At 43.0% G+C, this 71,058-nt stretch overlaps 5 protein-coding genes across 17 annotated transcripts in view; 3 read left to right on the plus strand and 2 right to left on the minus strand.

Moving 5' to 3' along the window:
* Nucleotides 1–14,426: 14,426 nt before the first annotated feature.
* Nucleotides 14,427–54,452, plus strand: LOC309714737 (gamma-aminobutyric acid receptor subunit rho-3-like). The gene is made up of 10 exons (XM_082547402.1): nucleotides 14,427–15,053; nucleotides 26,554–26,666; nucleotides 46,311–46,378; nucleotides 47,763–47,986; nucleotides 49,587–49,669; nucleotides 49,828–49,965; nucleotides 50,357–50,509; nucleotides 51,488–51,549; nucleotides 52,200–52,331; nucleotides 53,473–54,452. The coding sequence occupies exons 1-10, from the start codon at nucleotides 14,917–14,919 to the stop codon at nucleotides 53,773–53,775; spliced, it is 1,413 nt and encodes a 470-aa protein (XP_082403528.1). The 5' UTR covers nucleotides 14,427–14,916; the 3' UTR covers nucleotides 53,776–54,452.
* On the minus strand, nucleotides 30,975–31,884 carry LOC309714554 (uncharacterized protein; the record flags this gene model as incomplete). Its single annotated transcript, XM_082547098.1, has 2 exons — nucleotides 31,143–31,884; nucleotides 30,975–31,052 (listed from the first exon to the last, which is right to left on the minus strand). Exons 1-2 carry the CDS (start codon nucleotides 31,701–31,703, stop codon nucleotides 30,975–30,977), a joined length of 639 nt encoding a protein of 212 aa, XP_082403224.1. The 5' UTR covers nucleotides 31,704–31,884.
* On the minus strand, nucleotides 34,656–35,565 carry LOC309714555 (uncharacterized protein; the record flags this gene model as incomplete). Its single annotated transcript, XM_082547099.1, has 2 exons — nucleotides 34,824–35,565; nucleotides 34,656–34,733 (listed from the first exon to the last, which is right to left on the minus strand). The coding sequence occupies exons 1-2, from the start codon at nucleotides 35,382–35,384 to the stop codon at nucleotides 34,656–34,658; spliced, it is 639 nt and encodes a 212-aa protein (XP_082403225.1). The 5' UTR covers nucleotides 35,385–35,565.
* Nucleotides 54,453–57,301: 2,849 nt separating the features above from the next.
* Nucleotides 57,302–68,713, plus strand: LOC309714735 (la-related protein 4B-like). Of its 9 annotated transcripts, none has more exons than XM_082547392.1 (16): nucleotides 57,303–58,076; nucleotides 58,934–59,023; nucleotides 61,602–61,739; nucleotides 61,840–61,962; nucleotides 62,987–63,035; nucleotides 63,298–63,434; nucleotides 63,722–63,825; nucleotides 63,998–64,108; nucleotides 64,322–64,591; nucleotides 64,795–64,874; nucleotides 64,951–65,151; nucleotides 66,098–66,167; nucleotides 66,239–66,334; nucleotides 66,830–66,903; nucleotides 67,114–67,183; nucleotides 67,789–68,713. In XM_082547392.1, the coding sequence occupies exons 3-16, from the start codon at nucleotides 61,643–61,645 to the stop codon at nucleotides 67,807–67,809; spliced, it is 1,503 nt and encodes a 500-aa protein (XP_082403518.1). In that variant the 5' UTR covers nucleotides 57,303–58,076; nucleotides 58,934–59,023; nucleotides 61,602–61,642; the 3' UTR covers nucleotides 67,810–68,713. The 9 variants fall into 9 exon arrangements, with proteins under 9 accessions (XP_082403526.1, XP_082403518.1, XP_082403522.1 ...); XM_082547396.1 differs by having other exon boundaries at nucleotides 58,934–59,016; XM_082547394.1 differs by lacking the exon at nucleotides 57,303–58,076 and adding an exon at nucleotides 58,086–58,350.
* A 1,260-nt stretch (nucleotides 68,714–69,973) lies between these two features.
* Nucleotides 69,974–71,058, plus strand: part of LOC309714052 (disco-interacting protein 2 homolog C-like) — a 79,139-nt gene continuing 78,054 nt past the window's right edge. For 2 of the 5 annotated variants that reach the window (XM_082546119.1, XM_082546122.1), the window contains exon 1: nucleotides 69,975–70,458. In XM_082546119.1, coding sequence (XP_082402245.1) covers nucleotides 70,380–70,458 — 79 coding nt within the window. In that variant the 5' untranslated portion in view covers nucleotides 69,975–70,379. Of the gene's footprint in view, nucleotides 70,459–71,058 lie in introns of all 5 variants that reach the window. The other 3 variants (XM_082546120.1, XM_082546121.1, XM_082546123.1) reach the window with 3 other exon arrangements.

A 71,058-nucleotide genomic window follows, 5' to 3' on the forward strand; every position in this document is an offset into this window, starting at 1 on the left:
AAAAACAAAGGTCGATCAAATGGACCAATACGGCAATGCCACGATGATCCATTTGGCAAAATGAATCCATTGGGTATCCTTGTTGGTCTTCAGACAACAATTCTGATGGCTAAAGAACCAAATGGGACAGGCAAAAAAAAAAAATAAGAACAATGTTAGTGCAGCCAGTGCTAGTAACTCGTCACAACTTAAATGTCTCGGGTTTGGTCATTCTTTATGACTGCTGAGCTGTGATTGGAAGAACAAACAGCTCAACTGGCACTGAGTGGATTCACAGGGTCATCAGTGAACTCCACAAAAAGCTCGAGAAAACGAGCTTGTTGTCTGTTCTCGTTTGGACTTCCTTTATTGGACACGTACAGTTGCAATACACTTAAGTTTTAAAAACCTGCTCAGTGATCTCCTAAAACAGACCAAAGGCTGCTGTTTTTAATTATATGTCCAGAAACTGGAGGATTTAGTGCATTTGTCCCAGACTGTTTTCTACAGCGGATTAATGCATTTGTATTTAATACTGCTCAAACATGCTGCGTTTATTCACAGAGAAACCACTGAGGATTTCATCACCATCAGAAGACTATTTGAAAAGAGCATAACTTTTAGTTACCACTGATGCAGTGATATTTATGAATCCTTTTTTTCCACAGAGTATTATCATGTAAACATTGTTATCAGCTAATATCTGCCATTTTATTTGTCATTAGCCTGCTGGGAAATAACAGTGGGCGGTGTTTATCTCAGATTCAGATAAACTTTATTAATGCCCAAATAAGGGCAATTTGTTTGCAGCTTACCCACATGACCTACTCTCACACAACCACCAATCACAAACACTGTTCCATGTCAAGACAAACAACTATAAGGTCAATAAATAAACCAATAAATAAATACATTAAAAGAAAGAGTAAACCATAAAATTAAACATCCACAGAAAGATTGATCTAAATGTATCCTGTCAGCGTTAAGTGAGCTAACAGCTGAGAGAATGGAGGATTTTAAGTATCTGTTTGTTCTGCACTGGAATGTAGAACAAACAAAGGTAACAGCAACCTGAGAGCAACTTCCTGAACTCAGATGACAAAACATGTTGCCTGACGATGTGATTTTGGAGGAGGTATTAATAATGCTGCAGAGGGGTTTCTGTCCTTAAAAAATAAAAACACTGAAACAGCAGATAAAAGAAAATTCTTACAGCCTTTTAATTAATGAACAATAGAAGTTACATAAAATGTTCTTATAACATTAACAGAGTCCAGCCTCCTTTACAAATATGTTCTCTGTTGACCCTGTTTCACGATGGACTTTGTGTTCACATCGAACTTTAGTTGATGGTCAAAGACTGAGCCTGAGATATTTATAAGACTGTGCTATCTGGGCGTCCATGTCATGAACTGCATCGGCGTTATACTCAATGTTACAGAGTCAGAAGTCAATAATCATTTCCTTCAGATTTAAGTTCACATAGCTGTCATTGCACCGCTTCACAAATTCAGGTAAAACAGGACCAGAACCTTGAAGCAAATGCGAGAGGACAGAAGGACAGCGTCATCAGGAAACTTTTCCCGTAAGACGTCAGCTGTTGGTGTGCATAATAAGTAGAAGGCGTGACAGAACATAGCTGTGAGGCAAACTGGAGCTTGATGCAATCCTACTGGACATTTGCTGGGACCTGTTGGGCTGTTGCAGTGAGAAAGTTTAAAATCAGCATCAGGTGCTGATCTGAAAGTTTAAAAGGGAATGCTCTCCATCAGATGATGAGGCTGAATCCTACTGAAAGCAGAAGAGAAATCAACAAACAGAAGTCCTGAGTCAGGACTGTGTTTTCTGAGCTGCTCATAGACTCTGTTTAATATAAAGAGGTTGTACTTGTACTTGGCTGATAAACAAATTGCAATGAACTGGTCTGGTCTGAGATCAGCCTTTATTTGAGTTGTTTTGTTTTCGGAGTAGGTATGTTAGTGGATGTCTTCCAGATTGTGGGGAATTGTCCACTATCAAGATACCACTGAAAAACTAAGATGATCAGCAGAGTTCAGAGTGTGCCCACAAATGGCATCAGGACCCGCAGCCTTTCTTAACCCTCAAAGACCCAAACTATTAAAAAATACCCAGAAAATTCTGATTTTTTTTGAACTGAGATGTTTATTAACCCTTATAACAAAATCCACCAAATATTTTGTTGCTATATCACGTTTTGTTTCTTATAGATTTATTATATATTTTTGTATCACATTTCTTACACTGGGCGTTTTTTGCAACTTTTTGATAACAACAATGTTAATTTTAGACAAAAAGAAAGTTTTGTCCATAACATTTTGAAATTATGGCAAACATGGATCGAGGTCTCAGAAACTCAGGTATCAAATATGACACTAAGGGCATTATAGGATTAACTTAACCCTCCTAAATAAGGCCGTGATTTTTTCCTGAGATACTGTATCACAGTCTCTGTAAGAAGATTAAGAGGTTGTCTGTGAAGGTTCTCAGTCATCCAGGTCATCGTAGTCAAAGGAGCTTGCAAAGAAACCAACACCAGCTGTCTGCCATCTATAATCCAGTTTTGAGTTCCCTCCCCAGACACCTTAACGCCCACTCACATCCTGGGCCATCTGACCTCAGGAAATCACATGATAAGAGGTGGGGCCAGGTTTTACAATGCGCTCACCCGAAACCCTGGCTGATTGGGACCCACACCCAGTTTCACACCTTGGCTCAGGTGATTAGAGGATCATCAGGGGGTCCTTTTGTCCCTCTGTGGGGGGTCACCCCCACTAGGTTTAAATCTGGGACTCTCCACCATTTGACCTTAGAACTGAAGAAGCTTCTCGGATGAGAGGTGAAACGTCTTCAAGTAACTTAAAGAAGTCCAGACGCTTTTCTTTGCAAGCTCCTTTGTTTAAGATTAAGAGGTTCTTTAAATACAATTGTATTTCCTTACACGTCAGACCTTTCAAGGGAGAAAAGAATGAGATAACATTTTATCTGTGTTTGAACTATGTTGTGGGCCTTATCTGACAATTACAATTTATAAAGATATCTTTGCTTTTATTACACAAAAAAGAAAAGCAAATGAGTGTATCCACAGATTCCCATCAACTCTCCCTTAAGTCTGCAGGAATGAGGACTTCTACAGTTGTATTACTGACATATGACAAATGCCAACTACTTGCGCCTATTGTACAAACATAACAACCTCTGAATTTATTTCCTCCTCTGGAAACACCAACTGTTTGTAAAGCTTTCATCAGAACTCCACCTTCCTAATTTCTGAGAAAAGCACCTCCAGTCTACTTTCATTTTTAGTACTCCATTGCTGTAAGGCAAGGCAAGGCAAGGCAAATTTATTTGTATAGCACAATTCAACAACAAGGTGATTCAAAGTGCTTTACAGAGACATTAGAAACAAAAACAAATAAAAAGCATGATTTAAAATTGATTAAAACAAGCAAACAAACTAACTAACTAAACACACACATTTCACACCTGTTCGCGCGATCTGAACCCTTATCGTAAGGGGAGCTACCAGTCCTTCTGTGGACGAGCTACTTTCTATTTTAAATTCCCTGAATTTAAAATACCCAAGAGTACCCAAGAGTATGCTCAAAGCATGATTGCTGCTTGTTTACTTGGGTGAGATATGACGATCATACCACTGCTCCACATCTGCATTCATGTCCAGATAGAGAAAACAAGGGTTTGAAAACTAGGTGTACCAAACAAGGAAGTACTGCGGCACGCCACAGGCAGAGAGATCAGATCCTAAACCTCTTAAAACCATATCTTTTAAAGAGACTGTGGTCATGCAAAGCCATTAAGGTGAATAATTCACAAAAATATCAATGTCCAAAAAACACACTAAAGGTCTTCCAAGAATGAGTATCTATAAACACAAGGAAACACAAATATAGAAAAGAAACACCTTACTATAAATGCTTGTTACATTTCGGTGTTGTCAGTGTTTTGTTTTTTGCGTGACTGTCATGTATTTCCTGTTTTACTTTGAAAGTCTGTGTTATCTTAGTGTGTTCAGTTTACTTTTCCTTTTCTCGTCAGGTCTAATTTGCCCCAGCTGTGTTTCCCTCCTGTGGTCCATTCCCTGATTGCTCCTTCTATGTATTTAAGCCTTGTGTTTCAGTATGTCATGGTCGCGATCCCACCCCCCCGTGTTGTAAATAAATAGTTTGTTGTAAATAGTTGTGAATGGGTTTGTCAATGCTTTCGTTATGGGATATTTTCGTTTTGGGATTTTGGTGGAGAGCCTTCGTGGTTTTATTTTCCTTATTTCTGTTTTTCTACGTTGCACCCCGGTGCCTAGGCCGGGGTGTAACATGCTAACAACTTGATCTTGCCAGTAAAAGTGTTTCAAATAGTTAGAGGAAAACTGAGGCTGTGTCCACATGTACATGTGCATTTCATTTTGACAGAAACTGTCCAGTATAAGCAATAGTCTCTGAATTCAAATTGGTATTTTAGTCAACTTTTTATTTATTTTGTTGTCTGGGGGATCAATGCTAACACAGCTCATTTGTATGAATTTTAATAAGACTTAAGGTAAGGGGTGTGGCCACTTTGACTGCCTGCTAGGCTTCGTTTCAACTTTCTGGAGTCAGTGAGCTGGACCTGTATAGTTAGCAGCTCGCTAAACAAGTTTGCTACCATTAGCCAACACCCTTTCACTCAGCTCTGTGGTCTAAATCTGCAGATTGCACTATTTCAAATGTGTAGACCACAAACCAATGGATGCCTCTGTCCATCTTTTATATGCAGTCTGTGGAGTGCAACTAAAAACTTCATTGGAAAACTTGTCTGGAAGAACTGCATCAGTAGGATTCAGTACACACTTTGTAAAAAAATCCCACTTGGATGACAGGATTAAAGTTGGGGAAGTTGAAAGAGGGTGGGTGCTCAAGCGTAGTACAGATTGCCTAATTATCCTGCTCAGAGATGGCTTTTACCCTCCAGGTTCAGTCAGGGCGACTGTTGGGACAGGTCTGAGCCAAACCTGGAATCAGATCACTGGACTGTGCCAGGAGATTGTTTGTTTATTTGGGGGATTTTTCTCAAATTCAAATCCGTGTGTTTGCAAAATTGTGCGACAGTTACTGCCACTGCAACATTCAAATAACTGGAGGGATTAATCGTTGCTTTATCACTTGAGTGTTTCTTTCATCACCCTCTCCACCTCGGGCAGTATTATGATGGAATCTGCTGGCTCATGCTGCCGCTCTTTTGGCTCCTTCTTCCTTTTCTTGTAAATTTCCACTTCGGGAGCAGCAGCAGCGTACTGATTCAGACTGCTGACTCGCACCTGTGCAATGTAGCAGGCAGCTGACCTGCATGAATGCTCAGTGATATCAAAGCCGGCTCCTGTCACACAGTGAAATGACATTTTGTGCCCTTGCTGAAATGTTTGCAGTGAAACAAATATGTTCTCTCTATGTTATCTTTAAAGGGTGAAAATGGACTTCATACATGCATTTACTGAATGAAATAAACACTCAGCCTAATATAATTACGCACGTTAACTGATAGGTGAGCAGATTAAAACATTAAATGGGATTACAAATATTAGCAGTACAGTTAGCCCGACTTCCCCTCCACCTTGAACTTGCTTCTAAAATCTGATGAGTCAAGCCTTAAAAGTCCATTTCACACTATTCATATTCTTAGTTTTTAGATAGAAGAGCTCATCTAATGTGTTGTCTGTATTTTTCTTTTAAATAACAAATCATCATATCTCAGTTAAGGCCAATAGCTTTTGGCTTCAGTTACATGTGGCTCTCTAAAGCCTCGCTGCCTGCTTACCCAGTCAGTGTGGCAGTTCAGCGAGGGAGGCAGGAAACTGCCTGTTCCACGTTTCCACGTGGATTTACACAATCCAGAACTGAAAACTAGAAACTAAAACTGTCAGATCAATGAAACGTATAAGTCAAGTAAACTACAAGTACAGACAAAGTTGTGACGTTTGGTGAGGGGTGTGCCACAGGTCCCAACCTCTCCCTCTGAAATGTTTGTGGTGATATTATTCTGCAGAAGTATTTTTTTTTCTTTTGGATGCTTAAAAAGATAAGGACTGCAAATATTACTTTAAGCACTTTTCAAAGCAGTTATTCAAATTTGTGAAGCCTTACATAGTGGAACCTTCCTCTTATGTCCCCTGTATGAAGTCACAGGAGGGCTGTCGACTCAATGTTTTCTCCATCAACTTTCTACAATTAATTTCTGATCAGATAGTCTGATTTTCAGCTGGGTGTAAAAACAGAATAGAAAAGCTCTATATGAGAACCAGTTTCATGGCCATCGCACTTTGAGCTCTGAGGCAATACACAATATTTTTAAATCACGGGAAAAGCATCCACATCCTCAGCACTTTGATATAGACAGCTCGGACGATGTTTACGAGGTCCTTCAGCTAGTAACAGCCAATCCCAGCAGACCACTGATACCAGCCAGCTAACAAACCAAATTTTGCTCACTGTCAGTTAGACTTCCTGCCTTCCTCCAAAGAGGAAGACAAATCAACTTGACCTTTTTGTAAAGTTCAGTTTGGGGAAGAGAAAATACTTCTCTTAGAAACGCAGCTGAGATTTTAACAGCTAGCTGCGTTTCTAAGAGAAGTATTTCTTTCCAAGTTAGTTTCTTCAGACCAGATTAAAACCTTGCAGATGTCAGCAGCGAAGTCACAGATCAAAAGTGATCTCAGAAGTTAGCAACGTTGCTGTGAGCTGTTCAAACTGTTTCCCCTGTAGGTTCAGCTGCTCTTTCACTTGCTGTGGCCGGATTTTTTCCGTTCTCTGATGTCACAATTTAACTGAGAGGAAAAAACTTGAATCTGCTGCCTGACTAATCCAAGAGTTTCCTTTTCCAAGAAGAAAAATTTTGCAACATGCAGTTTTAAGATGCATTCATTCATTCATTCATTCATTCATTCATTCATTCTGTTTCTTCTTAACAAACTGGATCTGTGTATCAGGTGCTGCAAAGAAACCCTTCAGTCCTTTAATCCGTGTGAGTGGATCAGATTAAATGAAACAGACAAAGAGGCGTTTGTGTCTTACCTGGGGTTTTGTCCTGTGTGGTGAAGCTGATCCAGAGGAGGAAACAAGCCCAGGTGTATATCGCTGACATGATTTCCTTTCAGCTATGCGCATTTAAAACGCAAGCAGACACACACACATACAGTGTGATGGCACAGAGAAAAGTATTCAGGCCTTCAGTCCAAAATCCTTCCACTGAGTGATTCCAGCCAAATTTTGCCACTCTTCTTTTTTTCCTTTCAGCAGTTTTTTCCTTGAATCTCTCTGGGTGGTTTGGTGTAACACAAATACTGGGGAAAAGCAGGAGAAAAGGCATAATTAGAGAAGCATTCATGATAACATGGAAACAAAAAGATACAGAGTGGAAAACGTGACAGAACATGTTTTTAGGGAAGAAATTCATCAGGTTTGATGTTTTCATAAGAAAAGATAAGGACAATTTATTTATTCACAAATTAATTCCACACAGTAGCTCATCTACAAGAAATGGGACATAAACAAGCAGTGAAATGTGCTGTTTCAAAAAAGTTCAGAGCTTTTTCCACATTAATAATCCCCCTTTAAACTAAACGGGCTGTGACTATACCTTAAGTTAAACTCAGCCTTGTGAAAGCTGGTTTAGACGAGTAAGATGGGCAAAGCAATAACCAGTTGTGTTTTGGTGGGGATCTAATGGGGCATTGGCAGGTTTGTACCAGTGCCAGTGTGGTTTCTATTACTCTTTGAACTCTAAATTTGTTTTGTTTGGGCATTCTCATATTACAAAAAAGAAGCCTACCAGACAAATAAAGAGAGGAGTCCATAACCTACCATAAAACCCACTACCCATTTACTTCACTGTGAACCAGATGAGGTGATTCATTGCATTTGTAGACACAGAGTCACTGCAGAAGCAGTGAAGTGGCTCAGTAATGAGAGAGTTAATTTCTAAACAGTTGGAGCTCATCAAAGAGTGCAGATTGCAACTCCCTCCAAAACGACGCCATGCACATTGTGAGCACATGTATCCAGCGAGGCATCTGGATCCAGGCTTGCTTCTTTAGATCAACAGGCCATCTCTCCCAGTTTTTCTTTTTGCAGTTTGATATGTATTTGATATTTATTTGACATAAGAAGCTAAGTTCAATTTTTCCTTATCTTTTAATGGTAAAGAAAACTGCAAATGGTTTCACAAGCTGAGCAGAGCTGAGACATTTGGTCGGCATTTGTGTGGAAATCTGGCCACAACTGTTTTTAGTAATCATACAAACAAACCGACGAACTAAATCAATCAAGACGTGAAGTACCATCTAAAATAAATGTTTTTAACCTTTTACCAATATAAACACAGAAAACATGGACATAGACAAAAGTGCATCATTTCAAATTAAGTGTGCACAGAAGAGACAAATACCAATTTAACAATAGTTCACCTGTCATCATTACCCAGCTACAAAGTGTCTCATATCTTATCTCACATCTAAGATGCTATGGTGTAAGTTTGCGCTGGCTGATTAGTTTTATGAATGAAGATAATGGACATATTATTATAGTCTTGTTTCAAAGCTGCTCTTAAATTACATAAATCGTATTTTTCCCCACACATTCACAGAAAGCTCCAGAGTTTAGCTTCTCTTAGGCTTCAGAGTTGTCACACAGTCCTTAATGTGTGAAAAAAACTTGGCAGATGTGGTTCTAGTGTCTATATATGTGCAATAAATTATAGAAAAATAAAGCAACAAGTACTTACAGGAATTTCAGTAAACAGTAAACCTTATTTTAGCATTTGTCCAAAAAGTCAACTTTGTAAAGAGGTGAAGCCTGTCAGAGAAGTGGTGATGAATCAGTGGGAAAGCAGGGAAACACCAACCCCGGTGACTTACAGTGACTCAGCTCCAGTTCAGATGAAATCCAGCAGAAAGAGGAAGAGATAGAGGGCAAAGCAAGAACCGAGCTGATCTGAGCCTCCAGAGACTGAGCGTTAGCTTGACTGGCTCAACAGGTTATCTAGAGAATAGGCTGTACACAGACACACTCACACACGGAGGCACACTTTTCACCCTTCACACAGCACCGTCAGACACACACCCTCTGAATGGGTGGAGTTTGGTTGTAATTTGGCAAACACACACAAACACACACATCACACATGCACACAGGCTTACACACACAGGCACACAAGACCCTCGCAGCAATTTCTCTGCTTCTGCTGGCACAAAATGTCAGAGGGGTTTGTTTTCAAAGTCCAGAGCTGTTTTAGTGGGTGTGCTGTACCATGTGCTATGTGATGTATGCCAAAACGTCCAACCGTTTGACACCTGCTGAGGCAAACACACACACAGAGAAGCTACAGTGCAGCCCCTGAATGTTTGCTTCTAATTCTGGGCTCCAGTCTCGAAACAGAGCATCGGGGCGAAAGAGTCATATAATGATCTCAGTGTATGAACAGGCGATCCCTGTGATCCAAAGTATGAGTGTTAGGGCTGCTGTAAATGCTCCATTTTCCTAATATGGCCACTTCAGGCAGGCACACACACACACACACACACACACACACACACACACACACACACACACACACACACACACACACACACACTTTCTGTTCTGTTTAGATGAGATGGAGAGAAGCAAGCTGTTTGTAAGCCACGGCCAATCAGAGGACGAGGATGGACTTAAAAAGACGTGAGGTAAGCAGCTTGTTTCTGACACAGGACAAACTGAGGGGCTTCACTCAGACCTGGATTTCAGACACTTCTTTTATACTCTTGACTCTTTATGATGTTGTATGACGTTCTGTTTGTGAGAGGCAGCCAATCAGAACAAGGCTGGCTTTAAGGGAGATGTGTCAAACTGACAGGGTTCAGCAAGGCCCAGTAGAAGATAAACAGAGATTATTTTGAAGCATAGTGCTAAAAAATGTAGGTGGAAAGAAATCCCTTTTAAATGTACTTTTAAGTCATATTGTTTGCAGATACACTTGTGCTCTTGTCTTTTTCCAGAAACACACTTACTCACAGTCACACCTGGAAACTGGACACCGGCACAGCGAGCTCCTCTGCAGTAGAGTAGGGCTCCTGTTTCATGGGATAAAGGCAGGTAAGTGGTAATAAGTGGTGATAAAGTTCTTTTCCTTTATCTCTTGTGCTATTTACGAATAGAAACCTTAATCTGCATTGTGGACAGTTACACAGACGAAATGTCTGAACAAGTGCAGTCAGGCAGCAATTACCCTATAGCATAATCCGGTTGATCTGATATCCTCGTGTTGGTGTTGTTCCCAGATCATCATACTAAATGTTGTTCCAGGATCAACATTGCAAGTGACCAATCAGAATGTTGTGACGTCATACTTTTGCAACTTCGGGAAAAACCGGCGTGAAAAAAAAAACTGTACTAAAGCTGCGAGAAACCGCCTCTGTCTGCCGATCAACGGACCCTGACCCTAACCGTAACCCTTTAATAAACAGTAAGCAGAATTGATATTGTCCTTGCAACATTGGAATTTCATAAATGCACGAATGGCTTGGCGCGCAAAAGAATAACGTCACAACAATGTGATTGGTCACTTGCAATGTTGATCCTGGAACAACATTTAGTATGATGATCTGGGAACAACACCAACACGAGGATATCAGATCATCCATGTCTGTATATGTATACATATGTATATTTAGTGTGTACATGTGTGTGTGTACATGTCTATAAATAGGAATAGTAGTGGTACAATAGCTATATCAAGCTATATAGTTTATGTCTTCCATATTTCCAACTATATCCATAATCACATACTGTGTATGCTACCATTGTATATAGTGTATTATCTTACTTTTTTTCATTGATTGTACTTATTTGTATTTTTGTATTTCCTTCTGATATCTGTACCTGAGCTGAGGTGACGCAAAAATTTCCCTGTTGTGGGATCAATAAAGTCTTATCTTATCTTATCTTATCTTATCTTATCTTATCTTATTGTGAGTATTGGATGTCATTAAAACATGCAGAGTGTGCATGGAAATGTTGATGAATGTGATTTAATGTGATGGATTAGATTAAAAAAGGATTCAGATCAGATTCTGCAAAAGAAGGCGGAGCTGTCCTTACACTCATGTTTGTTGTTAGTTAATGCAATTAAATGTGTCTGGAAATCCACAGAGAGTCTCAAAGTGGGCCCTTCTTCAAATTCAGCACCATCTTTATGTTTTATCGTATGCTGTTCATTCAGTGGTACGTTATTCCAATTAGCTTTCTGATATTGATGTTAGAAGCATAATTTTAAGACTAAAAATGTTGTAAACATTGAAATTGCTCATTATTCTATTAATAGTCACTTAAGAACAACCAGCTTTAAATGTTGGAGGGGGGGAATGATTAATAGACTCGTGTGGTTCTTGGAAGAGGACAGTACTACATGATCATGAGATAATGGTTATTGTATAAATAAAACAAGTAATGACTCCAAAGTCCTTTGCAGCACATCTCCCCACTCCAGGTAACGCCCCCATGCAGGTATTTACTCCATTACCATGCATCAGTGCAACAACACCGTTGGCTGGGTGTTTCCTGTTTTCACTGTCATAGCAGAGATAACTCAGGGTGGGAAAAGTGCCACATGAATGACATCCTTGACATTATGGAATTTTCTCATGCGCCTCTATCAGGAACTCATTAGCTATGGCTGACTGAATCTTTTCAGGCATTTGCGGCTCAGCTGGTAGATCAGAGTGTAATTACAGTGCCAGCGGTTTGTCCCTCAGCTCCTCCACCTGTCCACGAGTCCTTTATTAAGACAAGGAATCCAAAGCTGTTCCCAAGTCTCAGTTTCTTCCTGATTGTGTTTCCACTTTCAAGTTCTACTTTTGCCTTTTCAGGGAACCAATCATATATTAGATGGGCGACAAGAAAAAGACGAGGAAACAAAAAGGTGAACTTAAGGCAGCAGCTTTATTGCTGAGGAAATCTTCCATAAACCAAAACTCATAAAAAAACAAACTAAAACCCTGAGCATGACAACTAGAAACAAAACACTGGGAAACTAGAACTGTGGAAGGAAGTAATGAGGGAATGGGAAACAGGAGGAAAACACAGCTGGGACTAATTACACATAAAGAAACAAGGAGAAGCGAAACTAGATATGCTGACATATGACATGGGACCGTCAGAGGAAAACAGACCAGACACTGAGACATGGAGACACGACTGACTGGGGAGACATGGAGACAAAGGTGACTAGACAAGGAACACAGGGAAGGCAAAGTAACAGAAACCGAAATCCTGGAAACTAAAAATAAACAAAGCAGAAAACCATGAATGACAATAATCTAAGAATATAAATTAACCAATAAACACAAAACCCTGTTAGTTGATCTTCATTCTTACTCCTTGTCCTCCAGTCTTTCTTGAACATATTTAATAATATCTGTTATCCTTTATCACAAGCATTAATTATAGATCGTAGCTCCATGATGTAGTTTTAACACATTTTCCATGTGTGGAGACGTGGAGACACAACGTGGAGACACAAAACCCATCCTCAGGGGGTCACAAACTACCTCAAGACCCAAATGGGAGGATTGCAAAATCTGTATAAAAATGAAACATGTGGATCCATCTGCAGTGGTAATGCCTCGGAGAATGTGGGAGCGGCCGCATACATGCACAGTATGTAAAAACGAACACAGACACTCTGACATCACACACACTGGTTTTAGTATTTTGGGCACCACCACAATGGGTCGGGTTTTTTGGAACCAGAAATGATCAAATTTGGTCAAGATAGTGGTGCAAGCATGGTTAGCACCCATACACTGTACAGGTGCAACACACAGTAATAGATTGTTAACATACAACAATTTCATTCACCAAACACTGGAGCACAGATTTTTTGGAGGCACCATAAAGCACTAACAACACAAACACAGTTTAGGGACAAATGCTAGAATACAATTGCCGGCTAGAGCTGCCTGTGACATGATAATTGTCAAACAAGTGGCCACGCCCCTAACTTGAAGTCTATATAAAGTTTAAAATGGTGCAAATAAAAAGATTTAAAAAGAAAAAGAAAAACTATAAATAATGATAACAATAAATATGTAACTGTTAAATGAAACCATGTTGCAAATAAGACAAGAGATTGTGTAGATTTAGACACTCAAAGCTTTGAAACTTTAAATTGGATTGTAGCGGGGTGTGGCTTGTGGTGCCGTGCAGGGAAGGTGGATGCACCTGCACGGCATCCACAGTCATACTCGCCGACTTAAACATGGTACTGGGTCCTGCAGTAGGGAGGTTTTTCTCAGTGAGTGTAGCTGGCAGAGAGAGAGAGCTGCAGCTAACAGTGTGTGAACAACAAACCATTATTAAAGAGATGCTGCAAAACATGAACGTGCACCTGGGTCTGCTGTCGGTTTGTTACATGGATACATTTAAATATTAAATGTTACCATCCCATAGCCTCACTTTGTTTGACTGTAGATCAAAGTGAAATTATTTTATTCAGTGATCAGGTTTTCTTGCCATGCACAGTTTGGACCGCTTAACTTGTACATATAAAACATATTGCCTCATACTTAAAACATACTGTGAATAAAATAATCTGTGAAAACACTGAGATTTGAGCTCATTTTTAAAACTCTGCTGCTCTGGCCAGGTTATGTGTCCAGGATGTGTAACCATGGTGATTTAGCCAGGCAGGTAAATAGAGCAGCCTTCATGAGACAGAAACTCTAATTTTACTCTAACCCATTTATCTCACTTTGTAGTACAGACGGTTACAGCCTGATACTGAAACAGTTTAGTTCCTCAAAATGGCTCGAGTTAATTAAAAATAATCGGTCTAATTAAATCAAAGGAGAACAAATGTTGTGAGAAGTGAAGCATTAATTTTGTGCTCTTCCTGCTTTAAAAACATGTTGCTGTGGCAGTGAACATTAACATTATTATTAGTGATATTAGAGTTCACACTTTTTGAGTATTTCAGACCTGCTGAAACTGTAAGAGGATATGTGTCATGTTGAGATCACTGAACTTTGACAACTCCCATGCAAAGCAGGAAATTCCCAAAAGTTGCTTAAATTACCCAAAACACATCATTGAAAAATGCAGTTTGTGTGCATTTCTGTGTTGCTGCACCGTTTGTGTGTTCAGGATTATGTCTTCCAGAGGTGTAAGCTGAGGAAGACGGTAGGTAAAGCGGGATTAGACACATTTCCCTCCACTCTAGCTCAGATTAAACCGCGGCTGAGCTTGATGAGCTATTGTTGTTTGTGCCGCTTTCAAACCCGTGCTTCATTTTCCCTCACAAATACTCCACCTATACAAAGTGGAGGTGTGCGCTAACCTCGTGCTTCTTTTGTCATTGTCCCACTGAGAAAATCCTGATTACTGATGAGTGTGCGTGTATGCATGTGTGTGGCTGTTTGTAGGTTAGTGAAAGATTGCTGTGGCTGTAGATAAGAGGATTAGGGTGGAATTAGTGTCATTCCTCTATCGCCGCGAGGAATAGATTCATATCGATTTTAATCAGGGATAGAGAGATCCACAAAACTGCAGAAACAAACAGACTGGGGGAGAGAGAGAGGGAGAGGGAGTGAAAGTGAGAGAGAGGAGAGCAGTAGATGATTTGGAGGGAAGGCAGAAGATTCCTGGAGATCATCGAGCTGGGATGTTCAGCTGGAAACTTGGGAGCTGCAGAGATCTACGCTGCAGAGACACATGAATACTTCAGGAACTTCCTCATGTTTTTGTCCTGGTTGGAAATCTCACTGACGTCCTGGAGGTCTCTGGTTGAGGAAACGTCCAGCTGCTGTGGGATGTTTGACCAGCGTTAGTCAGCAGGACTGGAGGAGAGATGGTCGGGATGTTAGAGCTGTGTCTGCTTTGGCAGGGAAATCTGTGAAGAATGAAGGTGGACGTACTCACCTACCTGGCTCTGGCAGCAGTCAGCTTTGTCGCCATGGTGACTGGTGGCCGCAGTTCAAGCCGCAGGAAACACAAGGATGTCTTCCTCGGGGAGAACAGCAAGTTCAAGTTTGGAGGGTGAGACAGACTCGCTGTTAGATCTGTGTGTTCCTACTGAGGCAGTTTGAGCCAGTAGTGCAGATGAGATGAGAGCTGACTTATTGTTTGTGTCTTATTTTGCTTTTTGGGACTTTAATGTAGATGTGTTGAATGTGCCGTCCTGCTGTTGGTGTTCAATTCAATGCTTCAGATCTATTTATGCTTAAAAATGTCTTTGTCTACTTGATTCGTGTTGCAAAGTAATCCATGAGATGTTTCTTCTGATTATGAAGAAAAACTAGAACAGTAGAACAAATAAAGAGGCAAATAAAATAGTAAAAAGTGTCTCTCACAGCTTCCACTAGTTCCAGGGTGCATAGAGGGGTTAAACTCCTAAACACAGCCCGTTAAACGTAGCCGTTCAGTTTAAGTTCAAGATTTGATGCTATCTGTTTTCTCAGTGATGGAGGGAGGGCCTGAAGCCACATGACCATAAGCCCAACCAATCAGTGCAGATGCTTTTTCTTTTTTTGTGAATGTCTCCAATTTGTATTTTTGAGCCTGAAAATTTTGCCTTTTTTAACATCACAGATCACAGAAACTGTGGTGATGTAAACTGGCTGGCTGAAGAGGTTTCTGTTTCTATTGTTGTGTTGTATACACAGCAGAACTAACAGCTAAAATGTGATATGGGCCCTGCACAGGGTAGAAAAGGTCAGACTGAGGAGAGCTGCCATACGGTTTTATTGGTACCTAAAGGAAACCAGTTGCTGCTGGACTTAAACCATAAAGATCCAGCTTTATGGTTTAAGATCCTTTTTATTAATCACTTATGAAATATGAGAGGCAGGATGATTACCAGTCAGTCACATGGGCAACACACAGTGATTGGCAAACATTCAACCCTATGGTCAATGATAGAAGTGCATGCATATCTCTGCACTGTGGGAGAAAATGCAACCTCCTCACAGAAAGGCTTCAGCAGGCTTTCAGATTTGAACAAGGAGCCGTCTTCCTAAGAGACAACACTAACCATAAACATCTAAAAATGAATTACTTTTAGTCTGCGTGAACAGAACTATTATATTACTGCCTGCTGCGGTGGCCTTTTGTGATGAGGGAGCAGCTGAAAGTAGCTTATGTGGCTTTGTATGAGTTTGTATGACATTGCTGAGTGATCTATTGATGCTTTATGAATTCTTTTCACTGTTACAGCAACACAATTATTTAAAGTTACTAGAGCTGACTGAGGAGCAGGAAGCTGAAGTTTCTGCAGCATCAGTTTAGGGAGAGCAGAGACTTACAGGAAAGTCTGTGGTTGTCAGGAAGCTGTGATTCACTTCTGAAGCACACGTCACAAAGAGGTTCCCATATGGGCTGCTGACTCTCACATCCCAGTTTTACAGAAAAACCACAGAGTCGGCTGCAAAGGAAATTTCACTTCTGTAGATTTCCTTTCATTTGCTTAAAATAAATAATAATGTGTAAAAGTAACGCCAAGGTTCCCTGCCCTTCACAGCGTGGCAGGATTATTTTTAGTTAAAAAGTAAGTCTGCAGCACTTCACAGTTAAGTGGAAAAGCTGCTCTTTTTGCTTAGTCTGCTGTCTGCAGGAGCACCAGCCCACGGAGGAGTGACCACTGCAGGTTTAGCATATTGCAGATTTTGAAAGCTTGCATCTCAAACAGGTTTTGAATGGAAAAAAACCAGTAGCAGCCAGTTTTCCAGAATCAGTGAATGCAGCTTCTGTTCTGAGCAGCTCACGCTGTTTAATAAGCTTCTTCAGATTCCTGTAGGAGAACCAAATATGTAAACTGCCTGAATGGACTTCACTCTGTCTAACCTAACATACATTTAACACTCTGATTTCTTTATCTCAGCCAAATTCAATATAAATATCTACTCAATATGTACAGTAGTTTGCAATCTGAAGTACAATTTGTGCATAAAAATGTTTCCAAAGCATGTCCAAGCACAGACAGTTATAATAATATTAATGACTCTGCATTTATTCCATTTAACACACTTAAAATAAACACATAAAGCAAATAAATGCAAATGCAATAAAAAGAGTCATGCAATAAAGCAGTGACTGAGTTTGACCCTTTGTCGTTTACACCACCTGAGAGCTGATGTATGTGTTGCAACAGTGAGATAACAATATGACCTTGATCCATGTATATAATACCATAACGCAGCCCTCACTGTTTGTACAGCAGGTAATCTCTGTGAAATTAAAGTGCAAAAACAGCCGAGTGAGTACACAGCAGAGCTGAAATTACTGCGATAAAACTAAATCGGCCTGTGATTGATGTTTGAGGTCACACTAAAAAGTTTCTTTTACGTACATATGTGTTGAATATATATTACAATAAATGTAAAGAAGGCGTAAATGAAGGTTTGTAAATGTAGCACAGAACTGCATTGAACACTTTCCAGTAATGCAGCAAATAAGCCAGTTTCCAACAGCGTTTCCTTTAAACGGAGAAGATAAAATCCCTAAATTAGATTTGATTAGTTGTGTGTGTGTGTGTGTGTGTGTGTGTGTGTGTGTGTGTGTGTGTGTGTGTTCAGTGGAGTATTACAGCGGCAGTTGTGGGTGAATCCTGCTGCTGACAGCAGGCAGCCTGCCCTCATCTGTCGCACTGACCTGTGCTTTTGTGTGTTCATCTATCTTTGTGAGGACCAAATGTTTCCAGCAGTAGCTCACAGCTTCTGCTTAAACTATTTTGCTCATTTCAGGCAAAATATTTCATTCTTGGACTCAACTTGAACAGCTTTGTATGAGTTACAGGGGACGACCCGGGGGTGTTAAGCTTTCACTGGGAGTGACCAGAAGGGACAAAATTAAGAGGAGTAAATCAAAGGGATGGCTCAGGTTGAGTGTTACAGCCCTCTGCAAACCCCAGCAGCATTCCAAGAGTCTAGGTGTTGCCTTAACTGGCGACACTTAAACCTGACAAGGTGTGGAAAACAGCATGCCTGAGTTTGAGCAATGCCTTCATGATCTCTGGGCTGTCATTTTGAGCTGAGGTTATTAAATACTTTATTTATTTAAAACTTATAAAATAAAACACATTTTTCTACAAACTCTGGTGTTAGTCTCAACATTATTCTTTTGAGCATAACAGCAAGACTGAGATGGGTTTAGATGTGCAGAAGGATGGATATACTGGAAATGTTCAAAATAGTTCAGCTAGGAAGAAGAAGACCAGAGAGAAGGTTTAAGGTTGTAGTGAAGGAGGAGATGAGACGCCGCTGTGGCGACGTCTAAAAGGAGCAGAAGAAGAAAGACTTTAAGACAAGTAGGAGCATTGTGTGTTGTTGAAAGCTCCTGAAAAAACTGAAACACAGTTGGTGCATTTTTAAGATTACATACAGTGTCCCTAAAGCCAGTTTAAGTAGCTAGGAATTGCACCACTAAAGCCCCCGCCTTCAACTGCTGCCCAATCCACAGAGCTTCTTTAAACTGGAAAGGCTTCAGCTGAGGTGGCTCCACATCTGATTAAGATGCCTCCTGGAAGCCTCCTAGCTGAGGTGTTTTGGGTGTGTCTAAATGGGTGAGGGCCTCAGGCTTTGCGCTCTTATGCATCATTTATCAATATGCTAACCTCCTTGTATGATAAGAACAGGCACAACTGTAACTGTATATATTTAACTAAATGTAGTAAAACCACTGTGCGCATCTATGAAAAGTACAATCCCTGTACTGGAAAGGTTATTTTTATTAAGGCGTAAGCATAACGAGAAGGGTTTTTTTTTTCAATTATTAAAAAGGAAATTATTATTTATCACTTTCATTCATGCTCATTATTAATACTCATGAATGCGTTTGTACCAGCATTTTCAACTTTAGCTGATTAAGGTAGAGTTTTTCTCCAGAAGCAGATCAGAGGCTGAGCTCAGGTTTGGAGACAAAGTTAGAGAAGTGAGGCTGACATGGTTGCGACATGTGCAGAGGAGGGAGCTGATACTGGTAGGGTGAGATACCATCTGTCAAAGAGAGCGGTAAAAGAACAAAGAAGATGAATGTCTTTCTGTGGTTGCGCTGTGACCTGTCGAGGGGATAATGCTCCAAATCAGCTGAATCAGACTGTGAATGTTGGTTTTTAAAAACAAAATATCAGCAAATAGTTCATTTTTTTTAATCACAAAAGTAAAATGGACTGCTTTTGTCACTTTTTCAGTCACACACATCGGTGACCTTTGGATTTAGTATCATCCCCAAGGACATGCGAACCAGGAGAGGGAGGAATCAAATCACAGTCCTGCTAAAATCCTCTAACCTGCTCCGCCTGCTAAACCACAGGGACACCCACTGTGGCAACTTCACAATGGAGGTTTTATCCAACCAAATTTCAAAAAAAAAAAAAAATTAAGTGATTTGAGCACAAGACCTGTACTTTCAAAGGCCATTAACGAATACTGAATTGTGTAGTTTTACAAAAAAACAAAAGGAACTTTTAGGGGAGAAAAATTTGTGTGAGTCAGAATTTTCAGTATCTGAATGCATTTCCTCCTCCAGCCTCTAAGATGTCAGGACTTTAGAGTTTTATGTCTAAAACGAGAACTCTTTATTTCATTTGAGCAACATTTTTTTTAAAAACATCCAGGGTTGATTGTTAGTTGATTAAATTAGCTTCAGGCTTGAGATTAGCGCTACATTTGGTTTGTTCTGGCTGGATTTTGGAGTGTTAGTCAAGGTTAATTTAAAGGATTATAGAAATAGGATTTGGCTGAAATTATTTTTTTTAACCTCACAATAACAGAGGAATGAATGTGTGTTTGTGTGTCTGCGTGTCCATGTGTGTTCTCCTTGATGTGTGTCGAGGTGTGTGATTTTTAAAGAGGCTTTTCATCCACGAGCGGAGAAGATCTCAAACAGCTTCCATCGCTTTTACCGCTGCATGTTCACCTTTGCACCGCACATCTGTGCATGTGATTACCACGTCCACACACACACACGCATGCAATTCTGCATGTATTACAACTGAAAGTCAGTTATGCTTGAGCTATAATTGCACTTTATGCATCCTAAATGTCGTCTCTCTGGGGCTCCCTGTTTGAATGTGGGTCCTGCATAACACTATCGCCTGCACTATGACTTTGTTCTTTGCAGACAGTTTCAACCAAAAACACTCGACACCATTGACAAGCTGCTACATAAGAACCTTGCAGAGTTCCTACAAGGTTGTGTGTGAAGACTCATTGTTCACTGCTTTCTCAAAAATCTGGTTAAAAGCTCTGTAAACATTTCAGCCACATATCACAGACAGCATCTGTCTCAGCATCAGAGTCCCCTCCATCCAAAATCCACACGATAAATCCAGAAGCTTTGGAAGTCCCCTGATATCAACAAAGCCTCACAACAACCTCATGATGAAGGTCATAAGTTGCATAAAACAAGAAAATCTTATTATATATTATCTACAGTTTGATTAGATTTAGACTTTAGGCTTCATAAGCTTTCTACGCGTGTGCTTATGTTTTGTTTGTTTGTTTGTTTCGTAAATATTTGAAGGCGTTTATCTAATTGTGTGGTACTTTGCGTGTCTCTTTTAAGCACATCTGTTTTGGATTGTTTGTATGCTTACATGTAAACATTATTTTCTCCTTGTGGTAGATTCGTGTCCTTTGTCTTGTGTGTCTCTCTGTGGTCCTTTGGGTTGTTTGTGGGTTCCTATGTTGTGGTCTGGTTTAGCTGATTTGTTTAGCATTGTGGTTGTTTCTTTTTTCGTTCATTTGATTAGTTTGTGTGTTCAAATGACGTCATCTTGTTTCTCTTTTGTAGAAATTTTCCATTGCGTTGCAGTATTGCATGGTGTCACATGTGCCTCTGTGCTCTGTGCCTGGGGTTATTAAGCCTTACCTGTCATGAATCGCTGTGCGGCAGGCAGGAGAAGGACCCAGGATGCAGACTCACAGACACGGGGATAAACTTAAAGAACACAGCTTTAATGCTGGCACGGCAGAATACAGGAAATACAGAACTAACTGGGAAAAAGTAAACTAACATTCGCAGGAAGGCACAGGAAGATCCACACAACATGAGGGACGACGTCACGCTGAACAGAGGGAGACGCAGACAGAAATACACAGAGGGTTAACGAGGAAAGTGGGAACACACGGGGAACACAGGTGACACTGATAATCAGAGGTGTGGACTCGAGTCACATGACTTGGACTCGAGTCAGACTCGAGTCATTAATTTTATGACTTTAGACTTGACTTGAAAAAATGTTCTAAGACTTGTGACTTGACTTGGACTTTTACACCAATGACTTGGGACTTGAATTGGACTTGAACCGGTTTACTTGAAAAGACTTGATATTTTACCCCAAATATAAAATTTAACATGCATATTATATGGAGATTGAAAATGTGACGTCATTCACGGGTAGAACCGCAAAGGATTCTGGGAACTCGTGGCAAGCGGTACTAGCGCACGCAGGCTTTCAATTGAAATCAGTCACACAGCAATAAAAAGAAACACAAAAATGTCAAGAAGCTGTTGTATTATTAACTGCAATAGCCGGTCGCATGACAGCCACGGGAAGCCGACGGGTAAAGAGATCGGTTGTTATCGGATTACGTCGTTGAAGAGAAATTGTTCGAGCCATGTTTCCGAAGTAACAAAGAGGCGACTGGATTGCAGCCATTCAAAGATCAAATATAACGTCCTAGAACACTCCAGCTCACAGGTTAGTCTGCTCCAAGCATTTCCACAAAGGTCAGTCTGCTGTTGTAGTTAATGCGTCATTTTCATAACATAATTGGTGATATAGGTTACAAGCAAGTCTGGTGCTGAACAGAAATTGTCGTGCTATGCTCCTTTATTTATTGTGCATAAATAGTGAATTGTCCTGACACAATATTGCGTTTCGCTTCTGTTATTATGGTACATTGACAAAAACATATACTTTTATTCACAGGATAAAACAGGTTTTTTGTATCACTAATTGCCCAGTGCGATTACAGCATACAATATTATTGTCACTGCTACATTTCTGTGATGCGTACCAGAAATTATTTCCACTACTAATTAATTACCGTTGAGCTCAAAGGTTATATTAATAAACGGTTAATGAATGTGTATTTATGAAGACGATTTGTGAGACTGGTAAACTTATGATACGTACGATGGTCTTTCGTTCTACACGGTGCATTTCAAGGTCCTGCACCCATCCGTCGGTAAACTGTACCTGGGCTTGTTGCAGTGACCTGAAGTTACTAAACTTCATGAGTGTGTGCACTCACTCCAAGAACCGTATGATTATAAATATGCATATAAATATGCTACAATGAGATAGCTGACTTCATCTAACTAGCAAATGTTGTCCAGGCTACGTTGGTGATACAGTTTTTTTTAATGTGTATGATATTTTTGTCATGCGATTTTAAAGCTGGTCCTACAACCGCATCCAAGAATAACATGCAGCGTATCTCAGAACTGTCGGTGAAAATTATTCTTGGAGCTAAGTTTAATTGAGCTGCATTTTAAAGAGGTGCAATTTCACAATTTGTGTATATTTTCTAAGTTCACTATTTTGTATGTGTTGAGAAAAACACAGATTTTAAAATTACATGGTCTAATATTTACATTTAGCATAACTGCAACATTATTTTTTCGTTTGTTTTTTTTAAAGACTCGAAAGGACTTGAAATTCAAAGTTTCAGACTTGTGACTTGACTCGGACTTTTACACCAGTGACTTGAGACTCGACTCTGACTTGCCTGACATTACTTGAGACTTGACTTGAGACTTGAGGATAAAGACTTGAGACTTACTTGAGACTTGCAAAACAATGACTTGGTCCCACCTCTGCTGATAATCATAACGAGACAGGGCGGGGTGAACTGAACATGACATGTACGGGCGTGAGAGTCACAAAGTAAACAGGAAGTGCACAGAGGTTCAGACAGGAGGAGAGAGAGCACGGGGAAAACACAGACATAACGGGCTGGGAAAACATGAAACAACCACAAAGGGAGACGAGGGCTCATAAATACATAGAGGGCACACAGGGGGAAGAGAGAGCACGGGGAGAACTTAGACATAATGGGCAGGGGAAACATGGAATAAAACATAAGGAGAGACGAGGGCTCACAGATACACAGAGGGGCACACAGGGGGTAAAAGCCATGAAGGGAAAACACTTAGGGAACAACACAACAGGGCAACTCAGAAAACATGGCCTAAGCAAGGAACAAAATACAAACATACAAGAAAACTAAGAACACTGGGCCAACATGGCCCAGGACCATGACATTACCAAATTGAGCATTAGTTCAGGCAGGCCACAAAGTCAAACCCACCTGCAGTCCAGGCCAATGTCACTCTGATCTCAAAGCTATGCAAGGCTATGCATCAAATTCTCACGTAGATTGTGTTGTTTAAGCTGCTTAAGCCTGCCCGTATCTGCCCCGTGTCTTTCAATCTGCAAACCACTTTGCAACCCAGCTGCTCTGAACTAATCCACATCTGGGGGAGATGAAAGGGTAGGAAAGCACACACAGAGCACACATACAAAATGTATCCATTTAACACTGTAGATTGAATTTTCCCAACATCCTCTTTGTTGCATCGCATGAGATTTAATATAAAACTTTGACAAAGACCAAGCAGCAGCCTGAGAGTCAGTTCCTCAAAGTGAGTCAATCCCCTCAGGCAGCCATGTAAATAAAAGGTCCGTTCTTACAGTAGAAATGAAACTGTGTACAGCTTGGTTGAAACAGTTCCGGTGTCACAGCTGTTCTGCTCAGGGGCCTGTTCTTCGTACCGCGCTAAGTGAGTTAGCTGGATGAGATTGTTGACGATTTCGCGTGATCCTGGATCGTTCGGTTCCCCGAAGCCCATCCGGGACTTGCTGTCATAGCAACAGAGCCGTAAGCGTAAACCTGCTGGGGAGCAGGTTTACTTTATGTAAACAGGATTAGATCGCGGCCACGCAGGTATGCCCGCGTCATTCATACGAAAGCAACAGCGATATTCCACCACTGTTTCACCATAAATAAATAACATCAATGTAACTAAAGACAATGCAGCACCTGATCCATTTATTGATTTCACACAGGTCATTTCCTAAAAAAGGGAAATGTACTATTAACATTCTATTACATGTATGTGATTATTACAGATTTAATTCATATTTCAGAGTAGCAATTGTAAATTACTTCGTGTAATCAAGATGAGAGACCACGGCTATAAAAGCGAAGGTGGATTTGGGAAGTCTGTCGCAGCCATGTCCTGTCCGTATACGCGAGCCACCCATTGCGGAAGGTGCAAGATTGATAAGGAGAGTCCTCAGAATTCAGCGTATATTGCGGGATAGACAGGATCCTTCAGCTCAGCGCGACAGTGTGCTCATTGAGAGATATCGATATTCCCGTGAGGGTATTATTTACTTAACCAACTTGTTGACGAGGGGGTGCAGGACCACCACCTGTCTTTTTTTCCTCTGCCCTTTTCTTGGTTGCTGTTATAAACAAACAGATTATTCCAGGGTCTCTTTCCAAGAGACTAAAAGCAATATAAGTGATAAATATTACCATTCTGTAGGATATTCTTATATTTCACTTTTACCTGTTCCCATGTTCTAGTGGGTCCTGTCGTGGCTCTAATGTGAAAGAGGATAAAATATAACATATTATAATATAATGTAATATAATATTGGATAATATAGTGTAATATAATAAATCTACCCTACCGCCTACTGGTGTTGGCCAGAGGGGCCGATGGCGCGATATGGCAGCCTGGCTTCTGTCAGTCTGCCCCAGGGCAGCTGTGGCTACAACTGTAGCTGCCTCCACCAGTGTGTGAATGTGAGAGTGACTGAATAGTGGCATTGTAAAGCGCTTTGGGTGCCTTGAAAAGCGCTATATCAATCCACTCCATTATTATTGTTATTATTAAATTACTTACGAGTTTAATTTGTCAGCAACTTCCTGCCAGCCCTCGCTCCTTGCTTTTGCAGCCTTTGCAGTGTTCCCTTGCGTTCTGATTAAACTCTGAAACTCCTGAAATCCCTCACTCAAGAGTTCTTGCTCTGCTGCCGAAAAATACCGAGCCGAGCGCGCTCCGTCGACATTTTCGCCGACCAATCAGAGGGTTGCCGATCAATGTTTCTACTATCGATGCGTAGCCCCTTTTACGACACCCAGTGATGTCACATTACTGCGTCCAGCTGTACTAATCGTCAACAGCAGGTGTGTTCGGGGAACCGGATTAGCGCGCTCACGGTTAGCGCGATGGTTTGGTCTTGGATGTTTCATTTGATCTTGGATGTAGTAAGCGACGTACGAAGCACAGGGCCCTGGTCTCCCCTCATCCTGCTGTCCTCGAACAACTGAACCACACTGATAAATACACATTTCTGCAGGTGGAAGTAACGATCGCTTACTGGACCAGGCTCAATTATATGAGTATTAGTGTTGATGTAGCAGCTGTAGAAGTTTTGTTTGTCCTTGCTGTCTTAGCATGATAAACAATAGGTTTTTATTGTAAATTTTAATTTGATTATCACAGTCCGGATCCATGCTTGATGGCTTAAATGGTGATTCGAAAGTAGCCTAAGGTGTGTCCAGACAAAACAAACTGTGAGTGTTTTCAATTTTTATATATTATTTTATGTGTTATTAGATTTTTTTTACCATAATGCTATTCATATTATGATATATGTAGTTTAGTATTATATATGTTGTAGTTTAAATTCTAAACTACTCTACACTCTTTTTATACTACCGACACTTTATTCACCTTTCAGTCACTTTAATTTTAAAACTGTATATTCTGTGTATTTATTATCTCACTCTCATTGCCTGTTCTTATTGTCCTTATCGTCAACGTTATGCTGCTCTGTTTTATGTTAATTGCCCCTTGGGGATAAATAAAATCTTTCTGAATCTGATTCTAATATTATAATAATAACAAATGAATTCAAATAATACTGAAACTAATAATAAAAAGACTTTAGAACATTAAAAACAAAATTGAAATGATAAACCTCACTTTGGATACTAAACTGAGCCCTGTTGTTTTTGCCATGTACTGTAAACATTTTAAGCCTTTTATATTATAATGTGTGTTATAATTGTATGGAGGATTAGTCCTGACTTCTCCGTGAAGGCCAAGAAGCCACCTCTAATGGTCCATGCAGCTGAAAATGCTCATTATCTGTGTTTGACTGTTGACTCTCAGCAGCTGTGTTTATCAGGCCTGCAGTAGCATCGAGGTTGTTTTGGAACATAATAAAATGCTTTGTGTTTTAGTTAGATGGGGAATATTTGCGAACATGTGTGTGTGTGTGCACGTGTGTTATTTTTTCATGAAGCCCAGACATGCCTTTGATTAAGGTTTTGGTTTTAGCAGGGCTAGAGAGAACTGCATGATGGGAAGAACAAAGAGTAGGAAGAAAACTACAAATTGCATTTTTTTTTTCTAATCAAAATGTGCAATTAATTCAAGGACATAACTAATCACTCAACATGATGTGTGTCTATGTGTGTGTGTGTTTACGTCTCTGTGTGTGTTCTCTCTGCAGACGTATTGACTACAAGCTGAAGAGGCAGGACAGCACCAAAACTTTACTAATAAAAAGTGAACAACTGCTGAGGATTGAAGAGCACGACTTCGCCATGAGACCAGGCTTCGGAGGTCAGGCGCGCACACACACACACACACACACACACACACACACACACACACACACACACACACACACATAGCCAAAGAGACAAAGGCACTCCTCATTTCATCTCTGATCCCTGATGATTTAATCCGTTCCCTCACACATCGCCTAACAGAGAAAAATCACTCCTCGCTCGCTGTGGTTTGATGTGATGATGGCCATTGGGTCACACAAACAACGGATGTGATAAAAACAAAATATTACCCCAGCACTGACCCAGATATCACCATCGTGCAGCAACACCAGCATCCGTGTGTGTCTGTGTGTGTGAGAGCTTTGGAAATACAGTAGGACTCAATGTGCTCTCTCAGATGCAACTGTGCATGTGTCTGTGTGTGTTTCCAGAACATAATGAGTGTGTGTAGATGTGTGAGTCACGGGGGTTCGAATGCATTAATCTGGATTATATTCCAGGTCTGGAGCAGATGGAGGGGTGGGCAACAAAGTGACGTCTGCAAAGAAAATCATCGCTATCAAACACACGACAATGCATTTATCCACACAGATGGTTCATGTGATTCCATCATATGGATTCAAATATTAATGTATGAACTTGGAACGCTCCGTGTGGTCTGTATTGTATGTATATTAGTGCCTCTGTGTGTTTGCATTAAGGGATCAATGTACTGATGGTTATTATGCAAAACCAGATTTGGTGTTCAGCTCGAGTTCTGTGATTTTCATTGTTGACTTTTTAGGATTTTGTCAGATTTAGATTTGAGAGAATCTACTGAAGGTGCACTTTTTTATTTCGTCATCATCTTTTAAAAAACTTTTTAAAATAGACACTTAAAAAACTGCACTTCCTTGAATGTCCACTTAAGGCTGCTGCCAAAAGCGAGTCAGTGCCCATCGACTCCCATATTAAAATGTCCAACATTAGAGGAGAAATAAACATGTTTACAGCCTGCTACAAGAAAGGTTTTGATCTTTGGTGACAGCTTCTCCCTTTGTGGCATTTGTGCAGCAGGTGAGTATTTTAATGACTCGTGTGCTTAAATTACATTTAGGTTTAAAGTGTGGATTGGGCTTTGAATAAATTTTATGTAATAATTTCCCTTTCTGCTCTTTTTAGTCTTTTTTTTAATATTATAGTTTGTTATAAGGTTATTTTACTAATAGAGACCCTCCAGGATGTCTGTGCCTCAGATTTGGATTTTATTAGTTAGTTACTCAGCATTAATGAGCCGTGTCTGCACTGTATCCTTGCAATATACAGCAAGGACTGTTTCCACTGGTTTGATTTAATCCAAACCATATAAACAAACTCCGTTGATGATGAAGCCAAGCATGTGAGCTTAGAGCTGGTCGTGAGCAAGATTAATGTGGAGGCAGAAACGCATCAGGAAGCGATTTTGCTGGAACATCTGTCAGGAATCGCTGTGCGGCAGGCAGGAGTTGGACCCAAAATGCAGGACTCAGACTCGGGGAGGTGAACTCAAAACACAGCTTTATTTGCTGGGAGAACAAACATACAAACTAGACTAAACTGGGAAACCATAAACTAAGAACACACAGGGAGATCCACACACAGCATGAGGGACGACGTCACGCCAAACAGAGGGAGACGCAGACAGAAATACACAGAGGGTAAACGAGGAAAGTGGGAACACACGGGGAACACAGGTGACACTGATAATCATAACGAGACAGGGCGGGGTGAACTGAACATGACATGTACGGGCGTGAGAGTCACAAAGTAAACAGGAAGTGCACAGAGGTTCAGACAGGAGGAGAGAGAGCACGGGGAAAAACACAGACATAACGGGCTGGGGAAACATGAAACAACCACAAAGGGAGACGAGGGCTCATAAATACACAGGGCACACAGGGGGGGGGAGAGAGAACACGGGGAGAACTTGGACATAATGGGCAGGGGAAACATGGAATAAAACATAAGGAGAGACGAGGGCTCACAGATACACAGAGGGGCACACAGGGGGTAAAAGCCATGAAGGGAAAACACTTAGGGAACAACACAACAGGGCAACTCAGAAAACATGGCCTAAATAAGGAACAAAATACAAGCATACAAGAAAACTAAGAACACTGGGCCAACATGGCCCAGGACCATGACAGTACCCCCCCCCCCCCCCCCCCCCCCTCAAGGGCTGGCTCCCGACAGCCCAAACCCGAAAAAACAAAAACAGAAAACAACCCACCCAGGGCGGGAGGCGGGGGACCAGGACGGAGGGACCAGAACGGGAAACAAAAACAAACAACAGAAAACACAGGAGCACATGACTATAGTCCAAATAAGGTTCAGGGGGCCGACCCAGAGCCCACAGGCACAAGAGTTCACGGGCCACACGGTCGGGGGGCCGACCAGGCGGGTGGCACAGGTGACAGAGTTGGCCCGGAGGCCGGCCGTGCGGAAGGCAGCGGCGATGGCGAAGGGGGGGACGACGACGGAGCAGTTCAGGGGGCCGACCGCGCGGAAGGCAGCGGCGGCCCTCCAGTCTCAGGCATGCTGGCCATGGCCTGGTGGGCACAGGACCAGACGAGGCAGGACCAGACGAGGCAGGACCAGACGGTGGCGATGCGGGGGCCGGACCAGACGAGGTTGCAGAGGCTGAGGCTGGACCAGGCGGAGCTGCAGAGGCTGAGGCTGGACCAGGGGGAGCACAGGCTGAAGCCGAAGCTGGGCCAGGCGGAGCAGAAGCAGAAGCCAAAGCTGGACCAGAAGCAGAGGCTGAGACCGGACCAGGCGTAGCAGAAGCAGAGGCTGAGACCGGACCAGGCGTAGCAGAAGCACAGGCGGATGCAGCCGGACCAGGCGACGACGAGGCGGTCGCAGGTGGCGGCTGGACAGGCTCCTCGGGCCATCCAGCTGATGCGGCGTGAGGCTGAACGGGCCCCTCGGACCCTCCAGCGGAGACAGGAGGCTGAACGGGCCCCTCGGACCCTCCAGCGGAGACAGGAGGCTGAACGGGCCCCTCGGACCCTCCAGCTGACGAGGCGTGAGGCTGGACAGGCCCCTCGGACCCTCCAGCGGAGACAGGAGGCTGAACGGGCCCCTCGGACCCCCCAGCGGAGACGGGTGGCTGAACGGGCCCCTCGGACCCTCCAGCGGACGTGGCTTGAGGCCGGATGGGCTCCTCGGGCCCTCCAGCCGGAAGAGACGGCTGAAGCAGAAAGCAGTCCGAGGCGGAGAGAAAGCTCACGCCATTCCTAGCAGGCTGCTTCCCAGCCTGTACAGCTGACGTGGAAGGAAGCTGAACGGGCTCCTCAGGCCCTCCAGCAGACGTGGCATGGTGCTGGACGGGCTCCTCGGGCCCTCCAGCTGACGTGGCTTGGTGCTGGACGGGCTCCTCGGGCCCCCCAGCTGACGAAGCAGAAGGCTGGACGGGCTCCTCGGGCCCCCCAGCAAAAACAGTTTCAGAACCAGCAGGCCCGGGGACCTCTGGAAAACACGGAACAGAACCAGCAGGCCCGGGGGCCTCTGGCAGGGACAGAGCAGGACCAGCAGGCGCACGGGCCTCTGGCAGGGACAGAGCAGGACCAGCAGGCGCACGGGCCTCTGGCAGCGTTGATGCTGACTGGGGCTGAGCAACACATAGGTTAGGCTCAGGAGGCAACAGTTGGGTGCAGTCCTCGGCTGACTCCTTAGCCCCCAGGGGTCCAGAGTCAACTGCGGGTTGAAACTCGGACTCTGGGGAGGCCCTGGAGGTAGTAAATGTCTCTAATCGGGCCAGCTTTTGAGGGACGAAAACAGTCCTGTTGAGCATGTTTTCCTGCTTAATACGAGTGAGAAAAGTTGGCTGCTCAGCAGGAGACTGGGTTGAGAAAGACTGAAGTGACCGTTGTGGTGAGAATGAAACTAGTGAAGGAGCAGATGATTGAGCTGCAGGTAACGGAGTAGCTAACTGGGCAGCTGACTGAGCTGAGGGCAGCTGAACAGCGAGCTGGGCTGCTGAATGGGCTAACGGTTGAGGAGGTGTTTGTAGTGAGCGTGATGCAGGGGGTGGTATAGGCTCCCCTGAGCCTCTAGGGCTCGGTTTAACTAGCTGAACGAGTTCAGAAGAAACAGTTCTGCTTAGGCTTCTCTGCTCTAAGAGAACAGGGCAGAAACAGCCCGTTAAGTCCCCCTCCCCACTCTTGGGTTGCGAACCCACAGCGTCATTCATAGATTCAGCAGTACATGTCAAAACTGAATTCAAACTGTCCGGGGTTAACTCTGTATCGACAGAAGAGTTCTTAGCAGGCTCCAACAGAGGGTGCACAATCAGAGTTTTGCCCATGCATTCTGATTCTTCAGCGGAAAAAGCATCAACTTAATTAGTCAGGGAGTCTTTTCTTTCTACGGGGCCGGGGTGAATGTCCATGGAACAAACCGCCTTCACCTCACTACTCTTAGCCGTGAGAAGAAAACAGTTCCCATTACTATTTGCAGGTGAAGCAATAGGGGTACAAGCAATAGGGGTACAGTCAACATCACTCACCATTGCCTGCTGTTCTGACGAGTGATTGGGCTCCGGTTGTAGTGAGGAATGACGGCGGTGGCGCCGCTTCCTCCTGGCGGCAGGGGCTGAGGCGACAGGAGAAACTGGTGACGATGGAGAAAAGACGTCCTCGTCCTGCGACCACATCGCCGCCAAGCAGGAGGCAGGTGAATTAAGCCCTGAGCGGCAAGAAGTGGAGCTCTGTGGCCGCGGTGCAGAAACGCCTTTCCCCTGTTGCAATTGCTGCTGTACGGCGGCCGACTCCGCGGAGAGCTCCTTGTGTTGCGGCCGATGCCGATGCGGCGGCTTCGGCGAAGAATACTGGGCGCGGACAAAGGCTGCAAGCTCCCGAGCCTGTAGCACCTCCTGGGCTTCATGCAGCTGGTCCATGAAGCCCATAAATCCCTTTAGTGTGCGCAAATGAGGATTCCCCTCCAGGATCGCTTCTATAGCGTTAATCCCAACTGCCATGGTCTTAGCGTCCTTAGTGAGGGAAACCCGCTCGATCAGGCGGTGGACGCGGGAGAGGTCATGTTCCCGGGATGAATCCGCTGGGTCCATGTTGTGGTGACGTCGTACTGTCAGGAATCGCTGTGCGGCAGGCAGGAGTTGGACCCAAAATGCAGGACTCAGACTCGGGGAGGTGAACTCAAAACACAGCTTTATTTGCTGGGAGAACAAACATACAAACTAGACTAAACTGGGAAACCATAAACTAAGAACACACAGGGAGATCCACACACAGCATGAGGGACGACGTCACGCCAAACAGAGGGAGACGCAGACAGAAATACACAGAGGGTAAACGAGGAAAGTGGGAACACACGGGGAACACAGGTGACACTGATAATCATAACGAGACAGGGCGGGGTGAACTGAACATGACATGTACGGGCGTGAGAGTCACAAAGTAAACAGGAAGTGCACAGAGGTTCAGACAGGAGGAGAGAGAGCACGGGGAAAAACACAGACATAACGGGCTGGGGAAACATGAAACAACCACAAAGGGAGACGAGGGCTCATAAATACACAGGGCACACAGGGGGGGGAGAGAGAGCACGGGGAGAACTTGGACATAATGGGCAGGGGAAACATGGAATAAAACATAAGGAGAGACGAGGGCTCACAGATACACAGAGGGGCACACAGGGGGTAAAAGCCATGAAGGGAAAACACTTAGGGAACAACACAACAGGGCAACTCAGAAAACATGGCCTAAATAAGGAACAAAATACAAGCATACAAGAAAACTAAGAACACTGGGCCAACATGGCCCAGGACCATGACAGTACCCCCCCCCCCCCCCCCCCCCCTCAAGGGCTGGCTCCCGACAGCCCAAACCCGAAAAAACAAAAACAGAAAACAACCCACCCAGGGCGGGAGGCGGGGGACCAGGACGGAGGGACCAGAACGGGAAACAAAAACAAACAACAGAAAACACAGGAGCACATGACTATAGTCCAAATAAGGTTCAGGGGGCCGACCCAGAGCCCACAGGCACAAGAGTTCACGGGCCACACGGTCGGGGGGCCGACCAGGCGGGTGGCACAGGTGACAGAGTTGGCCCGGAGGCCGGCCGTGCGGAAGGCAGCGGCGATGGCGAAGGGGGGGACGACGACGGAGCAGTTCAGGGGGCCGACCGCGCGGAAGGCAGCGGCGGCCCTCCAGTCTCAGGCATGCTGGCCATGGCCTGGTGGGCACAGGACCAGACGAGGCAGGACCAGACGAGGCAGGACCAGACGGTGGCGATGCGGGGGCCGGACCAGACGAGGTTGCAGAGGCTGAGGCTGGACCAGGCGGAGCTGCAGAGGCTGAGGCTGGACCAGGCGGAGCTGCAGAGGCTGAGGCTGGACCAGGGGGAGCACAGGCTGAAGCCGAAGCTGGGCCAGGCGGAGCAGAAGCAGAAGCCAAAGCTGGACCAGAAGCAGAGGCTGAGACCGGACCAGGCGTAGCAGAAGCAGAGGCTGAGACCGGACCAGGCGTAGCAGAAGCACAGGCGGATGCAGCCGGACCAGGCGACGACGAGGCGGTCGCAGGTGGCGGCTGGACAGGCTCCTCGGGCCATCCAGCTGATGCGGCGTGAGGCTGAACGGGCCCCTCGGACCCTCCAGCGGAGACAGGAGGCTGAACGGGCCCCTCGGACCCTCCAGCGGAGACAGGAGGCTGAACGGGCCCCTCGGACCCTCCAGCTGACGAGGCGTGAGGCTGGACAGGCCCCTCGGACCCTCCAGCGGAGACAGGAGGCTGAACGGGCCCCTCGGACCCCCCAGCGGAGACGGGTGGCTGAACGGGCCCCTCGGACCCTCCAGCGGACGTGGCTTGAGGCCGGATGGGCTCCTCGGGCCCTCCAGCCGGAAGAGACGGCTGAAGCAGAAAGCAGTCCGAGGCGGAGAGAAAGCTCACGCCATTCCTAGCAGGCTGCTTCCCAGCCTGTACAGCTGACGTGGAAGGAAGCTGAACGGGCTCCTCAGGCCCTCCAGCAGACGTGGCATGGTGCTGGACGGGCTCCTCGGGCCCTCCAGCTGACGTGGCTTGGTGCTGGACGGGCTCCTCGGGCCCCCCAGCTGACGAAGCAGAAGGCTGGACGGGCTCCTCGGGCCCCCCAGCAAAAACAGTTTCAGAACCAGCAGGCCCGGGGACCTCTGGAAAACACGGAACAGAACCAGCAGGCCCGGGGGCCTCTGGCAGGGACAGAGCAGGACCAGCAGGCGCACGGGCCTCTGGCAGGGACAGAGCAGGACCAGCAGGCGCACGGGCCTCTGGCAGCGTTGATGCTGACTGGGGCTGAGCAACACATAGGTTAGGCTCAGGAGGCAACAGTTGGGTGCAGTCCTCGGCTGACTCCTTAGCCCCCAGGGGTCCAGAGTCAACTGCGGGTTGAAACTCGGACTCTGGGGAGGCCCTGGAGGTAGTAAATGTCTCTAATCGGGCCAGCTTTTGAGGGACGAAAACAGTCCTGTTGAGCATGTTTTCCTGCTTAATACGAGTGAGAAAAGTTGGCTGCTCAGCAGGAGACTGGGTTGAGAAAGACTGAAGTGACCGTTGTGGTGAGAATGAAACTAGTGAAGGAGCAGATGATTGAGCTGCAGGTAACGGAGTAGCTAACTGGGCAGCTGACTGAGCTGAGGGCAGCTGAACAGCGAGCTGGGCTGCTGAATGGGCTAACGGTTGAGGAGGTGTTTGTAGTGAGCGTGATGCAGGGGGTGGTATAGGCTCCCCTGAGCCTCTAGGGCTCGGTTTAACTAGCTGAACGAGTTCAGAAGAAACAGTTCTGCTTAGGCTTCTCTGCTCTAAGAGAACAGGGCAGAAACAGCCCGTTAAGTCCCCCTCCCCACTCTTGGGTTGCGAACCCACAGCGTCATTCATAGATTCAGCAGTACATGTCAAAACTGAATTCAAACTGTCCGGGGTTAACTCTGTATCGACAGAAGAGTTCTTAGCAGGCTCCAACAGAGGGTGCACAATCAGAGTTTTGCCCATGCATTCTGATTCTTCAGCGGAAAAAGCATCAACTTAATTAGTCAGGGAGTCTTTTCTTTCTACGGGGCCGGGGTGAATGTCCATGGAACAAACCGCCTTCACCTCACTACTCTTAGCCGTGAGAAGAAAACAGTTCCCATTACTATTTGCAGGTGAAGCAATAGGGGTACAAGCAATAGGGGTACAGTCAACATCACTCACCATTGCCTGCTGTTCTGACGAGTGATTGGGCTCCGGTTGTAGTGAGGAATGACGGCGGTGGCGCCGCTTCCTCCTGGCGGCAGGGGCTGAGGCGACAGGAGAAACTGGTGACGATGGAGAAAAGACGTCCTCGTCCTGCGACCACATCGCCGCCAAGCAGGAGGCAGGTGAATTAAGCCCTGAGCGGCAAGAAGTGGAGCTCTGTGGCCGCGGTGCAGAAACGCCTTTCCCCTGTTGCAATTGCTGCTGTACGGCGGCCGACTCCGCGGAGAGCTCCTTGTGTTGCGGCCGATGCCGATGCGGCGGCTTCGGCGAAGAATACTGGGCGCGGACAAAGGCTGCAAGCTCCCGAGCCTGTAGCACCTCCTGGGCTTCATGCAGCTGGTCCATGAAGCCCATAAATCCCTTTAGTGTGCGCAAATGAGGATTCCCCTCCAGGATCGCTTCTATAGCGTTAATCCCAACTGCCATGGTCTTAGCGTCCTTAGTGAGGGAAACCCGCTCGATCAGGCGGTGGACGCGGGAGAGGTCATGTTCCCGGGATGAATCCGCTGGGTCCATGTTGTGGTGACGTCGTACTGTCAGGAATCGCTGTGCGGCAGGCAGGAGTTGGACCCAAAATGCAGGACTCAGACTCGGGGAGGTGAACTCAAAACACAGCTTTATTTGCTGGGAGAACAAACATACAAACTAGACTAAACTGGGAAACCATAAACTAAGAACACACAGGGAGATCCACACACAGCATGAGGGACGACGTCACGCCAAACAGAGGGAGACGCAGACAGAAATACACAGAGGGTAAACGAGGAAAGTGGGAACACACGGGGAACACAGGTGACACTGATAATCATAACGAGACAGGGCGGGGTGAACTGAACATGACATGTACGGGCGTGAGAGTCACAAAGTAAACAGGAAGTGCACAGAGGTTCAGACAGGAGGAGAGAGAGCACGGGGAAAAACACAGACATAACGGGCTGGGGAAACATGAAACAACCACAAAGGGAGACGAGGGCTCATAAATACACAGGGCACACAGGGGGGGGAGAGAGAGCACGGGGAGAACTTGGACATAATGGGCAGGGGAAACATGGAATAAAACATAAGGAGAGACGAGGGCTCACAGATACACAGAGGGGCACACAGGGGGTAAAAGCCATGAAGGGAAAACACTTAGGGAACAACACAACAGGGCAACTCAGAAAACATGGCCTAAGCAAGGAACAAAATACAAACATACAAGAAAACTAAGAACAATGGGCCAACATGGCCCAGGACCATGACAACATCTTTGTGAAACTGAATATGCTGATCATCAAGAATGAGATTTCCATATTGGATTGATCAAGGCCTTGTTTAACAACAACTGGGGAAAGACAGTGGGTTTACTGACACAGAGAAGGTTCATGGATGCAGTGAGGGAGGACATGCAGAGGACTGCTGTGGCAGAGGAAGATGCCGGCGACAGGGTGAGATCGAGACACGGGGCCCTGTAGCGACCCCTACATGAGCAGCCAAAAGAAGAAGAAAAGAGGACAGTATTAATTTTGTGTATATGAACAAAAAAATCATCTTTGAGGCCACGAAAATAAAATCAACAATAATATCGTTACTGCCGCCTTCTGATGTAACACATCCAACGTGGAAACATTTTATTTTTAGACAAGAAAAAGTATTTTCTTAAAAAAGTCTCGAGCATCATAGTGTCAGTGATGACTTTTCTATCTTTTGTCATCAGCAGTGGGAAATGCGTTTTTCCATGACTTGACTTCTGGCTGGTTGACATGTTTAACACATAAATACTAAGATCAGACAAAGCCCTCTGCTATGGATAGCAGATGTTTGCATGTGTTTTGTCAGGATGGTGATTTCTCATCATTTAGATAAACTCTCTGTGTGGAACAAAAGCTTTAGTTGATTTATTAGCGCTGGCTTTCACACCGTGCCAGTCGTTGTCTGAACTTGTCTTCAGACTAAAGGCAGAATTAAAAGAAGCCGCTGTTGACAGCTGTTTGAAGCCAAGGTTCAAACTGCGGTCTCCACCCGATCCTGAAAGGTTTGTTAGAGGTTTTTAACGTCATTATTTGCACGACCACAAAAGGCTGCGCAGAGTGAAAATCTAAACACAGGTCTTTTTGACGTTTTAAGGACAATGCAGGCATTTTTCTGCTGGTGACAGTCTCTTCCTTTAATTCTTCCACTGATCATTTTGTTCTTTTTATTCTTGCTCTAAACTTTACTCATCTTCACTCTGAAGCTTTTACTTTGAATATTTCCTGTGGGTTTATTTCATAGATAATCACAGTTTTTGTGAAGTTATTTTCTCAATTCAGGACTTTTAAAACAACAAAAAGTAAATGTAACCATGAATCTACAAAATGAACCGTGTTTCTAGGACACACCTTCACAGACACACAGCCTGCTTGCTGCTTTTGTATGTTCCTCTATATGCCTGGTCTGCCGGCGTCTTTGTGGTCCTGCCTGCCATTCAGGGTGGGAACACCAAACGCACCACTGTCTGCCCCATGGCCCTGCGGCATTTCCACGGACTATAATTTTATACAGAGGGAAATATCAGCATTTTTCTCCCTCAGATAAGCCTATAGCTTCTGTGTGTGTGTGTGTGTGTGTGTGTGTGTGTGTGTGTGTGTGTGTGTGTGTGTGTGTGTGTGTGTGTGTGTGTGTGTGTGTGTGTGTGTCTTGAGAAGCTGAAGAGCCAAAACCATCCCCTCCCCAGAGTCCTTGAAGGGCAGACCAAACTCCAGAAATACTCCTTATGGCATTTCTCGATACCTCTTTCTCATGTTTAGAACTTTTACTGTTTCTAAATCAAGGTCAACCTTTAAAGGATGTGTATAAACTTAAACTTGTCCCCATAAGCTTCACACATGTGTTCCAAATGACACGTCATGTTGCCAGATGCTTGCGATTTACTATGAGGGCTTGGATTATGCTGGTATCCAGTCAAGTGGTGCTATACTTTGGCTGCATCTTCCCGCTCTGTGCGCTCACTTGGCTGCAGTGTCAGGTACAAACCTGACATTTTATTGGCAGATTCATTGCTGCCATCATAACCACACCTCGGAGCATAAAACAAAAGAAAAGGTTTTGATTGCAGGTGTATCCAAAATATTTGATGACTTCTGAAACAAAGTGTGGCTGCTGCTGAAATGATAGATTATGAAAGCTCATTTAAATGGTTTTCTTTTTGTTTTGTTCTTCTACAGCGTGGAAGTAAATGTTCCAATACTTAATGTCTGTAAAGGTTCTCAGTCATCCAGGTCATCGTAGTCTAAGGAGCTTGGAAAGAAAAACGTCTGCATTTCTTTAAGTTGCTTGAAGATGTTTCACCTCTCATCCGAGAAGCTTCTTCAGTTCAGCTTCTTCAGTTCACTCTTTCCAAGCTCCTTAGACTCCAATACTTAATGATGATATGAGCTGAAATGGGATACAGCAGGATAGTCATATTAAATGTCCTTATATCACAGCCACATTGTTTTGTTGTGCTGTTGTTCATTAATACAGTAATCGGTAATCTCAAAAACATATATGGTCACACTGTACAGGACCACAGCAGGACTTTTGTAAGTTTATAGTTCATATTTTCTTTAGTTTTCATTTAAATTTAATTCAGCCTCAGGAGAATATCTATCCTTAATCCTCCTTACAAAGCTCTGATTATCTCGGTATTTGCACAACAACAACAAAAAGTCGAATTGTGGCCATCACCTGACAGCATATTTGAGCGGAGACTAGGAATTCAGAGGGAAAATGCACCCTAACTGTACAGCGAGGTTTCCCTAAAGGTCAGCTGTGATTTAGGGCACATACACCGAGAATGTGCATAGAGACAGAAAACCTGTTTTCAAAGCCTTTTGCTGTAAATTCTGCAAATGTCTTAAAGTGTTTCAGACAAAGATGCAGCATTACACATGGTTAGGCTTCGGCAGTATGGATTCTGTAGTCTGACGCTCATGTTGTCTGAAAGCTGCCTAGAGATTCACCTTTTAATCCCTGTCCACCTCTCACCTTCCCCCTCGTATGATTGGCGCCGATGGAAAGTCAAATGAGAACACACATGCGGCGATGAGGCTCCAGAGAAACATCCTGCCACCTTAAAACTGCATTATGCCGCTTATGACTGCATGGATTGATCCATCTGCAGCGTTGTGTTTGGGGATTAGGGCGACTCGTTCTGAAACGCTGAACACACAAACATTATGGGGCAAAAAGCTGGCCGTTAAAGCTGCACCAGGCAAGGTTTCATGTTAAGCTAAATCTGGAGCAAATCACTAACTGAGAAAATCATAACACTACTCGAATAAAAGTCCAGAGTGAGATTTAGCGGCCAGCAGGACAATGAAAGGAGAGAGCAGAAGTGAGGTGGAAGTTTGCTGCCATTAAAGGTCGCATGTGGAAATATTCTGGTTTTAAAGGCGAGGTAAAGAAGCAGAAGAGCTCACAAGAGACGTTTGCTGATTGTTCCGGCTGATATCACCTAAAACCACCAAAGCACTGATAGCATCACAGTCTCAGTGTTGCTAAACCAGGCTCAACAGGGACTTAAGAAGATGTTTTCTCCCTCTTTCCTTGTAGCAGAGCTAATCACATGAGCTGATAAGAAAAAGAAACAAAAAATATGTTGTGCAGGTCAGAGAGGCTTTGTGACAACAAGCGTCCTGCATGAAGCCAACGAGGAAGTGGCAGGGTCATGGTCCTGGGTCTTTTGATCCAGTGCTTTGTGTTTTTTATTATTATAATCTTGTGTTCTAGTTTGCTCCTGTTGTGTACTGTGGTTTAGACTTTTTAGTTCTTTGAGTTTGGTTCTGTGTTCCCTCTGTTTAGTGTCTGTACCATGTCTCTGTGCATTTCCTGTTTTATTGTGAAGGCCCGTGTCTCATGTGAGTGTATTCTGTTTGCTTCCTTGTCTCGTCTTCCCTAATCAGCTGCGTTGCCGCCTGTTCCTCGTTCCCTCTTGTGTCTGCCTGTGTATTTATACTGTGTGTCATCTTGTGCTCGTCGCTGGTTCGTCTGTGTTAGTTCCCTGCGTCATTTCCTCGCATCCTGTGTTGTCTTCCCATTTTTCCCTGCGTCTCTGTGTAAAGGTATCAGGTCTATGTTTTGGTAGCTTGCCCAGTATAGGTTGTCTTAGGTTCTGCACATCCCATCATCACACGGCTTGTCCCGCTGGCCGTGACAGGCAGAAAACCGCCTGAGGCTGAAAAACAGTTCAATCCCAATCAGCAGCCTTTCATTTTCAGCCATCTCGCCTAAAACATTTACTGGTACTATTTGTTGAAACCAAATCTGAACACAAAACAGATCTTAAACACGGTAAACTTTACATCCTCCTTCGTGTATGTTATCTTGTTTACTAAAACAAAAGTGTAATTCCCTCCATTACACCTGTACTGGTGATGATACAGGTGTCTGTACTGCTAGCCACATGCTAAAACTATCTTCTGCTAAATAAGTCACTGACTTCTTGAAGTTGATGCCTTTTGGAACATTTTAGAATATATCAGATAAGTGAAACAGCTTGTTGTGTGGTTATTTGTACCTGGAAGGTAAGACTGAGCAAAAACTGTGCACAGCCACAGCTGGCCATAGCCACAGCTGGCTGCACGGTCACCCCTGAGCCATGGTCACCCCGTGGCTCAGGGGGTTGGGAAGCGTATCTGTAACTGGAAGGTCGCCGGTTCGATCCCCGGGCTCTCTGTCCTGGTCGTTGTGTCCTTGGGCAAGACACTTTACCCTACCGCCTACTGGTGTTGGCCAGAGGGGCCGATGGCGCGATATGGCAGCCTCGCTTCTGTCAGTCTGCCCCAGGGCAGCTGTAGCTACAACCGTAGCTTGCCTCCACCAGTGTGAATGAATAGTGGCATTGTAAAGTGCTTTGGGTGCCTTGAAAAGCGCTATATAAATCCAATCCATTATTAAAATGTGAGCAGATCTGATCTCCTGAAAGCGTGGTGGTGAGTGCCACTCACCAAAACTGCATGTGGATTTTTTAATTCATCACCTTTTCAGGTCTTCACCCGTATAGAGTTATGCCCTTTGGTTTACGTAATTTTTCTGACACTTTGCAGCGTCTGAAGGTTTCAGACAGTTGGCCGGCTGGTTTCAGGTCTGCAGCATAACTGGTGGTCCAGGAAGAATCTCCAGCATGTATGCATCTTGTTTGATACAGTTCAAGAAGTCAGTATCATGGTTAGCACTAATTAGCAGATATTTGTGTCTGAACTCACACAGTCTGTAAACGTGTATTGCTAACCAAGCTTGGCAACCTTAGCTGATCATTTACATGCAATCACAAGGTAATGACCAGCAGCAGCTTCCAGAAAGGTCAGTGCCAAAGTGCTAAAAGCTGCAGTTTAGACTCATGTCACAAACAGGTGAACAAATGAGCAGTATGGCAGTCTTGCAGCAACAAAGTCTCATTAAGGGACAGCAGTCAAAACAAACAGTCAAGCCTATTTGCACACAGCTGACCAGAACCTATCCAAATATACATACTTTACCCAGCTGAAAAAGCCTAATGTGCTCAGCATACAACATAGTCAAGTACCTTTCGCATCAAGGGTTGGACTTTACTGCTTAATGATCGCATTAAAATGTTTGTCGGCAGCTCAAATAAGCCCGAACTTGACCTTGGTGTGCAGTTTTAACATTCTGGCACTCAGAGGTTTAGAGGATACATTTCCTCTCAAACAGCATTGAGGAAATTGTTCAAAGGTGTGAGTCTGTTCTACATCACGGTGAACCATAACCATGTTTTTAATTACAAATGATCAGATGAGGACAATACAGGTGCAATTCCAAGAGTCCAAGCTCTTTAACACGGTGTTTAACAAAAAACTGTAGCGATAGCTTGTGCTGGTATTAGCTGATAGCTAATATTCAAATATATTAGCTGTCATTTGTTGTGTCATTTGTTGCTTTATTTAAAGAAAAATGTTGTTCAGATTTTTATTTTATTTTTTTATACAGTATCGTTACAATAGTTCTTCAGAGCTGATATCAAACAATAAGACAGGGTTTAGGTTATAAATTAGGGTTGAAGCTCCTTTGCATAGCACAAAAGTGGAGAATCAGCTGTGGCCTCGCTTTGCACGTCTGCCTCATATGTACTCGGACTGGGTGTGATGTGGGAAAAGGAAAGCAGTAAAGAGCCAGGAGAGGGAGAGCGAGTGACCTTCTGTTGCAGGTTTTTCTTCCTGACAGCAGTCGTTGTCGGGGCTACATTAAATTTTTGGTCTCCACTGGTTTTATTAAGTCACACAGTCACAGTGTGTGTGTGGGACTGTGCAAGAGAGAGTTTGTGTGTCTGTGTTTGTGCATACTCAACTTTTCAAAGATTTCCAGCAAGGCAGTTTATTTTGCATCTAAACTGGATTAATGCAACGAAAGAGCATCGCCGGACGAACTCTTCCTGAACACTGATGACTCATGTCTCCCACTGTGATGTTATCCGTTGGTTTACAAAGTTAGCTTCAATTTAGCAAATTTCCCATCTCAAAGGAAAAACATAGCCTGGGTTACTGTCCAAAAAGAACATGGTGTTGTGTAAAGTTTTAAAAAACTAATGACTCAGACCTCATTCTCCTATGAAGATGGTGCACAGCTGGCTGCACTCAGCGATCCTTCAGCCCTCAGTATAAAAGCTGGAGTAGAGGAGAGAGCTCTGGCAGTTTAAAGGTGGCTCGCCCTAGAGAAACATGTGTGCCAACCTTGTGAGCTGTTAGTAACAGTCACCTCCTGCCAGCACTTTAGCTTTTTGCTGTTCCACCCCCTCATGGCCTGGCTCTTTTTGGGGAGGATGGAACACCTGGTGCAGTTTTAGTTTCAAAATTCTTGGTTCAAATAGGAATTTTTGGAAGCAGTGACACAGATTCTGCCTGATTCGCAGTAACAAAAAAAGCATCAAAAGCAAATATTTGAACTGGACCTTTTGTATTTTTATATTTTTTGTGGTCATTACAATAACTGTTCTGCGAGGTCTGTCAGTCTGCACTCAGAGAAAGTAACTTACTGTGTTTTAGGGTACAAGGCTTGTCACCAGCACAGTATCCTTTGAGTCAGTGGTGTCCAAACCCAGGCCTCGAGGGTCGGTGTCCTGCAGGTTTTAGAGGTGTCCTTGATCCATCACAACTCATTTAAATGTCATTGGGGGGGGGTCATAGACAGACAGAGAGCTGGATTGCCTTTGTATGGAGGTGTGGTCTCACTCCTGAAATTCAGATAGATTATCTCCAAAAAATATGGCCTTAGTTTCAAGGTCTGAATAGTGACATCATTATTGTAACACTGCATTTGTTTTTGGTTTTTTGGCAACTAGGGAGCAAAACCTGAAGACTTCTGATCTCACATATCTGTGGGAAAATGGCCCCAACCTCGATAAACACCCCTCGACACCCCGTCATTCATTTCCGGTCAAACTGAATAAAACACTGAAGTTCATTAACTGTATTCTAAGTGTCAGAAAGAAAGATTGCCCAGGATATGCTCATTGACTTGATATGTGAACATGAGGATTCACAGGTAGCCAATGCAGTTATAAGTTTGCTGCTATTAAATGTGTTTCATTGCTATGAAAACATGTCAGGCAAAACTGCAATATGATGGGAATTTTTAAGACCACCTTTTTAACCACTCTCTGCTTCCAGCCTATAGTTATACGAATGTAAGTATGGCAGGACTTTGAAAACAATAAAGTGGATGATAGTCTTCTTCATTTAAAACTCTACTACTGTATATGTAGCTTGACTCATACTGAAGCTTTTAAATCATGAATTATGGAGCCTTATTCATGTCAAGAAAACACTACCCACACTAACATTCCACCCACTCCAGTCACAGTGCAACAGCAGAAATGGAAAGTTCACATATTTTGAGCAGTTTTGCTTGAAAACAGCTGTTTTCTATACCGTAACCTAGATGTCCTAAGACATTCCCATTTAATCTAAATTGGCCCGGATTAAATAAAGACATCTAAGAATGGCAACACACGCTAACAGGCTGAAAGAGTGGTCGGAGCTGGTTTTCCTTCTGTGCATTCTCCTCGTTGTTAACCTTTTAACATTACCTCCAAATGAATGGAAACATTTTTCTCCAGCAGAACGGCAGTGAAATCATTGTTGTTGCTTGTGGTCGGCACAGGAATGAGCTGTTTTGTCTGCAGGTCGCAGCTGTGGATATATCCTAAAATTAACAGTATAGAATTCCAAAGGAGAGCACGGCCACTAGGCACTGTTATGGGATGGACAAACTTTTTTCCTAAACTTTGTCATGATTGCTTTGTGGAGCAAACAGTGAGCGAGTAACCATAATTTAAGTGCTGCTTTTTATGATCATTGGTAGGTCGCAGAGCCCTCCAGCTATGTGTGTTCTGCTTGTTTATGTGCGTTCAGCCTTTTTAGGAGCCGTTAAACAATCTGCTGATGAGGAAGATGGGGTGGGGCGGGAGAGATGAAGACAGATGTCAATGGCTGCACAGGTGAGTTGGTGCCAAAGACAAAGGATGTCACAACACAAAATGAGGTTTCCAGGTCAGGACGGGTGATTGGATTAAAGCAATAAACGAGAAGTGACTGATCCTGATATGCTGTTAAATTATTATCGGTTTTTATTCTATCCCATCTCACTGTAGGACATCAAACAGACACTAATATCTTTTCAGGCAGGCTTCCGGTGCTGTTAAAAAAGCCTCTGCCTTAAACATACCAGTACTGAGCCCACATTAAAAATAGTATTTTTATTGTTATCACAGGATAGTTTTCTATTCTTTTTTTCCTTTAACTGTGAAGGCATGTGGATTTCTATGAGCTGTGTTTCTGTTTGCACTCCACTGTGTGTATTATGTGTTTCACTAAGTGAGAAACTTAAAAAAAATTTCAGTTGACAAATTAGATCCGAGATTCCAGGATCGTCTGTTGCTGTCGTATGACAGTATGGTCCAGCCCTGCAATAACTGCATGGATTCGTCCAACTTTATTGCTTAGAATTTTTTGTTGACAGTTATATTACATTTGTCTTTATTGCAATTTGATAATGTCAATTAAAGCTGCAAGCAGCGATTAAAGGGCCCTTGCACCTTGGTGCATGCAAACATGGGTGTGTTGCAGTCGAGGCATTTCCTGCATTCGTGTGGATGTTTTACACCCTGGATTCTGACTGACAGCAGCACAAACTAGTTCCTTATCAATTCCTGTGCGCATTATCTGGCATTCAGGAACCACTAATCATGTGTCATTGATGGAACGCACAATAAATAATTGTGTTTATTGCCAAATGTTGTTTTTCTTTTGCCTCCCAGTGGTGATACAACTGTGGCACCTAGATGTCTCCAATCTGAGGTTTCTATCAAAAATGTTCAGTCTGTCCTAAACTTGACAATCTACCTTTGAGTTATGAGATGATTTGTCAAATGATAGAAATACAACTTGCTGGCAAGAACATGCTTCAACAAAACCACAGCTCATATTCATCTGATTAAATCTGTGGGTGGAGTTTGTGTCCTGGGTTTGTGGGTTTGTGCCTGAAAACAGCAAAACTGTCCTGGGTGTTGATTCAAACCCAGGACTTTCACAGCCTTTCTGTGGGGAGTTTGCATGTTCTTCCTTTGCTTCCTCACACGGATCAAAGACATGCCTCTTAGATGTGGATCCTAAATTCTGTTACAGCCCGAGGCCTTTCGTGGGGTGGGTGTGTGTGTGTGTGTGTGCGTGTGCGTGCGTGTTTGTGTTTTGATGCAGGAGACTGCAGGAAGTGCCAGTGTTTTGCGAGGCTAGTTAAATGTTGGTTTTGTGACTCTCTTCTTTGTTGCAGCCAACAGGCTGGTTGTAACTTGACTGTTGATGGTGTAAGTAGCTTGGAAAGGAAAGCGTCTGGACTTCTCTAATTTTCTTGAAGACTCTTCACCTCTCATCCGAGAAGCTTCTTCAGTTCTAAGAGCAAATGGTGGAGAGTCCCAGATTTTAAGCCCTTTGGGAGTGTCCTTCTCAGAAGCTTCTCAGATGAGAGGTGAAACATCTTTAAGAAAATTAAAGAAGTCCAGATGCTTTTCTTTCCAAGCTCCTTAGACTACAACAAAACTGGATGACTGAGAACCTTCACTGACATGTTTGGCTGTTGATGGTTGTTAACCCTGGAGTAGACGATGATGAGGGTCCAGGGTGTGTCTTATCCAGTGACAGCTGGGATAGGCTCCAGAAAACCTTAAATTAAATGGGTGGTGCTTTAGAATCATTCTGTCACACCCACTTGCGAAACCCATGAAATATGACCCATGTGTCGAGTCTAAGTTTATAACTTTTTACGGTTTACACCATTCACACACCCCACTCACACACAGAATTGTGACACCCATAAAATATGTGCAGAGGTTGAGCTGCACAGTTCTGACTGAGTTTCTTTACTAGCACTGATAAATAATTTATGAGTTAATGGCATTAAAATGAAATACTTTCCATGCCTTTGCTTTAGGTGCGCCCATCCCCGTAGGCATTGATGTGCAGGTGGAGAGCATCGACAGCATCTCAGAGGTCAACATGGTGAGGATTTTTAATGGCATGTCACAGAGGAAAGGACCCAAATGCAAGATGTCACAATAAAAGTCCAAAAATCAAAAATAGGAAAGACAAGAAATAGCAAGATCCATACATGAAAGGTAGGGTTTTGAAGGAAGGCGAATAAAAACAGCTAGATAACCTGATTTAGGAAAGTGGCAAATAAATCCAATAGAGAAAAAAGGAAGCCCGGGAAGTGAGAGGATAACTGAACACAGGAGATACTAATTGGACCAGTAATCAGAAAGGGAGTGTGACTAACAGGAATGAAGGAAGGTCACAAGTAAATAATCATAAAAGAGGCTGCCTAAATATATTCCTGAAAATGTTGGTTAAATGTCTTAATACAATAGTTTTTACACTGTAAAATAAATAAACAGATTAGTAGATTAAATAAACTATTGGGGTGTTTAACATAGGTTTGCAGAATCAGGGCCAAACAGCTGGCGCTGTTCTTAAAAAGGCCTCAAACCATTTGTGTCAAATGCTGAATGGAGCCTGTGGCCCAGATATGGCCTAAAAAGAATCCAGTCAGACCTGCTGGACTGCTCTGCACACAAAGAGGGCTTAAATTATGAACTTTTCACTGTATTTTAGATCAACAGGCTTTATGCTGCCAACAGTGGCTCAATAATTTACACATTTACTAAACAGGCAAACACTTCCTGCTTTTGTCTCTCCTCCCAGGATCCCTCTGGGGTTGCATCAGGAGGGCCATCCAGGATAAATATATATATATACATATATATCTGCCAAATTAATCACATAGATCTAACCAGTGTGTCAACCTCTTTGTGCATTGTGCTGCAAATCATTAAGAATTTATTGCGTTTTAGAGTTTGGTATTAAAAGCGCTGCCAGACCACAGCTAAATAAGATCATATAAGTCATTCTGATGAGCCAAAAACAATGTTCCTAAGACAAATTACACCAAAAGCTGTCATATTTTTCCCTTCTTTCATAACCTTTCAGTAAAAATAAAATCATGTAGACAAACTGAACTAAAAAGATTCCTTAAACTGTAGTTTTATGACTTTATAGTTTTATGACTTTATAGTTTTACTGACGTCACTGTTTGTCAGTTGACTCTCTGGCTCTTGATCCCTCAAGTGGCCAGCTTTGAAGTCAGCGCCATGTCTAACTTAAAAGTTCTTCCAGCCAAGAGAGATGAATGAGAACAGGACGGTGCTGCAATGACAGCCTGATCTAAAACAATGGAAGTGTTGACACCAGGTTCAGGCTCTGCCTGGAACCACATTTTCTGAGCCCCCAGATCTCCCATGAATTCAAACTTGCTTGAAAAACATGAATAAAAATTAAAGAAACATAAGAAGTATATGTTTCTCTGGTGTGTGTCTGCCGTCTGTAGGACTTCACCATGACTCTGTACCTGCGTCACTACTGGAAGGACGAGAGGCTGGCGTTCCCGTCTAGAAACAACCAGAGCAGGACTTTTGACTCCCGGCTGGTGAAGAAGATCTGGGTTCCCGACGTCTTCTTCGTCCACTCCAAACGTTCCTTCATCCACGACACCACCATGGAGAACATCATGCTGCGGGTTTACCCTGATGGAAAAATCCTCTACAGCGTCAGGTAGAGGGCAGGTGTTCAGGTGGATGCAGAAGTGTTAAGCTGCAGAGAAGACGATGAAATCCTCTGAAGCTTAGTGCAGCCAATGTTTACTTTATTAAATATATGTGGTGTCAGGAAAACATTGATTTATTAGGGTTTTTTTCATATAATAAAATAAGTAAGTAAATGTCACGGTCCGGGGCAGCGGCCGTGTGAAGAGTGGAAAGGAGGACTCAGATGCAGCACTTACTCAGATGTGAAGGTGATTTATTGACAATACTGAACATAAAGTGGAGATGGCAAAACAGAACTAAGGACGAACTAAACTGGGAGAAACTACACAAAGGGAGTGGCAAACCTGAACATGAAGGGAGACCAGCAGGGAGAGCACGCAGGGGATTCACCGGGTATGAACACAGACGACGTGACGAGGAGCAGAGGAAATCACACACTATAAGTACACAAAGAGACACTGGGAAATCACACACAGGTGGGGGAAACAGCTGGACCTGATTAACCTGACGAGACAGGGGAACACTAACACCAGGGACCAACAGAGGGAGCACAAACCCAGAACCCAGTGTCTAAAATCCCAAACACAAACCATCCCAAAACAGCCCAAGAATAATAATGAAAGTAATAACAATAAAGAACATAAACATAAAGTCACTGAGTCATGGTCGCAGGACCATGACAGTAAAGCATCCCATCTTACACTGTGCATGTCTGTAGCATCCCTTATGAACCAAGCGTCCCTTAAACTATTCAGAAGCCTCACTGATGGTTTATAAGATGACCAGGAATTTCATTAGGTGCACCTGTTCTACTGCTCATTGACCTAGACATCTGATCAGCCAATGACGTGACAGTAACAGTGACATGGCAACCTGCTGAAGTTCAAACTGAGCATCAAAATGAGGAAGAACGGTATTTAAGTGGCTTTAAATGTGACATGAATGTGAAGGTGATTGTCTGCAGAAGACAACACATGCTTGAAGCAGAGGGGCTACAGCAGAAGAGAGAAGAGAACCTGATCAGCTGCCACTCTGCTCAGCTCTGCCCAACGGGAAACTCAGGCTACAATTCACAGACAATAGGAAAAATATGGCTGGTCTGAGAAGTCTCAATTTCTGATGCAACATTCGAAAACGGCATAAATGTACAGATCATTCCATCTCCACAATGACCACATCTCTATGCATGGGATGTGTTAGAGCAGGAGATCTGATCACGGATCTGCAGCCAGCTAATTTGCAGGAACGGCGGGAAGCTACCGTGTCAACAGCTTCACACAATTGGACCAAAATCTCTGAGGAACAAATTTCTGCCACGAATTACATTATTTTCTGAAAAAAGGAGGTCTGGTATTAAGCAAAGTGTAACTATCTGAACTATCTGGTGAGTGTGTATCAGATGTGACAAACTGACAAAACAGAAATTGCTGCAGCTAGGAAAAAAAACCTTCTAGATTCCTGCTTTAATCTTTGTTTCCCTGCCCTATTTTCACTTTTCTGACTCTACTTTGGTTTGCTTGAGTTTCTAGGGAGTAAACTGTAAGAACGAACAGTCAAGGACAGCTGCAGGGGAAGCTGTTTTATATCTGTGTGTGTGGGTGTTTCAGGGTCACTGTGACGGCTCTCTGCTCGATGGACTTCAGCAGCTTCCCTTTGGACACACAGAACTGCTCGCTGGAGTTGGAGAGCTGTAAGACGCATTCAGTATATACACACAATAATAAAAACTTCACATTCTTTAATCATAAAGTAACACATAAATGAAAGGTGGATAATGTCAGCTGACCTCAGTTCTTGTCTTTCTTCTGTTTTCCATCTCCCTTTGTTTCTAATTGTTTCTCACTGTAGACGCGTATAACGAGAATGACCTGATGCTTTACTGGAAGAATGGCAACGACTCTCTGAGGACGGATGAAATCGTATTGTCACAGTTCTTCATTGAGCATTTCCAAGCCTCCAGTGGCCTGGCTTTCTACAGCAGCACCGGTGTGTATAGCACAGGTTGTGTACCTGTAGCATCTGCGGGTACTCACGTTTAGAGACAAAACACAAGTCAGATCATTATGCTCTAAAGCAGGGTCTCAAACTCCAGTCCTCAGAGACCAGTGTCCTGAAACTTTTCCATGTGTCCCTACTGCAACACAGCTGAATACAATTAGTAGGTCATCAGTAAGATTGTGTCATAAAATAATGGAAGTGGGAGCAGATCATATTCAGTAGTCACAAACATATGGACACGTCTGTCTCTTTACTTGTAGATATATTCTTTTAGATTAGAGTGCTTTTAGAGACTTTGGGATGAACAGGAACTCCAACCTTATCATCAAGTGTCACAGTTTGCTGAAAAGACTGAAGTTTTTCTGTCTCTCTTTGTCAGGCTGGTACAACCGTCTCTTCATAACCTTCATCCTGCGGAGGCACATCTTCTTCTTCATGCTGCAGACGTACTTCCCCACCATGCTGATGGTCGTCCTCTCCTGGGTCTCCTTCTGGATCGATAGACGGGCTGTTCCTGCAAGAGTGTCTCTGGGTATCATTCATTAAGCAAATCCTAAGTACAACCACCTCAAATCCCAGTCTTTCTGCTCTCTCCTGGCTCTTTAACCACATTTAAAGAGGCACATTAAACCTGTAAATAGTGCTGTTTCGTTCTGTTCCTTTATTGGGGTGAAGCCTAATGACTTCAGTGATGCTCTAACATTTTATTTTACACCATCATTGATCTATTTTATCCTACACTGCAAGACAAATGATACTGCCAGGATAACATTTATATGAATCTAAAACCTACTGCATCAATATCAATTTGACACAGTTGATGGATATTTTTGATATTTATTTGTATTTTTCATCACATCTTATACAGAGTTATATAAACCACAGAAGACAGAAAAACCGGGTCAAGTTGAAGCAAGTGTATTTAGTTTGTTCTGAGTCAAAGTTGCAATATTAACAGGTGGAGTGCTAAGTTGATGCTAGCAAGCTCCATCTATAAACTGTGTGAGTGAGATACCTGTTAATTTGTGCTAACAGACCAATTAAAAACTAGGATTTCACATCCTCAGACTGAAGAACAAACATCATGGATGCTCTGTACTTCACAGCAACATGACGAACACAATCACAGTCCACAGGTTCACTTCAATGACTCCAGCTGGTGGAGCCAAGGCTCAGCAGACGGTTACCACCTTACACCTCTGTGTGTCAGCACACCTGCTCATCAAAGTTATAACAGTAAATGGATGGGTTCCAAAGAAATGTCACCCTCTGAAGAGTTGCTGTAATCACGTGTATCTAAAGGCTTTAACGTGGCAGTCTGTGGAGGAGGATTCATTTTGAAGCCAGCCTCAATGCAAATTTAAAGAACTGCAGTTTTTGGCTTCTTGGTGTCTACACTCATGTCCAAAAACAAAACAAGAACAGCCAGTCTTCACCAAACATCACACGTTATTTGAAAGAATTTGAATGTCATATGTGAAGTCTGTCTGTGTTTTCTCGTCCCCTCCAGGTATAACCACAGTGCTCACCATGTCCACCATCATCACAGGAGTGTCTGCCTCGATGCCTCAGGTAACAGCTGTTTGTGAGAGTTCAGCAGGCCTATGTTGGCTCTGGGTGACCAAAACAGATGATCAGAAAGGAATTTAACAGCATATCAATGCCAATGTCAAATTTCTTTTAAATGTTTTGCATTTGCAGTATTTTTATTTACCTTATGTGAAGCGAAATAGCCCAAAAGATCCTTCTTTGACTTAAACTGAACAAACTTAATCGTGGAGGAAAAGTGCAAAGATCAGGATCATATTTGGGAACTGAAAGTTTCATAATTTGTATAAACACAATGCCGTTTGCTATTTGCCATAATGCCATTTCCTAAATATGTGATAAAACCAACAAAAATGTGTTATGAATTAATTTACAATATATACATTTTGCAGCTTATCTTTAATATTGATAAAACTAGAATTATGCAAAATGAGGAGCTGGGATGGCAATTTTGTCACTTTTTTCTATTTTGTAACTAAAGTAGGAGGATATACCATTGACTGTACATTGCTTTGTTTTTGTTTTTAGGCTTTTTTATAAAGTCTGTTGAAACCCCATTTTAAAAATGGCAACAAAGGAAAAAAATAAGGTTAAAATATAAATAGATAAATGACAAAGGGGTGAACCATATTAAATGTGGCCCTGTATATGTGAAAACGTACAATGCTTTCCAGGTGTCGTACGTGAAAGCGGTGGACATCTACCTGTGGACCAGCTTCCTGTTTGTCTTCCTGTCTGTGATTGAATATGCAGCTGTGAACTACTGCACCACTCTGGAGGAGATGAGGAAGATGAAGAGGGGGAAGGTCAGCACAGGGGGGAAGGGGGATTATTACTGTGCAAAGAGCGAGGCAACATTTTGCTTAATGTCTCACTCTAGTGGCCAATCAGGGCCATTACATGTGCTGCACAGAACCCTCCAGCTGCCTCTTGGATCTTTACTAAGATTTACTCAAACTTTGAAATTTTCGTGCAAAGCGTGAGAGCCTTTTTGGAGCCAGAGTATCGATTCAATTCAATTTTATTCATACAGCGCCAAATCACAACAGTTGCCTCAAGATGCTTTATATTGTAAGGTAGACCCTACAATGATACATAGAGAAAGACCCAGCAATCATAAGACCCTCTTTGGGCAAGCAGTTTAGCAACAGTGGGAAGGGAAAAACTCCCTTTTAATTGGAAGTAACCATTGGCTGCAACCTTCCCTTTCATGTGTGTGAAAAGTCAGTCATTGAGTCAATAGGTTTCAAGCAAAGTGGCCTCTCAAAGCATTAACAAAGTACTTCAGAATGTGGAGCAGAGTTTAAGGTGGAGCATATTTTTAAACAGCTGAAATCACTACTTTATTATTTGAGTTGTTTTAATCATAAATATCAAAAATTCAACCTAGCTTTTAAAATATGAAAATCTCCAGCCGTTACTTTCTTCAGGAGGTTTTGGACTGTTGAAGGACTCAAGAGAAAAAGAATCGTCCTGGTGAAACACTGACACCTTGTGGCAAAAGCAAGCATTACGTTTTGCAAAAATATCTTTAAAATGTCAAAAGTAGTTAAAAAGAAACTGCAGTCAGGTGAACATTTCCTGTCATTTCAAAACATCCACAAGTTTTAAACTGCTTTGTGGTGTTATTACCTTTTTTTAGTAAGTATCCGACATAATCAATTCATGTTGGAATTTGGATTTCTGTGTAAATCTGAAACAAACTAAGTGTCCACTGATGCATTAAAACGGCACATGTTTGATCACCACTCAAATCTGATTTAGAGAAATGATTAAAACGTTTGTCTTTGCCACAAAATGGAATTTTTAAGAGATGTCCCCCTTTTATTTATATATTACCTCTTTGCTTTTAAAGATTAATCCTCGGATTGTAATTCAAGATTTTTGAGTGCCGGGTCTCTGTCGGTGAAATCTCCACCTGCTCGTTTCCTTTCTTTGCCTTTAAAGATCCCATCCACCTTCAACGCCAGTCAAGCAATGGCCTTTGACGGGTGTTTCCACGACAACGATATTGAGCTGACTACATTCCCCCGTCTGGCACCCACCTTGACCTCTGACCCTCTGACATCGCCAACCCAAAGCTCAGACATGCGCCCCACGGAGGGGACTCGGCTTCGCCGGCAGCGGTCTGTACGTGAAAACGTGGACCTGCTGGTCAACAACAGCTACATGATCGACTCGTACTCTAGACTGGCCTTCCCTCTGTCCTACCTGCTCTTCAACACCATCTACTGGAGCATGTACTCCTGATCCAGAACCAAATACTCTACAAATTGAGTCTGAGTGCGGCAGAGGAGATTCCTCATCTCGACAGAGGTCCAAAGAGACTTCACTGGAATGGCGCTCGGTTAGAGGGGCCTCAGCTACATCCAGCTGATGTTCTTTGCTGAAGAGCTGAGATACAAACCCTCGAGGACCCTCAGCCTGAGTACGAACTCTGTAATTGTGCATTTATCTCATCAGAAGGGCTTCAAATCCTGAGAGTCAGACTTTTTCTGTTTGGACGATTTGTACATGTGTCTTTTCTTTTTTGTGCGTCATCGTAAAGGTCATATCAATATCTGCTATTGATATATGATATCTTTATCGATTTCTTTAGCTACAAGATATTAAATTAGACATAAACAGCGTGACTGCGTGCTTCTTAAAATATCAGAACATCTGCACATGTTTGAAAAGTGTAATTTGATGTGTTTCTTGATTAATTTCTCTCTTGTTCGCAGTGTTGGAGTGTACGGGCAGAAATATTTAGCTGGATGCATTTTTATTTGAGAAAAAAATATGGCTTATTACATATTTGCGTTAACAAGAAAATATTGTTAGGTACAACAGGTGGTGGTTGGGTAAAACAAGCAGTATAGTGTAAAGGGTTAAAAGTTGTATTTTGTTAACTTGTCCTAAACAATAAAACAGAAGTTTTATGTAAAGTTGTCAAAAGATCGATTTACGGGTTCTGCAAAAACTTGGTATTATGGTTGTACCTGGAAAAAAAATACATGAACTATACTAAAATTTTGAGTTTTAGTGTTTGAGCGTGCAGTACGTCTTCTTCCTTAAGGGCCACCTCAGCAAGTCATCTGTCTCATATCATCCTCCACTGTTGCAGCAACCATGTCCTTCACCACATACATGACTCTTCTCTGCAGTCTTCCTCTTGTCCTCCTGCCTCGCCGCTCCATCCTCCACATCCAATTTACACAAGGCCACAAGCCAGTATATGCATAGTGGAGATTCCAAGCTGATGATAATGGAAAGGCATCTGTTGATATATTATACTCTATAGCTATATTAATCTGGGGCATCCATAAACTGGCAGCCCATTTTGAAATCTGAAAAATGTCTACAGCCCACCTAACCCCTCAAACTCTACTTTGGCGTGATCTGACCTCGTGTTCCACACCATAACATATGCATTGTACAAAACGTTTGTGAAATTAACAGTAAAATTGTGTAAAATCTTGACATCAAAAAAGTGTAAATAGAAAAACAAAGAAAATGTTTAATTTACATCAATATTTTCTAAATAATCCATTTACTTCTATAAAATAATGAACCATACAAAACTGTTAATTTTACAGTAAGAATATGTTTTAAAAATCGTGTCCTTGCTGTCGTAACATGACAAAAAACTGTTTTTCTACATGATAAAGAGATGCTGCTAGTAAATAAAAGAAATATGTCAGCACGAGTCTTTAGGCTTAACCTGTAGTAAATAAATGTAAAAAATGACAGAAACTCAGTCATGTCTGAGATATTTGACCTTATTATTGACAACAAGTTTACTATCTGACGGTTTATGGTCTTAGATGCCTGTCCTCCATGGTTCTACAAATCATGACCGCCCTCTTCCAGCACCGTGTCTGACCTCATGTTCAACACCATAACATATGTGATTATCTCCTTTTTTTTCTTTGTCTGAATTGTTTTGATTTTCTGACAGTTTGCTTGTTGAGGTTGGCATTAAGAGCCTTACTTGGGAGCTGACAGCCAACTGCTCTGTAAAAATTACAGGTTTGTGTATATAAGATCAAAACAAAATAAAAATAAACAAATAAAAGAGATTTTAAAAAAGAAACAGCATATATTATAGCATAGGTGTCGAACTCCAGGCCTCGAGGGCCGATGTCCTGCAGGTTTTAGATGTGTCCTTGATCCAACACAGCTGATTTAAATGACTAAATTACCTCTTCAACATGTCTTGAAGTTCTCCAGAAGCCTGGTAATGAACTGATCATTTGATTCAGGTGTGTTGACCCAGGGTTAGATCTAAAACCTGCAGGACACCGGCCCTCGAGGCCTGGAGTTTGACACCCCTGCATTATAGGAACACTGATGCAGAGATAAAATCGAAAAATAAAGAGGATTAAAAATGAAAAGCTATTTTTGACTTTTAAGGTTAAATATAAAAGGCAAATTTAAATTGCACAATAGAAACATTTTTTAAAGGGTTTTTTGTTTGTGTATTTGTTAGTTTACATTTCCCCCTATCCTCGCCCTTATCAGAACCAACTAAAACGTGAAATGATAGCCTAACCCAGACCTTCCCAAAGTGTGGGGCCCGCCCCCTAGTGGAGGGGAGTGGGTGGGGCCGCCCCCCTAGGGGAGGGGAGGGGAGGGGGGCGCAGAGCCATGGCAGGGGGGGGGCGCAGTGTGAAAAGAAAAACCAACGCTTGGACACTGGTAGCACGGGGCGCCCACCAGGGGCGGAGCGTGGGGGTGGCTTACTGGGCTTAAGCCCGGGTTGTTTTGTCAGAAGCCCGGGGTCTTTTGGAGTGTAATTTTTTCATAGTTAGATGCCTGGCTGACAACTGTATAAAACAAAAAGTACACACAATATTCGAAGCACATAGTGCACACTGTGGGAATTTACGACTGTGCGTGAATCCCCCCTGATATTGGTATGATCCGAGCTCAGGCACTAAGCGACTGAGCGAGGGGGCGGGGCAGCTGCTACCTGTTAGTGCGCTGTTGGAGAAACAGAGCCAGCCATACTAAGGAGAGCTCTCCTTAGTATGGCTGGCTCTGTTATTTTATATATTGTGCTTTGTATGTTGTTCAGTATATTTCTATGCAAAACAAGAGGGATTTCAGTACACAGCAGGATATTTACATTTGTAACCAGATATTTACATACACTTTAGGGAGAAAACATAAAACATTTTTACTGTACAACATCAATTTAGAGTAAACTTTTGTTTTAGATAAATATTGAAATATCTTTTGAATTAGTTAAATGTCAGAATAAAGAGAGAGAGATCTGTCTATTTATTATCACTTTCATCAAATTTAGGAGTACATATACACTAAGTTTGTTAATTAATAAGAAAACTCCAGACGATTCCATTCTGAGCTGAAGAAGCTTCTGATAGGTTAGTAGAGTCCATGTGAGTAAACTGGTGGCACAGCTGTGGATGCATATAAGGCAAAACACAGAGCCTGTTTCTGTGACATGGGAAAATCAAGAGATGTCAACCAAAACACCAGGAAAAGAATCGTGGAGCTCCATAAGTGTGGCTCAGTTTGAATACAATTTGGTGCCATTTGCTATTAAGAAATACAGATAGTTTCTCTCTTTACTCTTAAAGTTAACAAATATGTTTTTTATATTTATCAATCTAAAAAAATAAACATTTAGTCTGATTTGATGTTACAATTAAAAAAGTGTTTGTTTTGATCTGAAGAGTTTGTAAATATCTGGTTTCAACTGTATATTTTATGATTGTCAGCACAAAGAGGGAGAGAGAGGAACAGAGAGAGAGGAGAATGAGGACAGAACAGATGAACAAGAGCAGGTGAGACACACATGTTAGTCAAATGGTCGTTTGCCAAAAGTATCACCGTATCATAGGTACTCATGTATCTCGTACCTAGTGTTTCTTTTTAGGTTTGCTATTTTTCAAATTCTATATTTATTAAGTTATGCAGGCTTGTTTGCACAACAAGGCCAAAATAATTATATAAACTTTTCTCAATCTAAATATTGTACTTTGGTAGATTTAAAAAAATAAGTGTAGTGCAGGTCTATGATGATTTTTAGTGCTACTATCATCTAGTTCTGATTCTGGTTCTGTCTTGGTTAAGTCCTCAGTAGTCCTGATTTTGAACTGTTGTAGTCCTGTTTTAATTCTGGATCAGTTCTGGGTCTGGTTGAATTGGGGTTTAGTCCCTGTGTCTTGATACAGCCCCGACTTCGTTCTGTCTTGCTGCTTAATTAAAAAACTAGTTTAAGGTGTCCTGCATGTGTGATATATATATTTCCCTATATGAAGTCATTCTTTTTTGAACAAAACTCAAAACAGAGCCTATTAATCTTTCAGTCATTTCTAACCCCACCCCCCCAAAAAAAAAAAAAATCCCACATGCATACTACCCTTTAGGGCTAAGCCCCGGGTGTTTCAAATGTCTGGCTCCGCCTCTGGCGCCCACACAAACGCAAAGCAGGAGACGAAGCATCGCTGAATATGTTTCCAAACCAACTTCATTCTAAGACAAAGACTAGAAAATATGGTGAAGCATATCTTCCCTTTGGCTTCACCTGCACAAGTGCTGAGGTAGGTCTCCCCTGCAGAATTGGTTTTCCCTGCATCAGGAGCAGCGCTGGGCTCTTCAAATCACGGACAAACAGGATCCCACATTCTTGATTTTTAGTTCACAAACACTTGTTGTAATGACTAACTACTCCTGACATTTTGGAGATGGTAGCTCTTTATACAGTAAAGTTACAGCGGGATACATATAATATCAGGCTGATCCTGCCAGACATTTCGGTGTTTCAAAACGCCGTTTACGTGTGGACGAAACAGCTGCGTTTTCAGAAATACCCGTGTAGGTGCAGACGTAGCGTAAAAGAGTTAGTAGATTATTTTCTTACTGCCTGTAATTTATTGCAGATTACTTGTATTTGCTTAATTGTTTACTAAATGTTTGAGGTGTGAAATAAACCGCAATGGAGCAAAATATGGGCGTGTGTGGTTGGAGGGTGCGTGCGTGTGCGTGCGCGCGCGCGCGGGGGGGACATTTTTCTTGTAAAACAAAGGGGGCACAGCAAAGAAAGTTTGGGAACCACTGGCCTAACCCAAATTTTATTAAGATAATATCTCTAAATATCAACTTAGCTTTGCTTTGCAATTTTTTAAACTTTATTTCATTTTTTCATTTATTTAGTTTTTGTCAATAGTTTAAATATATATTTTATCATTTTTTACAATATCGAAATATGACAACATACTATTATGAATAGGCATTATCATAATTTATATATTCATATTCAGACGGATATTTAACAGTGGTTACTTTTCACAATTGCATAAACATTTGGTGAGAGTATTACAAACATTTATTTTTTATACAGGAGTTAAAGTGAGTTTATTGGAGGGAATAAAAGTTTTTTTTTTTTTCATTTTGTAAGCACGGTTTCCATGGCAGCCGCAAAGTTCACGGAGCAAAATAACTTAAACCTGCGGAAGAAACTCCACCGGGAGCAGAGCAGAGGTAACGGGTGAGTTTCTGTCTCACATGATGAAAACACCTCAGAGACGGTGAGCTTATTTGTGTACAAGCTAAGCTCCAGCAGTGTGACATTAACGAGGTTAAATGTATATTTCATCGTTTTTATATCGAAATATGACTACATAGTATTATGAATCTGCATTATTATATGTTATATATTTATATTCAGATGGATATTTAAGAGTGGCTACATTTCACAAATGCATAAACATTTGATGAGAGTATTAAAAACATATTTATTTCATGTCATACTGGCCGTTAGCACCGTAAACGTTAAAGTTAGCTTCACGGACGTTAACAGTGGTTAACAGTTCTTAACGTCCACGGTTCGTGTTAAACGGATGAGGCTCTGATCCCTGCAGAGGTGTGTGTCTTTAAAGGCCGGTGTGGTCAGTTTCACTCCGCCCATCGAGGCTGATTTGAGGCCGGAGCGCAGAGACGTAACATCAACACGCCCAACTCAGAGACTTTGAGTTATTTTTTAGATCAAGGTTTATCGCTAAGGTTCATGTTCAAAGTGCTGCTTTTTATTAACGTGTTTTTCGAAAGTGCTAAAAACACGTTTTAATTCAGCCAGAGCCCCTTTTCCTGGACCTTTTATGAGTTTTGGGATTTTTCTTTTATTGAGGCAGTGAGTATTAAATATGTGTGGGGATGTTGGTGAAATGATGAGGCACCGTGCACAAAAACACGTATCTGGGGATATGATCTACTTTGTATTGCCTTCTTCATTTGACACCGTGTAAGCAGAGATGTTGTTTTCTAATCAAACTGTGATATGCATGTTGTGTCTAAGTGGTATTTTGCTCTGTTTTTGTTAGCATGAGCTCAAAGATGGGGTTTACATGGGACAGGACGGTTTTAATTATTTCAATGTTTTAACTAGTGATTGTTTATGTATCTTCCCCAAATTGCAGATCCTGATTTATTTCTATTTACAAAAGAAATGTCTGGAAATTTCAGTCTTTTTTTAATTTAAAAGTTCAAAAATTGCCTCAGAATTTAGCGTGTGGAGGAAAAATAAGTCGAATTTGCCTTAAAATCTCTAGAAAATTATTTGATATATGAAGCCAAAATTTCACAGCAATCATTTTATACATGACCAGGTTTTAAACCATAAACTTTTCAGGGACATCAGAGGTGGCTGAGCAGAAAAGGTTGTGAAAATGTGATGATTTGAGATGTAATGACCCTCATCAGTTCAGGTGTATTTATACAGCACCAGCTGAGCAGTCGCCCTGAGGTGCAACAACAATATTCATTTGGGTCTTTATCTTTATACCCAATTAAGCAACCCACTTATGAGCGATCACTTTTCACTTTGGCGGGAAGGAAGAACTCGGGGAGTGGCAGTGGTCTCCCATGACAAAGTGGAGGTTGTGGGGAAGGGGAAAAAAGGGGGAGCATAGGGAGGCAGGACAACGCACACTATGGGGGAAAGAGGACGAAGAAAAATGAAGAAAACTCAGAACCACTGAGATTTCATTTTCAGGGCGCGTAGATTATTTTTTCTCTACACTATTAGAAATAATTACAGTAGAAGAAGAAGACAGACTCACCCATTTTTAAAGGTTTTCATTATTAAGTCATCCTGAGATCAGTGGTTTCAGTTGGCTGTGGACAACCACACACAGCAGCAAAGAGGACTACACCTTGGCTACCTTAGACCCCAATCAGATCGATGTTTATGCTTCAACTTCATCTTACGAGATCCACTTCCTCGGTCATGAACCTGCTGCTGCACCTGAGGAGGTAGAGAAGGAAAGAGGTATAAGTGATGGTCTCTAAACTGCTGGGAGACGATGCAGACTCCTTCATCTGTCTTCTCTGCCCCCACTCCTGGATCGAACTGGGTCTGGAGGTGAACTGGAAGGCTGAGCTCAGAGGGCGTATGAGGCCGAGCCTGGGCAGGGTGAGAGCAGGAAGTGTATCGACACAGCAAATCCCAGAATCTGTCTCAGAGCTCCAATCCTCTATGGCTCTGCTGGGAGCTTATCCCTACAGCACAGTGATGCCTCAGGGGACCTGCATGTGGGACTGGCACACAGATTGCATTCAGTCTGTACGTGTTCACTCAGTATGCCGACTGACTGGGCTGAGCGATAACATTCACATGCTAAATGTTTGAAGAAAAAGCCTGTAAGAACAGGATTTGGTTCATGTGTCGTGGTTTCATTCAGATACAGGCAAAAATTGAGCTACCTACAACTGGAAGCAGCCATTGTGCATTAAAAAGTTACATAACATGTTACTGTTCATACAAGTGTCCTTGATGCATAAGCACAGTCTGACTGAACGGTGAGGTACATAAACTTCTGTTAATGCTTTGATATCACAGGATCACAATTAGTAGAAACATTTGAGTTTCTACTAAGTGGATACAAGGTTAACATTTGAGCTACATTTCTTTTTGGCTTCATGGATTTTGTTGATCTTTGTTACACCTCTGAACCAACACAACAATTATTCTCTGCCATCTTCTCTGTGGTTCAAATAACAAAGGTGTTGTATTTGTAGGTTTTAATAGGCTCATAAATATGGTGCACATTTATGCATTTTTATTATAGCAACCTGCCACCGCTCCAGGCCTCAACAATAATCCTGAAATATGGACCACAACAATTTTTACCTGAGCTACCCTGACTCCGCCTACCAGCAGGTTCAGCAGCCATGGCTGGTCCATGACAATCTGACCCTTCAGGAAGGTAGGCTAGATCTGCTTGTTTTCCATACACAAGCATTTTATTGGCTGCTGGATATTGTTGGGTTACTATTTATTATTTGGTTATTTGTGTTCTTTTTAAGGATATATACCAGTGTTTCAGCAGGAGAACATGGTCCTGGGTGATCCTAACGCACTGGAATATCAGACACTGAGAGCCGACACTCACATATTTAACGGAGAGTCCTGTGACCCACCTGTGACAGGTACAAAGCTGAATTAAGTTTCTCTTTGAAGTCCATCCAGCTGTGTTTTTAAAATCCGGTATTTCTCACACACACGTTGGCTTTACTTGGGCTGCGAGCTACGTTGAGGCAAAATGTGTTTAAAAAGAGACAATTTGATTCAAAGCTCCCTTTATTCTGAAATTTCTCAATTTCCTGACCAATTGGCTCATTGGGCGTGTTGCTGTGGCACGGTGGTTAGCACTGTTGCCGCACATCAAGAAGGTCCTGAGTTCAATTCCCCCATCAGGTCTTTCTGTGTGGAGTTTGCATGTTCTTCCCGTGTTTGCGTGGGTTCCCTCTGGGTACTCTGGCTTCCTCCCACAGTCCAAAGACATGCAGCTTGTCTCTGTGTTAGCCCTGCGACAGACTGGTGACCTGTCCAGGGTGTACCCCGCCTCTCGCCCTATGACAGCTGGGATAGGCTCCAGCGCCCCTGCGACCCTGAAAAGGATAAGCGAATGGCGTGTTACTGTTGTGGTGGAATCATTTAGCTACTCCTCCAGAGGGGATCTCCTCTGGTCAGGCAGACCCCCAACAACTGGAAACATTATGTCCTCGTTCTGCTCTTGAGATTATCACCACCTGCAGGTGGAGAACTAGATCGTGTGCTGCTATGCTGAGCTAATGGAGGCACAGTCACAGCATGAGAGACTCACTGGAATAGGAGTTTAGTTGTCACACAGTATGTACATTTAAATACAAAAACAGGAGTTAATCATCTAAAAGCATTGTTCCTTTAAAAAGCGTCCTTTTGCGACACACAGGCACACAGATCAAGGGTGATCTAACTGAGGGGTTAAAAGTTAAGAATAAACAGCATTAAATATACAGTGACCTATTTAAAGGTTAAAGAACTGAACCAAACAATTCTTGCTGCCTGTTGCTTTTACCAGCATCAGTTCAGTCAGTCGAATCGAAGTCTGTGGGAAACACTGAAATTCATCTTAACAAAATCTCTCAAATTCAAAGTGACAAATGGGACCAATGACTTCTGTGATTTCAGATGAGATCAGACAAGAGCTGAGGACCGTTTTGGAGTCCTACCTGAACAGGTATTAGCTTTGCACACATACCCCCTATTTTACAGATCCACTACTTGTAGTTGGTACAAACTAAAAGACATATGGTTTAGTATTTTTGCTGTGGTTGTAGTTTAGTTTGACCCGTTTATAAGTGCACTTATATGTAAACCTAAATACCCGAGTGGGACATTTAAATTTCTTTAATCTGACAATATATGCACTATGATCTTTGGTAACCCCTCCATCGCCAGCATGTATCAGTGTTCTCAGCAGTTCTTCCGTCCCTCCTCAGAGAGCACCTCAGCAATGACCTGTTTCTCAAGACTCAGATGGACAGCAACCAGTATGTTTCCATCTCTGCTCTGGCCTGCCTCGACCAGATCAGGAATCTCACCACAGACCTGGACCTCATCTCCGATATTCTCAGATGTCAGTGTTTGTTTCTGTGGGTATAGGTGGAGGCAGAGTAACAGTTTGTGTCAGTTTTGAGTTATAATATTTAATGTACATGGATCAGACTTTATTTCCTTTGCTACAAAACCACGGGATCGTGATAGGGATTAGTGAAGAGGAACGTTTTTTTGTTTTTGCGTTCAAAAACTAAATCGGGTATTCTGACGATGCACATTAGAAGGAACTGTTCTAGTGTAGAGATGAGAGTGATGAACGTGGTTTATTGTTGTCCTGAAACACACTCTGCTGCTGTTCTCCCACAGCCATGCCGCTGGTCCAGTTTTCCCCGTGCGGACAGAAAGTCCGGCCCAGACCTAGCCGGTGCGTTTTAATCCTGAGGGAGATTCCTAACACCACACCTCAAGCGGTGAGACTGCACAAAATACCCCAACGCAACCAAAATCCTCAGTTTTAGTTCAGGTGTTGTTCTTACATGTACCTGCACGTGCGGGGATAGAGACGTGTGTTGTTATTTAAAGGAGTTTTAAAGGTAAATTGTGTATGTTGGCAGCGTTTTTGATATTGCTGTTGCTGTGCAGGAGGTGGAAGCTCTCTTTGAAGGGGAGAACCTGCCTAAGTTCAAGACCTGTGAGTTTGTGAGCAACGATAACTGGTTCATCACCTTCAAATCAGAAGCCGATGCAGAACAGGTAGAAAAGGGCCGGTCGAGGAGAGAAGTAAATTAGCTGCTGCTTTTTTTTGGGCACATTTTTTTGGCTAATGCCATTTAGGTTTGTTATACAGTCAATATCTACAAATATGACTACCTGAGAGCAGTCCTGTTAAAAAGTGCTCCTGTTAGCCTTCTTTGTTAGGAGATCTGATAATACAATAACTGAAATAATCGGAGTCCATGTTTTCAGACCTACAAGTACCTCAGAGAACAGGTTCGAGTGTTTAAGGGAAAACCCATCATGGTGAGGATAAAGGCCGAAACAACAGCAGCCATTGCTTTGGCTCCCACTCAAAGCTTCCGACACCCCCAGCCGGACCAGTGCAACAGCTATTATGGCTTCTACTCCTCCGCTACCACCTACCAGCAGTCCTGCCAGACCCACGTGTCCACACAACAGCTAAACGAAGTCCTCGGTGAGGTGTGGGCTGCTGCATCTGGATACCAATACTGGGCCGAAGTGAGTTTGTTAAAGATGAATTTGTGCCTGGAAAATGTATTTATGACACTTAATTTTATTATCAGTGTTAAACAGATTAGCATTTTTGTTTTTGTTCATTTCCTGTGATTTGTGGATGTCGTTAGTGTTAACGTGTTGTTTAATGTGTGTGAGGAGCTCTCTGGCTCCTCCTCTGATTAAGTGGTTGTTGTTTTCATCATTAGCCTCCTCTACTGATGAACCACTTCGTGGATGACTCCACAGCAGCTTCTGCTTTCAAACCGTACCACCCACACAGCCACAGGTAGCTCCTTTTTATCCTCTTATGTCATGACACTTTATGATGTCATCAGTGTGAAGACTATTGTTTGTTTCTTCAGGAGAGGCTCGAGATGGTCAAACTGTGACCGTTGGCAGTCCCAGCAGCCTGCCTCCTCGCACTCATCTGAGCAGCCATCTGATCGTTTCTCTTCTCCCACATGGCCCGGTCAAGGACGGTCACGCGGAAAGGTGCGCCTTCCGAGTAGAGGCGGAGGAAAGGAGCCCAACAAGCAGGTCACGTCTCCCACTGAGCAGGGAAGGTAACAAAAGATCAGTCCAGGTTTCAGATCTCTCTTTTTTTATTCTCTATTATTCTCAAGTCCTGCTATGCCCAGTTCATTAGTATAGTTCATGTAGTGAAGATAGGATATGACATAAGGGCATGTTTTCTTTATACTCTTACTGTTCATTGAGTTCAGAGACGGGGTTAAAATGGTAACCTCTTCCTTCTGGTTCATTTCACACTAATATGAAGTCAGATGGAGCGGTAACTCATCGGACAGTTTTGGCACTGTTATCATGAAACCCCGCAGCTAAAAATAAACTCAGTCATGCTCCACTTTACTCCCCCTAATGTCCTTACTTTCTTTTCACAATAGGGTCGAGACACTGTCCACGAAAAGTTGTGTTTAACAGATAGAAAAAACAGCAAACAAATAGATGTGTATTCTCTGTATGATATTAATAAACCAGGTCTTAACCTTTGGAAAATGTACTTTGAAGGGCTCAGAAAACACAAGAGAAACCTAAGAAGTTCTCTCTTTGAGTGCCCTGTCTCTTTTATAACGTCTCTGCCATAATCAGCTCGTTTTGAGCAGACACAATCGCGCACACATTCAGCAAGTGTGTTATCGTCTCCTCTTTTCAAAACAGTAACTCACTGACTGCCTGTATCAGACATGTTCAGGGGAATTAAAATCCAGATTAAGCCAAGAATTATGCGTATGGCATGAACCTGACCTGGAAGGGTGGAGGTTTGACAACAGTAGCTTCAAAGATAACAAACTGTAAGCAATAAAAAAATAGAGCAGCAAAGACGAGTTACAGCCACAGTAGGCTAAAAAGACTCTATTTAAACGTCGTCATCATCAGGTTCTCAGACTATAGGCAGACCCCTGTCTGTCACATTTTTTACACTTGTAGGACGCTTGTTCTTTAATAAAGTTATAAAACAGATGTTCGTCAGAGCTCTGTTTTTCCCTGAAGGAGAGGAAACTTCAACCAGAGGAGGAGAGCGACCGCAAGGTCCTGGGAGCGACCCACTCGAAGCAGACAGGTAAGTCACCACTGAGCGTTGTGTATGTGCACTTTGTTCAGAAAGCGTACTGACCATTTCTGTTTGTGTAGAATTCACAGAGTCAGTCCCCTCCTCGTCAGCCGTCTCCCCATTTTGAGCTCACAATGTTGAACTTCCCTCTTCTTCCTCCTCCAGCCTCTACCATGGCAAGTCTTCCTCCAGCTAACAGTAACACCAAGGCAACCAGGTCCCTCTGTATTACACACACACACACACACTGCTCACCTGGGCTCATGGCCGTCAGAGCAACTGAGGCTCTGTTCACTGTCAAACTCCAGCCATACTGACCATATGTGGACAAAGACACAGTGTCTGTAACTGTGATGTTGTCTGTTAACGTGTAATCTGACCTTCTTGTTCTTTAATGTAGCCTTTGGTTTGCACCTTGGCTGTAGTTTGACAGTTACACACCTGCCTCCTCAAAGATGTTCTTGATGTTTAGATGTTGTTGTTTGTCTCAACCATGGATCGCTTTAGTCGTCTTCTGTGGTCTATCAGGCTCGTTCATGTTGTGTCGGTCAGTGCATTCATTCTTTATAAGAATGAAGCAGATTATCTCGATTGTCACATTATGTACTTAAAGCACATGAATGAACATGAAGTGCTGAATAAACAGTGTTTTGTTTTTCTTTTTTTCACAGAGTGAATTACAAAGCAGCAGCTCCTGCGCCTCAGAGGCAGCGCCTTCACAGCAGCCTCAGCTGGTCTCAGAGCAGTGAGTATCTCTGACACAGCAGCTGCACGCTCTGTGTTCTGTTTTCACATGTAAGGTGTCTATACCGCTCACTGTTACAGTTGATATGATTAACAGTCTATGGCTCAGGCTTCTACAGTTATTTCACTTTGGCTCATGAGATATCTGAAAAGTAGAGAAGCAGCGGTTTTCCAGCCGTCTGTGCTGAGATAGTTGTGTTTGTGTTTGCAGGGCTGCGAATGAAGCCTCAGAGATGACCACTGAAGAGAAACCAGTTCAGCACACACAGGAACCAGTAACTGTGAGACTGCTTTTCAACGTCTTTGTGGTGTTAAAATTCATTTTCTTAACTGAATTACTATTTCACTACATAACTTTTATCTATACTACAGTATTGGAATCTTTTTATTTCAATTAAAGAATGAAGGAATTGGCGCAGACTTGCTTCTGCATCATTCCAGCATGTCCGCTTTAAATGCTGTTCTGCACCCACATCTGTTAGGTTCACCTACCAAACACTTGGAAGGAAACAGGAAGCCAATTTTTTTTTTTTTTTTTGATAGCTGGTGTTTGGTAATTCTAAACTGTACGTTAAAAGCTATAAATCACAAAAAGGGGGTTGATGGCAACAAAAGATAAAAATACAACAAATGAACTTTTGTAAAGGAAGTTAAAAAAAATCAAAAGTAGCACAGGTGCAGAGTGTTAGAGTCATATTTCATTTTATTTTTTTAATTTAACCTTTACTTAACTAGGAAGATCCCATTGAGATTAAAAACGTCTTTTTCAAGGGAGACCTGCCCAAGATAGGCAGCAGCAAGTGTCTCACAGTTACAAAAATGACTCAAACACATGTTGTAAAGGTGTAATAGTGAGTTTGACCCCATCTTTACTCTGTTTGGCCAGGAGTCCAGGAAACTGACCTAAGCTGAGGTCTGCAAGAGAGGCTTATGCAGTAAGTCGGGTCCTGCCTTCACAGAACTGGGGTGATGCACCAGAGCCAGCACAGTGGAAACGCTGATGAAATGAGATTATATATACTACACTGAGTAACACATTTAACCTTTAAATCGCCTTAATCCAGGTCTGGATGTTTGGCGTGGGCAGAGGGCTCCGACTGTTTGGCAAAACCAACTTTTCAGTTTTTTAGACGGGAAGATCTGTAAAGTTTGATCTGCTACTTTCATTTCTGTTTTATTTCTTGCTTTGTAGTTTAGGTCTGTTTGTTGAGAGTGAGCTTCCATTTTGTTGATTTCTTCTTGCTTTCCTGATGCATCGCCAATTATTTTCATCCTGTTTGTGTGTGTTACATGTTTTCTTAGTTGTACAGGACGTTCCGCCATGATTGTGAACTTATTTTAGTGCTGTTGTTTTATTTCTCCACCCATACATCTGTGTTATCTATGACTGCTGTGGACACACATGAAGCCTTTTCCATTAATATCATTGCTGATCAGCTGTATTATTTCCATTTTTAGATACCAGAGAGCTGCAAGGGCCAGTGTGTTTAATGGGATCTGATTTGATCTTTCTAGTTCTGGGATTAAATTGATCAAAAGCATGTTTCCCTTACTTCAGAAAAGTTTTATTTATTTTAAACAGGAGTGCATTTCTTCCCTTTTGGCTGGGTGGGTACTTACTGTGTGTCTAGAAACAACATTGTTTCAGCACTTGAACTGTATGTGAGAACTTGAATTTGATTGTAATGAAGCCATTTTTCTTTTCTTTGAAATATAAAGTTTTAAATGTTAAACAGATGTCATGGAGACAGAGTGGGCACGGTTGTGGAAAGTTATTTTGTACAGACTGTACACATTGAACAACTATTAAAGAAGTGCCTTTGAAGTTAAGTTTGTGTATGTATTTATTCTGCTCTATCCGATCACCCTCTCCATGATTAACATTTAAATATAGTCGGCACCCTTTACGTTAGTTCCTTCTTTGGACCAGCAGATGGCAGAAGAGTAACATCACAACACTCATTACTCCATTATCTGGCACCACCACTTGTTTACAATGAGGATGATTTGATTCTCAGAAGGCTATAGGCCTAATGAATGAGATGAAGAATACTAATGAAACACACAGCATTCTGCAGACAAATTGATGCTCAGTTATGTGTCACAGGCACATTATGCTCATTCAATCATACTGTGCTTAATTGAAGGGCGCTTGACCTTTAATATTAATGATATTATTCTGCTGAGGCTCAGTTTTCACACACAAACATGGAATATAGAACAGCCACATTAAAAGTAATGGCTAATGAGAGAAGGAGAAGAAAAGCTGTGCTAAACTGGAAAAAAAATCACTACCCAAAATGCAGACAGCGGTTTGACTTAAAACTTAACAAACATGACTAATAAATCTGCACTTTTAGAATGTAAGCTATGCAGTTTGATCAGGCAGCGCTTCCTTAGTTATTCAAAGTTATTCAACTTTTGTTTCCCAACAGAAAACTGTTTTAGAAATCTACGATGTAGTTTCTAATAATTTTAAATTCATTAATTTAAAAAGTGAGTAATAAAAATAAAGTTGGCACTGAAACTTGATATGCCACAAATTTTTTATTGTAGAGTTTCAGCTCTACAATTTTTTCCCTCAAAACTTTGAGTGTTGTTGGGGTCTTTGAATTGTTTCTAGGAACCAAACAACTTTCATAATATTAAGGTAAACAAAATTTGCATCGCAAAAGACAAGCAGAACAGGCACAAAGTATTTCTAGGTGGTAGAGTAAACTTTTCTTGAGTGCTTTTTTGTGTATCCTAATTTTAAACCATTTAAATGAAAGAAAATATAGGTTACGCTTGAATGTTATGTTTTTTTGCAAGAAATCTACAAATAAAAAAATTGCAGTTTTTATTTTAAAGGGTTCAAAATGAATACAAGTGAAATAATTACCTAATGTTCCTAATGTGAAAGAAAAAAAACATTTGAACTTATAAATAGTAATAGATTAAATAATCATACAATTTTTATTTATGTGTAATTAAACCAGGAGTTTATTTATTTATGTATTTATTGTGCCACTTTTGGGCTCCCATACAGGTTCATTTGGGCGTTGTAGGTGTGGTTGGTTGATGCGCCCCCTGCCGGTGATGAGCGGAGCTCCCTCCCTTTTCCCTCCTTCCTCCGTAGAGTCACGTGACACCAGCGGCAAGAAGCTGCAAACGGCTCTGAGACCGGGGCTGCGCGAGCCTCATCATCATCATCATCACCGCCACAACCGCCGCAACGACAGCATAGAGAGCCGACCGAAACCGGGGTCTTTACCGATTCAAGGAGCGGGCGTCATGGCGGGCCCCCGTTAAACCAAGAGCCACATTTATCCTCTTTGTTCTCGCAGTCTTCACGCGCCTCCGCCGAGGAGGGGCCGCCAGGAGAAGCTCTCCTTTTCCGAGCGGAGGAGAAGGAGGAGGAGGCAGGAGGAGATACAGCAGCGGCGGCAGCGGAGGTAACAGTCGAACCGGGGACGTGCTTAATACGGTACGAGCCGAATGGCGGACCGCGAGGCGTCGCCGATACCGCTGGAGATCCGAGCTCGGCTGGCGGAGCTGGAGCTGGAGCTGTCAGAGGGTAAGAAATGGATCAAAAAAACACGAGGGGTGCGAGGGAGAAAAGCCTCCCCTCTCCTCCCCCTCCTACTTCTCTTCCTCCTCCTCTTCCTCTTTTCTCTCGTTATCACGTTATCTCATCACCATCACCATCCACACCGGGAGCCCGTACCTACTAACGGAATCTAACCGTTCATTCCTGCGGCCCCGTCCTCCACCTCCTCCTCGTCCCCTCCCGCTCCTCCCATCCAGATGTTTGTCAGTCAGGGGACCGGCCTGAGCAGCTCTGTGTGGCCGGGGGAGGATGAGGGCTGAGCGGGAGCAGGCTGCGGGATTCTCCCGCTGCTCTTTGTCTCAGCTGCGGAGGAAACACACACACACATACACACACACCCGACACGGCCTGTTCGCCCGTTTTGGGTCCGAAAATCGAGCCATTGTTTGACCTTGAGATGTTGACACAGTCAGCCGAGCCTACCTGTGTATGTGTGTGTGTGTGTGTGTGTGTGTGTACGTGTGTGTGTGTGTGTTTAATAATAGCATTGCGATGCAACGCTGCGTGACAGCGCAGCACAGAGGGGGGCAGCTTGGCTTTTGATGCCCGTGATCGCAGACTCCTGCT

The sequence above is a fragment of the Aulonocara stuartgranti genome (assembly GCF_965226115.1).
Source record: "Aulonocara stuartgranti genome assembly, chromosome: 9".
NCBI lineage: Eukaryota > Metazoa > Chordata > Actinopteri > Cichliformes > Cichlidae > Aulonocara > Aulonocara stuartgranti.

Excerpts from the sequence above, each read along its gene's own strand:
- LOC309714737 (XM_082547402.1), top strand. The coding sequence starts at position 14,917 with ATGAAGGTGGACGTACTCACCTACCTGGCTCTGGCAGCAGTCAGCTTT. Across the intron at positions 15,054-26,553 it reads AGCAAGTTCAAGTTTGGAGG|ACGTATTGACTACAAGCTGA; the intron begins GTGAGACAGACT and ends TTCTCTCTGCAG. Across the intron at positions 49,670-49,827 it reads CTCGCTGGAGTTGGAGAGCT|ACGCGTATAACGAGAATGAC; the intron begins GTAAGACGCATT and ends TTCTCACTGTAG.
- LOC309714735 (XM_082547392.1), top strand. The coding sequence starts at position 61,643 with ATGGACCACAACAATTTTTACCTGAGCTACCCTGACTCCGCCTACCAG. Across the intron at positions 64,592-64,794 it reads GATACCAATACTGGGCCGAA|CCTCCTCTACTGATGAACCA; the intron begins GTGAGTTTGTTA and ends TTTCATCATTAG. Across the intron at positions 65,152-66,097 it reads TCTCCCACTGAGCAGGGAAG|GAGAGGAAACTTCAACCAGA; the intron begins GTAACAAAAGAT and ends TTTTCCCTGAAG.